Genomic DNA, 72089 nt, shown 5'->3' with positions numbered 1-72089 from the left:
GGGTAACTTTGCTATAATATCGGCGATATCAACAACAGATTTTAATACCATCTCCGATTGGCGAGTAAATTGACTAATGTGATCGCGGTATTCGTCTCGCTTGATTATGTCAGTTATTTTGACGTTGCTAGTTTGTAATCGCCCTTCTGTATTTTGAAATACAGCAACTTCACCAGGATCAACTTCTGATAGCGATAAAAGATTGTTAATATCGCTCTTGGTTGCAAACTTTGATGTATCGATGTCGACTGCATCTTTTTTTTCTTTTCTGAAGAGAGATCTACCGTAAATGTCAACCATGATATTTATCTACGGTATATTCAAATAAAATTTTGCGATAAGGATTGGATGATTTTGAAATTGCATCAAGGACATTAATTGACTCTGGACCGCATATTGGTGGATCCGCTAATGTTTGTGTTGGAAGTGTTGAATACCAAACCGGAAGTTTTAGTTTTGACACGTATTTGATAAATTCATTTGGCGGTGCTAATCCATATGAGTCGAAGTAAATAACTTCGCGAGGATTAATCGCGTAAGCAACCCAGTGAGTGCCAGGGCCGGAATTTTTATCGAGATTTATTATTCCTGTCTCGGTGGGATTTGGTTTATCTGGTAGTTGATCTCGCATAAATACGCCTCTGAAAAATTTTATTTTCTTTTTTTTTGCTTCACTTATTAAATCTAAATTTGAGGCTGGTAGGCTCGACTTAGACCGGATCCGTACGGGGGTCGTCTTAGGTAAAGGCCGGATCCTTGTTGCGGCTGCAACAATTTTGCGAGAAGAGAGGGGAAGAGAAATCCTCCCTTTTTTTTGCGATATCCTCTTCCAACAACTTTTCCTGCTATTGCGGAACCTATCCCACCAAGTGCACCTAATCCTACTGCCTTTGCGCCTGCTATTAACGCGGGTATAAGCGCAGCCAATGGAAAAATACCACCTACTTTGATCATATCTCTGATTGCTCCTATTGAGAGATTCAAGCGAATACCAGTATTTGCTGATCTGGCTCTGGTGAAATGTCCGTGTTGATTTTTAGTTAACGATAGTTTGTTAGGTCCACCGTGAAGTTGATTACTTTTCAAAGTTAAACTTAAACCTCGTCGTGCTGCTGTTGCTGATTGAAGTTTTTTCACCTGACCGGGGGTCAGAGTTACGCTGACGTGATCGTATGGCATATTAATAATCACTTAATCTAAATTTAGAATTTATTACATGTTCTCTACGGGTGCATCGATGACTCTCATTCTTCCACTAATACCTTCTAGGATCATTGTTCTATCGCTGAGAATAACCGCGATTGCTCTTGCGTTTCCTCCTGTGTTAATTCTGGCTTTGAAATGAATATCGACAACCGACTGCTTTACTAAATCGAGATGTTCCAGGGAAAAGTAATAGATAGGATAGAGTGTATTAAAATCTAGTTGTGATATTTGCAATCCGGTATCAATATTTTGATCGCGGCCCATGAAACTTAACAATCGATGATACGCGCGTGCCGTGGAATAATTTTCAAAATTGATAGCTATTTCTTCGGATGGCTCCTGTTGGCCATTTATTCTCAACGAAACATTTGTTGCCTCGAATTTATCAAATATCATGTGACTGTGTAATTGATCGTATTTATTTATGTTTTGGAGAGCAACAAAGATATGTCTTGGTGCGGAAGAACCTTGTTGTGAAGCAATTCGCCAGGTAAATATTCCGTTCATATTAATATCGTAGGAGTCAGTCATAGTTGTTAGCCAGGACATAACGGATTTTCCACCTTGATTCATAAATGACAATAATTTTTCTTCTATAATCATCGACGGTGTTATTGCTGGCATCCACAAGGTAATTTTTTCAAGGACAACTTTGCCAGCATCTGGACCAGCTTCTCGCCAGATGGCTCTATTATCATCGGCGTCTCGAACGAAAGATATCGTATGCTTCGCTCCGTAAATAACTTTTCTAAAATGTCTGCAAAATCCAAAAATATGAGATAACGGAATTGCACAGGAAAATCTTCGATCACCCCCAACTAACATTTTATTTCGTGTGTAAAATCCAAGGTTGTAATTGTCATTAGGTCCCAACACCACAGGTTCGACATCAGCAATATTGGCAGCGGCAGTATGTTCGTGCGGTCGTACTTTATTATACGGGTAACTATCAGGATGTTCAGAGTTATCCTTGGCGAACATCATACTAGGACCGGCTGACCTGGTAAAATCATCAGAGTATCTTGCTAGTCCTATGATCGTCGTTGCTATATCAACATTATTCGTGATTGACTCAATCTCTTTTCCATCGATCATGTAAGTGGCGTTCTTGAATAATGCCATGATACCATTGTTAACAAATCCTATCTTATAAGCCGCCGCAAAGTTGGTATCGTCGGTTTTTACAATTCTCCCAACAAATTCGATATACGCCTCAGATGGAAGAAAATATCTTGTTGTATCGTGGACTTGTATTTCCTTTCGATTTCTTGAATCGGGCTCAACTGTATCGTACGAGAAATACTGGAAATCTCGCACTGATGTATCCCTACCTACTGGTTCATCCATGTCAAATACTTCATTTGACACTTGTGCGAACATTTATTATTAATAATATCGTCTAAAACGAAGACCATCACCTGAAACAAAACTTGTATTTGCTAGATTTGTCCTAGCAACATTCTGCGCTAGATTTGTATTAGCAACTTCCTGCGCTAGATTTGTTATAGCAGCTTCCTGTGCTAGATCATTTATTTTTTTATTTGCCGCATCATTTATGGCCTTACTGACTTCGGGTGGCATTTCGCTGGTAATGGGTAATTTGACGGGTTGCTTTTTACGTACTAAACTTAATATTTTATCTTTGATAGCGTTGAAGCCTTTACTGGCCAAATTACCGATACCAGAAACAGCAGTCTCACCTATCTTTCCTATCGCTTTCAATCCTAGTTGTTTTACCATTGGTCCAATTTTAGGTATTACTCGCGTGACAAGACTTCCAATGATATCGCCAAATCCATTACCGTGAATATATTTGTATACTGGCAATCGAGAGTTTACTATGCGGACCTGATTAGGTCTGCGTTGATGTTTATGAATAATCATGTTATTTCAATTGTATTGATTTAATCGATGAGTTCATCGACAAACTCCTTGTAAATGTGAGAATCGATGATACCACCACGGAATAATCGCTGACAAATATCTGATGCTTCGTTGACTATCTCACGGGAGTTATTTCCGGCTCGCTTTCCTCCGATTAATACTTCAAGGCGAGATACATCGTTGACAACACTATCGGGACAAACTGAATATCCGCTTCCTGTTTTTTTTGTTTCTGGAGATTCCAATGGCGTTGAGTAAAATATTTCGTCTGACGGCGATGAAGATGTCCCTGACGACGATAACCCTGACGACGATGACTTCGGTGGCAAATCCCCTATAGGACTATCTTGTTTAGGATATTTATCCTTTATAGTAAGATATGGGCTTATAGCAGCCTTTTCAAGAGGAGCATATGGTTGTAAAATAGAAACTTCTTCAAGTGATTTTACACGCGGGGGGTATGTTAATTTAGAAATAAGTTCCTCTGTGGGATTATAAATTTTTTTAGGACTAAACTTTTCAGGACTATCTTGTTTAGGTGTTATTAAAGTTGATAATCTTGCTTTTCCCTCTGATAACTTTATTCTGTAATTACCAACATCCGATGAAAATTTCCCAAAATCTTCATCAGAATATCTTACTGGTTTTCCTAAACTACCAAAATACATTATCGCATACCAATCAAGTATGTTAACTTTATCAGCATCAAATTCTTTTCGCAAAAAGAATCTTTTATTTTTCGTAGAATCATCCGCAGCTATTTGAACTACTGAATCATAGTCGCCAAGTAAATAAAATCTTTTTGGATTCAAATAATTATCCGCTGTTACACTAGGATCAATTTTAAACACACTAATAGCCGGTGATGATACATGTTCGGGTACAATTATCGGTTCATCACTCTGATCTTTTTTCTTTTTTGGTTTTCTTTCCTTTTTCTGAGGTGGAGTTCTTTCTTTTGGTCTAGCTCCTAATTCCTCTGGTTGAAATATTGGCTCCTGTGGTTGAATATCTTCCTGTGATGTTTCTTTTCTCCCTCGTTTTTTAGTTTTTTCCTTCTTCTCCTGTTGTTTTCTTTCTTTTTCCAGTTGTTTTCTTTCTTCTTTTTCCTGTTGTTTTCTTTCTTCTTTTTCCTGTTGTTTTCTTTCTTTCTCTTGCTTATTATATCTTTGTGTATCTCTTGCCGTTTCTAAAAATCTTCTGTAACGCGGATCCGCTGTCTTACTTATTGATGTTGTTTGTGTGTAAATTTTATATACCATATCATACCAACTATCGCGAGTTGCATATCTTTTTTTCCCCACTGCAGTCAAAAATTCAGTTCGACTACTAAAATATTCCTCCGCAAATTGGCCAATTTCATCTATATTATACAATGTCGAGAGGGGCTGCGATATTATTTCCCATCCCTCATCGGTGAAATTTTCTCTTAAATTATCGATATTAAACTTCCCTTTTATCATTGAGATTTTTCTTCCTCCCGGTTTTCCACCTCCAGGTTTTCCTCCATCAGCAATTGCAAGTTGTTGCGCCGCTGCTGCTATTGCTAATCGCTCGGGTAATGTTCGTGATTGATCCTCAATACCTTTCAACATAGGAAAGATTCCACGTTTTCTAGCATCTGGATCTTTTTCGTCGCCATATACAACCTGCTCAATTGTTCCGGTCACTGGCTTCAACCATTTTGCCGAAGTTTCTGAAATTCCATGTTGCATATCTTCGTAACCACGAACATTTCTCTTAAATAATTGTTTTGTCGGAATAAACTTCTTTAATGCCGCTAATTGCTCTCGCGCTAATCTAGCAGATTGAGGTTCTCCAACTGTGCTAACTTTTCGACTCATCTTATTTTCAACTATATTGTTTTATTGTGAAATAAAATTAGTATCCGCAGTCGGAATTTGCAATAACAAACAAATTTTACAATACCCCCCAAAAAATTGCTGTTTTTTTTTATGCCTAAAAATGCACTTTGGGTTGAAATTTTGCGGATTAATTTGCGTAGGAGGCGTTATTTCTGCTTTCTGAGGTTTCTACGGAGAAATGTTTGGTAGGAGGCTTAAATTTATCTGAGCCACCTGGTCTGTAGAACTTCCCTGCTGCTTGTGAGAAATGTCACTTGTGACACGAAAACAAACAAGACAAGAGTTTATATACTTTTTTCAGAACACGTTTATTGAATGTTTTAAAGAAGAATACGAAAGACAAAAATACATAAAAGCGAAAGGCTTAAGCACAACGATAAAAGGCACATCAAAACTATCAACGTGGAATAGAAACAGGTGTCTGTACAACATGTTTTGGGTAATGTTCTGACCAGTTCTATATTGGGTAATTTCACACAAGTGTCCTCCCGAAAGGGTCTTTCAGGCATGTCCACGACAGTCCTGTCCTGGGTGACGGGTTCTTCTTCTTCTTCTTCTTCTGGCACTGTCACTAACACTGGTTGAAAAGTGACTTTTTTCCTCGAACAACTCTCGTGCATACTGGGTCACTTCTTGGGTCCATGCCTCAAATCCCCATTTTTTCCTGGCACGGACATCTGTCCAATGGGGGTGTAAGTCACAAGCTACACACACATCGTCATATACGTCTTCGGTAGCTAAAAGTTGACGAATCTTTTTTCCTGTTGAGGTCGAGAAGTATCCACATGAAAGCGCAAGGCTTTGAGCAAAAGGAGTCTTTCGTGACCATTTAAGGCCATTGGGGTGGTAAGTACTGATCGTAAAGAGTCCACAAGGAATCGGCTGACAAATGAAATCCCAGAAAACAAGTCACTAAGACACACACTATGCGTAGTCCCAAATTGATTGGATACAGTTCTTGTAATAATTGATGATAATGATCCACGGTTTGAATATGGTCATTGATGTCCTTCCACGGAATCTGTTCAATCACTTGTGACATAAGCAGTGGCATGGATTCCTGATTTTATAGTTTCTTTATTTCGGAAGCAATAAAGGTATTTTCTAACTAGACATCTTCGTTCTCCAGTAGGGAATCTAAATCTTGCATACTGTAACCTACACTTCAGAGTTTGTTTAGATGTTTCGTCTTCCGCTAAGTAGATTCCACGTAAAATATGTTGGTAATCCTTTAACTGGTCTTCTTCAATGCGTTGCTCTAGGTGAATCTCAAAGTAACCAAAATTATGAACATTTAGTTCATTCACTAACTGAAAGTGTTGAACAAGGTCTGACCACTGAAACAATTTCTGACGAATCAGTCCTCTTATACCATCCAGGTACCAGTGGTTAAAGATCTGGTGACGTAACGGATGCAATTGTTCTTTACGTTTGACTTTTATTTTGACCAGCTCTCGGTAAATGCGTTCTCTCAACTCCACCGGCAAAGCACGAATGTTCTCTTGTAAAGTATCCATGATTAGGTCAGTCCGTACAATTCACAATCTTCTCCTAGAGTAAAAGTAATCCACATAGTGAGTAATTTCTGACCACTGCCATTCAGGGTAACGTCCAAGAATCTCATTGAACTCTTTTGATGTAAACGGTCTAGAGTGATATAATAGGACGAATGCACACTTGACCCAGAGAAATCTAACACATTGATTGACTTTTTTCCACTTTCCTCTTCTGAATTTCTCGGCACAAAAGTTCTACAGTTACCCATTGAGATTTCACTCTGGCAAGTCCCTGCCAAACTTCCTTGTAAATCTTCTCTTGTAGTTCTTTAGGTAATGATTCAATATCGTTTTTGAAATGAAATTTAAATACTGGTCTCGGTGATGTCCAACATTTCACTCCTCGCCAATCTGGTTTCTTCTTCAACGACATGGTAAGTTACTTCAATGTCTCGGTCCCACTAAAGGTAAGTAATGACAATTCGGTGACCAACGAGCATGTTCTAGGTAGGCCGAATCTTGTGGTTCCCAGTGGTGAAGTGACACACCGCAACTGAAGCACTTGACTTTATCCCCTTCGCCCAAGTAGAACAATCCGGCTCTGGCTAATTCTTCGGGGGTTGGTCCTCCCAGATACTTAGACCATTTTCCTTTGAACGATTGAAGACGATTTTCAAAGTCGCAGTATTCCGACAAACGCACATGAAACGAAAATTCGTCTTTCACAGGTTCGTTTCGATGAGGGTTGGGTGACATGGACAGGACTTTGCTCAGGGCTGGATGACATTCCGTAGGGAGGTAGACGTGAAGGTGGACATCCACCTTAAAAAACGAAACCCAGTAAAGTGTCCAAGAGGACGAGCAGCATCGCCTTCGCATCCCTCAGGTTTGACACGCACAGCATCACTTTCCATGATAGGGGTAGTGCGAACAAAGTTCCCATGATGCTTTACGGAATCGCTAAGGTCACAACGTACAGCATCGTTCCCATCGCAAGGCTCACAATCGCATTCCACTTCAAAGGCCCCAAACTTGAACTGTGCTGTCTGAACTTGTTTTGTGTTTCTCTGAAAGTATTCATCTTGTTCGCTTGGTCTTGGTTATCACAATGAACTATCGATCTTGACCATAGCCCCTTTTTATACTAGTCGCAATGCAGTCTCAAGCTTGTACATCGTTCCTTTCTTATGTCTTGTTTTGGAAGGTACAGTCTCTAAAGTACCGTCATAATTGTACCGTAGTGTAATGGGTGGAAAGGCCATAGAAAGGTAAGGGCAGTGCGGAGACCATCGAGTATGTTCCAAAATAGCTGAGTCTTTATAAATACATACATCCATTCGTAACTTCAGTCCGCAACCGAAACATTGTACTTCGTATCCCAATCAAGTCTCAGGTCCCAAGTAGACAAATCCTGTTCTAGCTAAAACATGCGAAGAAGGTAATTCTTTCCTATCCGTAGGCGATGCTTGAAACGTGTCCAATCGACGAGAACAATCACAATAGTCAGGTAAGAAGACCCGAAAATGGTAGGGTTCGAACTTGGAGTTCTCACTGGATTTCTCACTCGATTCTTGCTGTGGCGAAGTCATACTTCTGGTGGGTGGCTACAACCAATGTTTTATACCGACATGTCCATACGGCAAAGTAAAGTGTTTGGGAAGCCGCACTCGCTTCTGGTACACGATTTGATAGACTTTTTCAAAGGGCCGACTGACGATGTGGTGAGTGGGTAAACGTACAATCTTGTTGGGTTGATAGGTGGTCACTTTAAAGTGTTCATCTTCTCTAGACTGCAAGGCTTCTTTCAATACGTCAAAGTTCACCACTCGACTGGTACGATAATTCAGAGTCAATCCTTTCACTTTACACTTCGTGGGCACTTCTCCTTGTTTGTCCCGGTATTCGTAGCCGTAATTTTTGGGACCGCCACTGACGAAACTTAGAATCTTGACGTCGGGGTGCTCGTCTGTCCAGGCTCCTAAACGGTCTCCTTCGATCTCAGGGTGCTGTTGACTCGGGTGATGGATGTAAATGCAACTGTCCGTGTCAAAGTACAGGACACGTTCCCCTAACAGTTCTAAAACTTCGTACAATTTTAAGCGAGCATGAGCTGTCACGTAAGCCGCAATGATGACATTTCCAAAAGGGTCGTCTTGTACAAAGTCCAGATCTTCTTCGTAATTCAATAAGATCAAATTTTCGCGAACGACGTCCACGTGTTTCATGAATTTGGTTTTGTCGTGAATCATCTGGAAGTAGCGGGAAGGTTCTGTCAAATATTCCGTCTTAGCTACACACGGGCGTTGTGCCATTTTGCCCCACAAGCAATTTAACATCACTTTGGCAAACGGTCGCCTGCCTTCTTTTTTCTCAATGTGATCTAAAGTAATGCCTTCTTGTGCCCAGTATTTCTCTTTGAATGTCTTTTCGTCTTCGGGTGTGTGACACCAGGAAGGATAGCCGCTGGCTTCTTGCTTCAGTTTCAAAAAGGCATTCACGTAGTCTGCGAAAATGCGTTTCTGCGTGGGGTCACCCTTGTGGTATTGTTGTGTCTTGGGAAAGTGCCAAACTTCGTACACTTCTAACAGTTGGTACCCCATGTCCATAGCTTTGAACAATTATACGCTGACCCACGTCCCCGTCAAGTCGCGTTCTTCCTGGGTCTGCTGGCAAGGTTGAACTTGGTTGCACGTTTCGGCACAAGTACGCCACAAAGGAAACATCAGTTTGCCTTGACAATGGTGAGGTAAGACGGGATGGTATAAGTTCGTGGGAGGTAAAACTTTGCACTTGATCAAGCCTTCGTATTGTTGAATGTTTTTCAGGTCGATGTGTTCGGTGAACAATTGTGGGTGCCCTGCAGGAAAGCGACAATAGTTGCACACGTAGGGATACAGCGAACATATGTCCAAGTATTTGATTTCTTCTCCTTTCTCTTCGTCGGCTTGGTACAGCAAACAGGTGGCATCGGTCATTCCTCTGTACAAACTATCCTTCTGGTTCAGGGGGTCCATGAACTGGTAGCTTTCCACGAGGCGTTTAAATTCAGGATCGGTTTTCAAACGGTGATCGTACTCGTGTTCCCACATTTCCACCACTTGGTATCCTTCCTGTTCTAACTTTAGGCGTCGCTGACAAGTGGCCTGGTACAAGTCTTCCATGGTTCGTTGTAAAAACTGATTTTTAGTGCCTCGGTCAGGGTAACAGACGGGACATCCGTGAAATAAGCAACCGTTAAACTCGTAGACGATCCTGGGATTTTCTAAGTCCCAGCCATCGACCGAATGCGTTCCGATGGTCTTTTCACCTCCTCCGTTGCGGGCATGCTGAATCCATTTGTCTTCCTTGTCGCACAAGTAATGTAACCAACGTAGGGCTTTGAGCGAGTATTGACGTTTGATATAGATGGTCGTTTGAGGACTGATGACAGCCACAGTGTTTTCAGGCATGAATCGTTGTCTGTACACTAAGGAACACGCTTTGGCAATGGTGCAAGCTTCTTTCAAAGGATCGACCCCTCCGTGTTCCATGAACAGTTCTCAAAATTTTCCACAGCAACGTCGTAAAATGTCCACGTCGGAACGACAATACTTTAGCATTTCTTCCTGAAAGTCGAAAGGGTCTGAGGCGTGAGCCTGGTACCAAGCGTAAAAAGCTTCTCGTTGTTCGGTACGCATGTTGTCGGGGTCGTAATAGTAAGCCTCGGGCAAATGGGGTAGAACGACATGTTGATTGGCTTCCGTATTGAAAAAGTGCGGAAAGTACCCTTTAGCCATTTCTGTCATTCCAAACGTTTTAGGCATTGGACTCAAAGGCATGGCCAAGTAACTCATCGAATCTTTAAACTGCACTTGTCCCACTTGCATGAAAATGATTTTGGCTCCGTTCAAAGTGACTTTAGGACGTTCGGTGCCATGTTGCGTATAGTACCTCAAAAGAAACTGTCCATCGTATCCGGAGAAATTGTGAGCCATCGCCGTGGCATGACGATGACAATCTCCGTAACGTTCGATGTCCTCTTGGCTCCATGTCTTGTCGATGGGGTGTAAGACCCATCGAGCGAAATCGGCTAGCGTGTTCGGTCCCCGAAAGATTTTTTCACGCCCTCCGGGAATCTTGCTGCAGTGAGGGCAATAACTCAAGATAGGTTCTTGAATGCACTTCTCGCACGCTCGATGAGCCACGCAGAAATCAGGAATGTGAATGCCAGTCTCTTGCATGCATATGAAATCGAAAAAGATGAAATTGCCTTTCTTCTTGTGTCCATCGTCTTTCTCTGCTTGGGGTTGGTATTTTTGCACGTAGCATTGGTGTTCCAAGTCCACGATGTGGTGACAAATGTGACATTTTTTTCTTTCCTCGACATACGTGTGCCTTGGTACTGTTGGTACATAGGCCTTGTCCACACGTAGGGCACAATCTAAGCAGTTGGCAAGCGCATTTCTGCTGTGAACCTTGTGTTTTGAAACGTTGTTGGTAATAGGCAGGCCTGACAAACGTGCGCGGACAAGTTGAACAGTGCACTGGTTCGTGCACTTCGCCCAGACAGGGTGGAGAGGCCAAACATCCTGAGCATTTCGATCCACAATGCTTGTGTTGCTCTCCATTGTAATAGAAATAGTCACATTTCTCACAGTAATAACCGTATCCCAGGAATGCGGTGATACTGGTAATGGTATCGAAGTGGTCATCGTGATGATAGACATGAATGTATTTTCCATCCTTAAAGTCTTTTCCTCGAAACAACAGAGGCCCACGCACTTCTTGAGGGTGCACTTTCAAGGTGCAGCGTGGAGCTAGGACATCTTGCAATGTTTGCATTTCAGGAATGCCACAGGGTGTGTCTTTGGACAGGCCGGCTTGTTGTAACAGAAGTTCTGCTTCACTTCGTTGTTTGGCTCGGTCCGATTGTTGAATAGTTTTCCAGGCTCTTTTCCATTCTGCCGTGTCGTTCTTGTTGGCATAGGTTCGTCCCACCACGATAGCCCTGGCTAAACACATCTGGTCTTGAGGATTGTGAATTCGGACGAGACTTGTTTTGGTGCTGTGACGCTCGTCCACCAATAACATCTTTTTGCGTCCTGTCCCTTGAGGAGGAGAGACGTGGATCATGTCCAGTGTGGCTTTTCCATCGGTGATGTCAAACTGGTCATTGGATTGTTGCACGTGTTGAATCTTGTCCATGACTGGGCTGCTAAACTCGATCCAAACAGGGGATTTCAAACCGTCGTGTTGTATAGAAAGTCTCAAGCGATCGTCTTCTTTGGGTTGACATTGTCGCTTGAGTGTGGTGAGTAAAGAATCCCACATCTCGGTGATGAACCCTTCTGCTTTCTCTAACGGTACTTCGGACTTGAAATCTTTAAACTTCAGCGTGTATTTGTAAGCCGTGGTTCTAAATTTTCTAGAGGGACGCTTTTCCGTCTCTTGAATGGAATAGTAGTTTTCAGGGTTGACTAAGGGTGTTGAACTTTGTTTAGAGGGTTTGGATTCTGGTTCACTCATGTCCTCTTCAAAATCACTGGCATGAATTTGTGCCAAGACTTCAGCCCTGGTACGAGGCGATAGATCACGTTTCTGCCTCTTACTTTCTTTTTCTTTCTTCTCAAATGAATTGGATCGTTTCATCTAGATATCAAAACGTCAAATGACTAAAGCTTAAACACCATGGACTAATTTATAGTCCTAGCAGACCAGCATATATAAAAGGGCATGTGTCTCGTCCTTTCACTATTCATTTCACTCTCAAACCGAGCACAACGATGGAAGAAACTACCCAGATCGAACGTTTCATCAGAGCTTTGCGAGGGGTCAATCGAAAATTCTCTTCAGACCAGCCGACGGCCTACTCTCCTTCCTTGCGAGATAAAAGTCAATATACTTGCTATATCTGTCATAAGAAAGGGCATTGGTCTTCAGAATCTCCAGACCGTCAGAAAAGAAAAAAAGGGGTTAGAAAAGACAAAAGTCAAGATACCTGTTATTATTGTCAAGAAAAAGGACATTGGTCTCCAGATTGCCCAAAAACGAAACAAGAGGAGTGAGAAGAAGAGAGGAATTCTTCAGAGGAAAAAGAAGAAGAAGAGGAGGAGGAAGAAAGCAGACAGACGAAGAAAAAGAAACAGGAGAAGAAAAGAAGAAGGGAAGAAAGTGAGGAGGAAGAGGAGGAAAAGACTGTGACGGTGAAGAAATTCAATAAAAAAGAGAGTAAACAAAGAGAAAGAAGAAGTCTTATGAACTTTTTTAAAGTGATTTGTTGTGAATTGTGAATTGGATTGTAAATATTTATAAAAGAATAAAGGTAAGGTAAAGAGGTAAGTGTCTTTGGATTTTGATTTTAAAATGAGAAGCTACAATCACGCACTCATATACACAGACACGTACTATAAGGGTAAAATGTTTTTTTTTTTAGTTATTGGCATTTGAAAGTCTATCTCTTTTCGAGAGACGTGGGTGGCCCTGGAAAGGGTCTTTGGTTTTTGGTGTAGGGGTGAGTTTAAGCAATCAACTTTAACTGTCTTAAGCCTTTGCCACGACCAAGGCCTACTTCTAGACTGCGTACTGTTGATGATGATTTGGTTGAAATCACTAAGGGTGGTACGTAGGCTTAGTCACAGGGTTGGAGTGTTTAGCTCGGGAAGGTCGTATTCTCATCGGTCGTAATAAAGAAGTCTGATACATTTGTTTCAGACTTCTTAACTCCCCTAAAATGTCTAACAGTACCGTGACCGTTTGATTTTCATACCCTTGTTTCTTTGCTGCTGCTGCTTCTTCTTGTTGTGGTTTTTTATCTTACCTCTTCTTCTTGCTGTTGTTGCTGTAGGAGAAAAGCTTGTTCCGCTTCCTTTTGCTGTTGTATAAATTTCTTCTTCCTGTCTCTGTCTCTAAAGAAGGTGACGAAGGTTCCGGAACAAATTCTTGCGAGGTAAGAAAATCCACAAAATCCCAATTTACCTCTTCTGAAAGTAAGTCCGGGTTCCCTTGGGTGGTCTCCACTCCTGGTGCACCCCAATTTATCGTTTTCTGAGTTTCCGTCATGTTGAATAACTGTCGCATGGATTGACAGCGCACAGGCGCTAGCGAATCTATATAGACCACGTGACGTCACAGACTGTTCTCTTCGGATTAGATGCGGGCTGACTGAATTATGTAACGCGTGTTTGGATTGGTCAATGAACTCAATCCGTTTCAATCCTTCCTCTACCTATAAATAAGCGCAGTTCACTGCATTGATTCACCTGTTCTCGGCTCCTCAAGATGTGGACCACAGTCGAATCATCAAGCCTTGTTCCTTCGATGATGTTCAGGACGTACATACCGATGTATGTCCGATCCAAGTGGACAGTTGTCCACAGGTCAGACACCAGTCTGTGGATACGAAGAGTGTATGTGGAGAGACAAGGATGCCTCAAGAGGACTCTGATTTATGGCCCTGCAGTAAGACGCAGCTTGAGGACATGAAGATGCCGCAGATGCCCTTTATGTTAAGAGCATATTAACATAAATCCAAAGGCCCTTTTCAGGGCCACCCACATCTCTCGAAAAGAGATAGACTTTCAATTGCCTACCCCATTTTTTAATTTTTTAAAAAAACAAAAAAAAAATAGAGACCCATCAGGTCGGGACCCTACTAAAATGGGGTCCCGACCCTGTTCCATTTTCCTTAGACAGTCCCACGATTTATTCCCATGTTAAATTTCCATTGACGCTAGATTGTCCCACGGCTTTTTGTAATGCTAATCCCATTGATGCTAGGGTATATTTTTTTTTGCATCTCACCTCTGTGTGGATAGTAGGTATGGGATTTGTATTCTTCCTCTTCCATGTGTAGATAGTATATTTGGGGTTTGTGTTATCTCCCTTCTGTGTTGATAGTATATTTGGGGTTTGTTTTTCTTCCACTTCCTTCTGTGTGTGTGTGTGTGTGTGTGTGTGTGTGTGTGTGTGACGCGTTAGCGACGTTGTGTGGATAGTATATTTGGGGTTGTACGCGTTAGCGACGTTGTGTGGATAGTATATTTGGGGTTTGCATGCGTTCGCGTACGTTTGTATGGATAGTAGATATTGCGTTTGTATGTGTTAGTGTAAGTTTGTGTGAATAGTATATTTGGGTTTGTTTTCCCTCCCTTCCGTGTGGATAGTATATCTTGTTTTTTTCCCCGCTTCCCGCTGTGTGAATAATATATTTTAGGTCTGGTTTTATTCTTCCCTCTGTGTGTGTGTGTGTGTTAGTGTAAGATCGTGTGGATAGTATATTTTTTTTTCTTCCCTGTGTGGATAGTATATTTGTTTTTTTTTCCTCTTCCCTGTGTGAATAGTATATATTGGGTTTGTTTTTTCTTCTTCCCTCTGTGGTGTGTGTGTGTGTTTGTGCGTATGTCTGCGCGCGTACGTCTGTGTGTGTGTATGTATTGGTCTCTGTTTGTCCCTATAAAACTCCCTTTATCCCTATCAAATACATTCTACCTAGCTACCTACAGTATTCAGGTCAGCCACTTGCAACACTGTTGCCATTTATCCCCTAGTGTCCAGTACAGTGACGTCACTGACGCTGGAAATTTCGAGACTATAAATATGGACTTGGGGGTTTTCCACAGGTTGTAGCCATACATATATACCAGAGTTCATAAACAGGAACGTCACTCAAGCTGAAGCTATAAAAAGATAGTGGGGTTTTCCAAAGGAATTTCCCACAAGTTGTAGCTATACATAGATAGTGATATTTCATAGGAATTTCAGCTGGTTATAACTATAAATAGATACATGGGTGTTTATCCACGATTGTCACACAAGTTGATATTGTAAGTAGTTACTAGGTTTATCCATTTTAGTCTAAACCATTGTAACTTAATTTTCGGGGATATGTTTATTCTCCTTTAAATTCTGAGACAATTTCGTCATTTGAGCGTTACTTTTAGTCACATCCATTTTGGCGTTGAGCTTTTCCTTGATTATAGCTATTTATAGCATCATTACAATTATGCAAATTTTTGAACACCCCAGCAAAATTTCAGGTATTGGTAATGCTTTATATATAAATCTCAGGCTTGTAGTAGTGTATCAGTCCCACCATGTTAAATTCCACTTGAGGCTAGACAGGCCCACGATATATTCCCATGTTAAATTCCCCTTTATTCTAGACATTCCCACGATATATTTTCCCACGATGTATTCCCATGTTACATTCACCTTGAGGCTAGGGTACAAACTCTGTGCTCCCCATGTTAAATTTCCATAGAGGCTAGGGTACAACCCTCCTATTTTAACATTAAAGTCCCCTAGAGGCTAGGGTATCCCACTTCACTACTCACGAGAACCGGTGACCCAATTTTTGAAAATCTCGCTGTTAAAGTACTGTGCACAGTCGAGCGTTACTCAACACCACGTGGGCTTATCAATGCAGCATTGTCACATAGACGGCTACTCTTGAAGTTTAGAAAATGCCTGGAAACATTTATAGACGCACGAGCACAGTGACAGGACTCGGCTGCTGCAGAATCTGACCAAGTTTGCCACCAAATCTGATTTGAACGAATTGCACAACCGCTTTGTTCATGGCGTGGACCCAATAGAGTTTGATTCTTAAGCCCAAACCGGAAAGTTGCAAACGTCCAATGTAGATATCAATGACGTTATTTTAAAGATGCGAGGTGCATTCGCAAGAAAGCCTGGCCGCGAACATCGAGAAAAATTGGAACCAGAGACTGGATTGTCGATTACATTTATGAAAGATTAGGTCGCTGTTGGAGGGCACACTACGTGGATGCAAAAGTGCCCTCGCTAATACGCGTAGTAAATTCATAGGGATTTTTCCACGGAATATTAGTGGATGATACCGAGAAAATAGCTGACGATAAAGTAAGTAGTTTACTTTGGTTTTTCTTCTTCTCGTATTGGAGATGGTTTTGATAATATTTGTATCTTAAATCTTATAGGTATGTGTTTAAGATATGTTATTAAATATAAATAATGGATTAAGAACGACCAAGGAATGATGATCTTGTGGAATTTAACATCGACGAGGTTAAGGATCAGGTGCGAGGGCGTGTCAAGATCAATGGTGATTTTGTACCGCTTATCGATGAATATCTGTGACAACGGCGTCAGCAGGCACTTTTACACGCTTAAATATAATTTATGCATGGGCCAGACAGAAATCGACTGTTTGGACCTCTCTGATATACTGATATATGCATATCTTTCATTTTTGTAAATCCTTGAACATGATTTTATCTAATTTTTATTATTCGTTTTCAAGACTGTAATGTGTACAGAATATCTTTAGTTCAGCCTGGCCTACGTGAATTGAGTATAGTGGTACCTACGATTTATCAATAGATGTTAATGTGTTGACATTCAGCACTAATAATCTTAATAATAAAACTTAAAATGGCGGCTATGGTATACCATCTCAGTGACTGATGGGATATCGAAATTTCCAGAATAATTCTGTGGCTCCCATTCCTTGTATGATCTCACGTAAATATTCTTAATTGACTCAAAATCAATAGTGTATGATGGAGTTTACTGCGAAGTACAGTCGCAATATATGGTGTATATAAAGAGAAAGTTAAGCAATCAGATTCATTCCCTATTTTGGAGTCGTTCACACTTATTGTGTTCCTGTTGTAAATATGCTGACGTATTTTATGTTATACTTATATATTTTTAGAGAGGAGAAACATTTGTTTGGACTGTCCAGTGGAGCAAGAAAGTGCTCATTATTTGAACTATGCTATTATTCTGGAACTGTTATAAAGTATTTACAAGGAATTCAGGACAACGCCATCTTGCCAACGTCACGGTTCTTGGAGAACTATTACATTTTCGTTATTGAAAGTTATAAGGAATTGTTTATTCATTTAGGAATTTCATAGACATTTATCACGACTAGGTTGGATTGACTTCATATTATTGTAAGTTCTTCTCACATTATTCATTTTCTAACTTTGATAATTAAACTGTTTGTAAGTTTTGCTTCTTTTCTGTTACATACGTTTGTGACCATAGAGTCGTAACAATACTAATTTCAACTCAACGTCAATATAGAAGCATCGCATTAGTACGTGAAAACGTCCGGTCGTTGACTACACCATCTGGCATGCAATCATCCAAGGATTATTTTATCAACGATGAAATTGAATTCATCGCCAAATCCATCGCGATAAAATTCTACATCAACTAATTTCAGCCATCAACATTATTTCGACCGGCCTAAGAAAAACCCAGACGGATATTAACCAAAAACGCCTGTGCCCGTGCAACAATTCTTGAATAAAGACGATTGTTAAATATACCCAGAAAAGGTCTAATCAGAATTTTTCTTGGTAACAATGGAAGTGCACAACTAATCGGTGCAAACATAAGTATTCCCAAGGAAAGTACACTCTATAATTGCGTGGCAGTTGTGCCAGTGAAGAAAAACGAATGGTTAGAACTGTACCAAGCAGTGATGAGTTCGGGCAAGGTCATCCCATAATGCAATTGTACTTAATGGTGACATTAATATAAAATGTATGATAGACCATCAGAGATACCAACGTGATAAAATAATCGAGGCTGAACAACAGTTACGAGATGAAATCGCTAAAATACTACTACTACAAAATAATAATAGTAATAATAATAATAATAATGAGGACTTTGTATAGCGTCTAATCTTTGGAAGCTCTAAGCGCTTTACAATATTAGACAACACCTATATCATAAAAACATATATAATGATATTATTACAGAAAAGAAACACCATGAAATTAGAAAACATGAAACACATGCTGTAAATATTTAAGGTATGGAACATTGTTAGGTCTTTAAGTTTTGTTCTTGCAGTCGAAATAAGTGAGTTTTAAGAGCACTCTTGATTGGGACTACTGTGTCTCTGTGTCTAGGTTCAGTGGGCAATTCGTTCCACGTTGCTGGGCCCTCGTATGCAAAAGAACGTTGTCCATATGACTTCGTTTTCATAGTGGGAATAATGAGTATAAGATTGTCAGAGGCGGAGCGTAAGTAACTTGCTGGTGTGTACACATGGGCTAGGTCGGATAGGCATGTTGGACTGGAGTCCGTCATTGAAAGGTAGCACAAAGAACACATTTTGTATTTGATTCTGGATTGAATGGATAGGCAGTGTTGGGTACAGAGCAGCGGGAAGGTGTTCTTTGATCGTGGTACTATAAGTATGATCCGAGCAGCTGTGTTTTGAAGTTTCTGAAGTAGACATTGAGATGAACCAGACGTAACGGAGTTACAATAGTCCAGTCTTTAAAGTACTATTGAACATACAAGTATTTTAGTGGCATCAACTGAAAGATATTTGCGAATGGAGGCGATGCGTCTCAGCTCAAAGATATTCAGCCTTCCATATGCTCAGAACATGTTGGTGCAACGTGAGAGTACTGTCCAGACTGACATCTAGGTTTCGTACTGACTGTGAATTTAATGTTGTTGTTACTGATATTTATTGTTTGAGGTAAAGGATGTGACTGAAAAAGTCATTCTGTTGTGATCAGAATGACCTCAGTTTTATCATCATTCATCTGTAGCTTGTTACATGTCATCCATGATTTCACATCAGAAATGCAACTCTTTACACCTTGGATGGTAGCATCAACTTCAGTTGGGTGGCTAGATTTGCATATTTGGGTGTCGTCAGCGTACAATTGGTGAGACACTGGATGATGATCTATGACACTTGAGAGCGGCTGAGTGTATAGAATGAAGAGAACAGGTCCAAGAATAGACCCCTGTGGAACATCACAATATAGATTAACTGGGCTGGAGTGTATTCCATTTGCAGACACAATTTGTGTCCTGTTGACGAAGTATGACTTGAACCACAGTAACACTGTATCATGAATGCCATATACATGCTGGAGACGGTAAAGTAATATATCATGGTGTATTGTGTCAAATGCTGCAGACAAATCAAGGAGGGTGAGGACTGTAATGTTTCCGCTATCCAAAGCAGAGAGAATATCGTTAACTACTTTTAAAAGAGTAGTTTCAGTACCATGGCGATATGCAGAGTGTACATTGCTAAAAGGACTATTTGAATTCAGATGAGATACAAGCTGGGATAGAACAGCATTTTCTAAGATTTTTTTTTATGAATGGGAGATTAAAAACTGGGCGGTAGTTCTTTAAATCGTTATGGTCGAGTGTTGGTTTCTTCAGCAGCTGATTTACAATGGCAGTTTCTAAAAATGATGGGAATTCCCCGGATGAGAGAAAGGTATTAATAACATCAGTTAGTGAAGGCAATACTGGATCTAAGCACTCAGGCAGTAGTGACGTTGGAATTGGATCAAGTTCACATGACTTTGGTGCACGGTCGAATTAATGATCTGTTGAGCCGGAAAGGGGATAATGGAGATATCTGGAATTCTTCCTCCTGTTCTACGACGGCCAGCTTTGAAACAACGTTTCTTTGTTTTGCTTCTGTTTACATTTCAGTAATGATGAATGTAGTCCCAGTTTAGTCTAGATCACAATGTGTTGTGGAGAGTCAGGGAGTGGTCGTTTAAAGCAATTAACGAGGGTCCGTCATAGCATAAACGGGTTGACTGGCGAGTATCACGTGATGGCGGTTTGTTGAACAACAAAGGAAGTTGTAGCAGTGGGGCAAGACAACTGAGAAAAAGTCTAATTGTTTTCGTTTCCAAAACAAGGAGATGAAGAAACTTATACGAACTGAACAGCCAATGCATGATGAACACCATAACGTAGACGAAGACAGGCGACAAGCACATATATCATGTAAAACGGCTAAAAAAAACATAACAGCTGCTTCAAGCCGGATAAGCGATAGCGGCCATCTTGTACACACAAGATCATTGTTCATGCGACTTACAAATACGCGTGTGTTATCGTATATGCTATTTGCGGAATCACCGCCGCTACAACCGCTGACCTTGGTGCTGCTGAAATTGTGACTAAAGCAACGATCTTACGTGCACCAGTTGTATTTTGCTGTAGGAGCTATATCGGTAGTAAACTGTTTAGCTAGCCGCGCTGTAAAAATAATTTCATTACGACTTCACAAAAGAATATGTGTAACTCAGAAGTTCTTGCGGCCTCTCAAAGCAAAACACGATTACTCAGCTGTACTAAATGGAGATTGAAGATAAAACGATTACCACGACTAAATTCAAGACCGTGTTGGCGGAAACAGCAAACTTCCGTGTATAGATTTGGGAACATGGACGTTGAGACAGAACCGTCACTGGGAACTGATGTTTTGCATGCGGTAAACATCGAATAAACTGTCTCGGATGCACCAAAGTCAAGGAGCAAATGGGTTCCTTTTAGCGTGAGCCCCAAGACGCGTGACATAAGTTCTGACTTCGAATTGTGTCGTTTACGGGTATTTATAGCGGCAGATGTGCGTTTGCAGCCGAAAAATAATTCATAGGTAAACAAGTAGTTATTACTAATCTGTAACCCCAGTCTGTGAGTACCATTATTACTCTACTCAAGTGATAAAAGTAATCTAATTTTGGTTGCCAGTGAAAACGCATTTTTATTTTTAATTAATTTGGTTACGTCTGTTTGTTTCAGTCCCTCATCCATCCCCCTCTCTCTCATTTGGTCTCATAACATGTAAGCAAGTGTAATGGATGCAATTATTTCATTGTTAGGTTTAACAATAAATCAACAGTAACGTAAGCCCTCAAGGCAAATGGAATGAAAATTTAACTTATATTTATCTGACATATATAGTACATTTTAAAATAATGTCAGTACTGGAAACTGTACATCGAAATATGCACAGGTTACCGAGTCACGCGAGGCCCTGGCCGGACGAGAGGTCTAAAGCCTTTACAGATACCTAACATCACACCTCTGTCCGCGTGGGTTTGAGTCCTGGGTTTGGCAAACATCGTATGTGAAAAAGATTGCCAGAAGCATCCCGGGGATCGGTGGTTCTTCCCAGATTCTTCGTCAACCAGATAAACTCGCCGCCATTTATAGCCCATAATTTACTGAAAATTCCATTAAAACCCTGACAGCATCAACCGAGTCGCGCATGTTTAAAGATTAGATCATTCTTGCACCTGTGTGTTGAGTGCCTAAAAATTTCGGCAAGAACTCATTAACACACTGTGACGTCATGAGTTAACTGGTGCTTATTTCAGGTGGCACACAAAACACAGTGACTCCACAAAGCCACTAGAGTTGGTAAATATGTATGGCGAGTTCGGTGACACGTTTGGAAATATGATTTTTTTTTCTTCTCCCTCTCGGAGAATATATATATATATATATATATATATATATATATATATATATATATATATATATATATATATATATATATATATATATATATATGTATGTATGTATATAATTATGCATGTTTGATTTAATGTAACTGTTTTTAAGTTAGTTTTAATATTTTTATTATTCCATTACTTGCTATTGTAGTAAAATTTTACTAGAATTTGACATTTTCCAGAAACTATTTTGATCCGACTGTTTTTTCGTAAACACCATATATTAGAACTTTGTATAGTAATGCTGACCTAGTTCCTGACCTTGATACAGAATATAGTAAGTATTGAAGTAAACAACTTTTTGTTTTTAATATTTTTCTTAGTACAAAGGGAAATCGAGGCTTCTATCTGGTTCCTGAAAGTGATCACGTGACTCGCATACGGGACTCTGTTTTGCCTCTTAAATTAGTGTATAATCTTTTTCCATAGAGAATTTAGTCAGTCGGGCTTTTAAACACTTGGACGTAAGGTGGTTTCTGTTTTGTTGTGACCAGTTTGAGTTGAAATTCTGTTTTATGGAATTAATGCTCATAAAGAATTCCTGGACAAAGACATTTAATTAAATTTTATTCGGAATGCAAACACCGGAATATTATTTTATTTGGTACAACAAAGAACTGTAGATACATCAGTACTATACTGGCTAAAACATACGTCATCGCCTTCCATTTTTGATTTCGTCATTTTCATTAGACCATTTTATTACTAGGACTGCTAATTTTTAATTCGTGGATTATTCTTGGATTATTTTTTGGATTTGATTCTTAAAACCGTAAGTTCTTTTTTTATTTTTACATTGTTTTTCTAGGGAAATAAATTATTTGTTAAATTTTACAAAGCTTGTTGTCTTCACTTTTTTGTTACTGTCTATGAGAGCCTAAACACGTAACAAAGAAATTAGGTTGGTCGTCCTTGGATTTATAAATTTTGGCTAAAATATTTCAGAAAATTTTGTTTTTGAAACTTGAATTCCCCTAGGTTTTTAAATTTTTTGAATCCTAAGTATTATTTTACGATTTTGAAATCTTTAGTGAAATCAGCAAGCTTTTTTCTGCAATGTCGTCAACGTTCTTTCAAGTCCTACACTGGAACAATTAGGCCTTTCGAAAAAGTATTAATTGCTTGAACTTGCCAGACTGTATGATCTTTCTGAGGCAAAAGCTTCCTTAACAAAGCAAGGAATAAAAATATTTTGCTCCAGTATTTGGTAGAAAAGAATGTTTTGGATAAACGTGCTTTGGTTTCGATCAGTAAATCTGTATCAGACTCTGACATTAAAGTAAAAGAATTAAAATTAAAATACAAGATGGAATTAGAGTTAAGGAAACTAGAGCTTCAGAAGGATAAAGAGGAAAAACAAATGTAGTTGCAGTTACAACTGGAGAAAGAGAAAGAACAAATGAAATTGGAAAAAGAAAAAGAGCAAATGCATTTACAATTGGAAAACAATTAGAAAGAGCAAATGCATTTACAATAGGAGAAAGAGGAGAGAGAAAGACAAATACAGTTACAAAAAGAACAAATGCTGTTACAGAAAGAGCAAGTCCATTTACAATTGGAGAAAGAGAAGGAAGAGAGGGAATATTAATGTAGAATAAAATAGCTGGAAATTAAAAAGCACATTCCCACATCAGCTACATATTTAACATTTTGATGTTGCAAAGAATATTAGGTTGGTGACCCCCTTTCAGAGAAAGAGAAGTAGACAAATATTTCACTCATTTTCAAAAAGATGCTGAAAATTGGAATTTGCCAGGGAAGCGTTGGACTCAGTTATTACAATGTGTACTTACTGGTAAAGCTAGTGATATTTACCATTCACTGTCATTTCACCAAAGTGCTGACTATGATCTGGTTAAGGAATGCATCTTTAAAGGTTATGAGTCAGTCCCTTAAGCTTACCGGCAAACATTCAGAAACTATAAACAAAGAAGCTGGGCAAAGCATGTCAAATTGCTAGAGAAAAAGAGCACTTATTTAATAGATATTGCTTAGCCAAGAAAGTTGAACAAGATTATGAAAGTTTCAAACAACTTATATTACTTGAAGAGTTCAGGAAACGTGTTCATAGTGACATTAAAAGACTTATCTTGACGAGCATAAGATCGAAACCTTGAAAAATGCTGATAGTGCTGCTTATGAGTATTCTTTCCTCATAAAGTTCCTTTTGTAGCCAAGTCTTCTACTCAGCAGTTTTCTGGCAGAAAAGTATTTCAATCTAATACAAGCCCTTCTAAATCTCAGTCTGGCACAACTTTCAAAAATCAACCTTCACATAAGCTTGATCAAAGATCCTTGTCTCTTCCTACGTGTCCTTATTGCAAGAAGAAAAGACATGTTATTTCCGATTGCTACAAATTGAAATATAGCATCGTAATCAAGACAGACCTATTACAAATGCTCTTATTTCTAAGAGATCCATGTCACGGTCATGTATTGAAAGCAAAACATTTGTTGGGTCTAACAAACCCCAGTCTGATTTTATTATGGATAATTATGAACCATTCATATTTAAGGGTTCTATATCACTCTTGGGTGATTTGGCCAATCCTATCCCTATTATAATTTTAAGGGACACGGGAGCTTCTTAGAGTCTTTTATTGTCAGGTACTTTGCCTTTTTCTGAGAAATCTTCTTCTAATGAAAGTGTTCTAAATAGACTACGGCTTTGTTAATGTTCCTCTCCATTGTGTAAATTTGTCATCAGACTTAGTCTCAGGACTCGTGACAGTCGGAACAGTCTCTGTTTTACCCACTGAGGGCATTCATTTATTACTGGGCAAGGTTGTGCTTGATCCACTTGTAACTGACAAGCCATGTTTGGATCAGAAAGTCAATCGAATTGAAAAAGAATAATCTGATTTATACCCAGCTTGTGCTGTTACCAGAGCTATGGCAAATAATGCTCTTGCAAATGATGTTGATAAGGAAAGTATTCCTTTAGCTGACACATGAATTGCAACAGCAAGAAAGAAATGAACATAAACAGTTATTAGTTTTATATTAGCACTTATTTCCTTTAAGAACGAACACAATTTTCCATAACGTTGAAATTATAAATTCCAAACCTGTGAAACAACATCCATACAGCATGAATCATCTCAAACAGGAATACGTGAAAAACGAAATTCAGTATTTGCTGGAGAATGATTTCATACAGCCCAGTAAAAGTGATTGGAGTTCAACATGCATACTTGTTCTGAAACCAGATAAAACTTTCCGTATGTGCACTGATTATATGAAGGCGAACAGTGTGACAAAAACAGATTGGTTTCCATTACCAAGAATCGATGACTGTTTTGATAAGATCGAAAATGCCAAGTATGTCACCAAATTGGACCTTCTGAAAGGATTTTTGCAAATTCAGCGAACGGAAGTAGCAATGGAAATTTCGGCATTCGTGACTCCAGATAGACTTCATCAATATAAAGTGATGCTATTTGGGATGAAACGGTCGCCAAGTACATTTAAAGGTCTAATGAATATGATTACATCTGGTCTAGATAACTGTGATGCTTACATCGATGATATCATCATCTACATCGAAACCTGGAAAGAACATTTAGCAACAATTCGGAAATTTTTTGACATACTCACAGATGCAAGTTTGACAATTACTTTATCTAAAAGTGAGTTCTGCCGTGCTAGTATAATTATTATAGGGCAAATCGTTGGACATGAACAAGTTAAGCCTATATATGTTAAGTTCAAGGCTATCTCTGAATTCACTGTGCCTGTTAGTAAAATGCAACTGATGCAATATTTTTATATGGCTGGACACTATTGGAAAGTTTGCTCCAATTTTTCCATAAATGCTGAATCCTTGACAAATTTATTGAGTAAAAAAACAAATTCCTTTGGACTGAAAAATGTCAGGAGGCTTTTGACAAGATAAAAGTCATACTTTAAAGCGCACCAGTTCTTACAGCTCCAAATTTCAGCCAATCATTGAAAATGTATCTTGATGTAAGTGATGTTGGGGTTTGAGCAGTATTGATTCAAGAAGACGAAAATGGTGTTGATCATCCATTGTGTCATTTTTCTAAGAAATTAAATAAGCACCAAAGAAATTATTCAACAATCGAGAAGGAATGTTTGGCTTTGATATTGGCATTACAACATTTTGAAGTTTACATTTGTTCAGCTCCTTCGATTATTGTGTTTAGTGACCAAAACCCCCTTACATTCATCGGCAAGATGAAAAATAAAAATCAAAGTCTACTAACGTGGATCTTGTTGTTACAGGAATATAACATTGACATCAGGAGCATCAAGAGAAAAGATGATTTAATAGAAGATGCACTTTCCTATGTATAGAAATGTATTATTGTTATGTACACTTTGTATAATTCATAAGAGTTCTTCCTATGTTGTTTAACCTTCTGTATAATTAATATATGGTAACAATAAAGCTTTATTATACAAATCTTTCTTTTTCTTTGTGGGAGAAGTGTTATGTATATCTGATTTAATTTAAGTAGTTACGTGGGGCGATTCAGCGTCAGTGGGAATTAGCATTAAAAACTACCCTGGGCCTGTTTAGCGTCTATGTAAATTTAACATGGAGAAAAATCGTGGGCCTGTATAGCGTCAAAGGAAATTAACATGGGAAAAATAATCTTGGGTCTGTTGAGCGTCAAGGGAAATTGAACAGGGTGGGTCTGTTGAGCGTCAAGGGAAAATGGAACATGGGGAATAAAACATGGGCCTGTTTAGCGTCAAGGGGAATTGAACATGGGCATTAAATCGTGGGACTGTCTAGGGACAACACACACACACACACACACACACACATATATATATATATAAAATAAAAATTTGGGGGTAGGCAATTGAAAGTAGATCTCTTTTCGAGAAATGTGGGTGGCCCTGAAAAGGGCCTTTGGGTTTTATGTTAATGTATCCATTAACATAAAGGGCACCGCATTGGTCTTCTTCTTGTCCTTAGGCTGCGCCTGACTGCAGGACCGTAAATCAGCACTCTTTTGAGGCATCCTTGACGTTCTACATAGACTCTTCGCATCCACAGACTGGTGTCTGTCCTGTCGACAACTGTCCACTTATATCGGACATACATTAGCATGTCCGTCCTAAACATCAATGAAGACACAAGGGTGGATGATTCGACTGTGGTCCACATCTTGAGGAGCCGAGAACAGGTGAACCAATGCAGTGAACTGCACTTATTTATAGGTAGAGGAAGGATTGAAACGGATTGAGTTCATTGATCAATCCAAACACGTGTTACAAAATTCAATCAGCCCACGTCCAATCGGAAGAGAGCAGTCTGTGACGTCACGTGGTCTATATAGATTCGCTAGCGCCCGTGTGTAGTCAATCCATGCGACAGTTTTTTTCAACATGACGGAAACTCAGAAAACGATTAACTGGGGTGCACCAGCCGTTGAGACTACACAAGGGAACCCGGACTTACTTTCAGAAGAGGTGAATTGGGATTTTGTGGATTTTCTTACCTCGCAAGAATTTGTTCCGGAACCTTCGTCACCTTCATTACCACACTTGGAGAATTTTAGACAGAGACAGAAAGAAGAATTGGAGAAATTTATACAGCGGCAAAAGGAAGCAGAACAAGCTTTTCTCCTACAGCAACAGCAACAAGAAGAAGAGGTAAGAAAAAAACAACAAGAAGAAGCAGCAAAGAAACAAGAGGGTGAAAGTCAAACCGTCACGGTACTGTTGGACATTTTAGCGGAGTTAAGAAATCTGAAACAAATGTATCAGACTTCTTTATCACGACCGAAGAGAATACGACCTTCCCGAGCTAAACACGTCAACCCTGTGACTAAGCCTACCGTACCACCCTTAGTGATTTCAACCAAATCATCATGATCAGAATTAGGCCTCGGCCGTGGCAAAGGCTTAAGGCAGTTAAAGGTGATTGCTTAAACTCACACCTACACCCAAAAAGGCCCTTTTCAGGGCCACCCACGTCTCTCGAAAAGAGATACACTTTCAATTGCCGATAACTCAAAAAAAACAACAACCCATTTTACCCCTATAGTACGTGTCTGTGTATGAGTGCGTGAGTGTAGGTTCTTATTTTAAAATCAAAACCCAAAGACACTTACATTATATAATTAATTTATTCTTTTATTGATAGTTACAATTCAATTAACAATTCACAACCAAACACTCTAAAAAGTTCATAGACTTCTTCTGTTTTTTTTTGTTTACTCTCTCTGTTTTTTCAATTTCTTCACCGTCACAGTCTTCTCCTCTTCTTCCTCCTCACTTTCTTCCCTTCTTCTTTTCTTCTCCTGTTTCTTTTTCTTCACCTGTCTGCTTTCTTCCTCCTCTTCTTTCTCTGAACAATCCCTCTCTTCTTCTGACTCCTCGTGTTTCTTTTATGGACAATCTGGAGACCAATGTTCTTTTTCTTGACAATAATAACAGGTATCTTGACTTTTGTCTTTTCTAACCCCTTTTTTCTTTTTTGACGGTCTGGACACTCTGAAGACCAATGCCCTTTCTTCTGACAGATATAGCAAGTATCTTCACTTTTATCTCGAAAGGAAGGAGAGTAGTCCGTCGGCTGGTCTGAAGAAAATTTTCTAATGACCCCTCGCAAAGCTCTGATGAAACGTTCGATTTGGCTAGTCTCTTCCATCGTTGTGCTCGGTTAGAGAGTGAAATGAATAGTGAAAGGCCAAGACACATGCCCTTTATATACGCTGGTCTGCCATGACTATAAATTAGTCCATGGTGTTTAAACTTGAGTCATTTGACTTTTTGCACTCAAGATGAAACGATCAATTTATTCGAGAAGAAAGAAGAAGAAAGTAAGAGGCAGAAACGTGATCTATCGCCTCGTACCAGAGATGAAGTCTTGGCACAAATTCATGCCAGTGATTTTGAAGAGGACATGAGCGAACCAGAATCCAAACCCTCTAAACAAAGTTCACCACCCTTAGTCAACCCTGAAAACTACTATTCCATTCGAGAGACAGAAAAGCGCTCCTCTAGAAAATTTAGAACCACGGCTTACAAATACACGGTGAAATTTAAAGATTTCAAGTCCGAAGTACCCTTAGAGCAAGCAGAAGGGTTCATCACCGGGGTGTGGGATTCTTTAATCACCACACTCAAGCGACAATGTCAACCCAAAGAAGACGATCGCTTGAGACATTACATATAACACGACGGTTTGAAATCCCCTGTTTGGATCGAGTTTAGCACCCCTGCAGAATTGACCACTTACAAAGTCATGGACAAGATTCAACACGTACAACAATCCAATGACCAGTTTGACATCACCGATGGAAAAGCCACACTGGACATGACCCACGTCTCTCCTCCTCAAGAGACCGGACAACGCAATAAGGTGTTATTGGTGAACAACCTTCGCAGCACCAAAAAGAGCCTCGTCCAAATTCACAACCCTCAAGATCAGATGTGTTTAGCCCGTGCCATCGTGGTGGGACGAACCTATGCCAACAAGAACGACACGGTAGAATGGAAAAGAACCTGGAAAACTATTCAACAATCCGACCGAGCCAAACAACGAAGTGAAGCAGAACTCCTGTTACTACAAGCTTAACTGTCCAAAGACACACCCAGCGGCATTCCTGAAATGCAAAAATTGCAAGATGTCCTAGCTCCACTCTGCACCTTGAAAGTGCACCCTCAAGAAGTGCGCGGACCTCTGTTGTTTCAAGGGAAAGACTTGTGGACTTGGAACACGAATGCTACGTGCAAAAATACCTGCCCCCACCAGAGAAAATGGATGGACACAAGAAGAAAGGCAATTTCATCTTTTTCGATTTCGAATGCATGCAAGAGACTGGCATTCACATTCCTAATTTCTGCGTGGCTCATCGAGCGTGCGAGAAGTGCATTCAAGAACCTGTCTTCAGTCATTGCCCTCACTGCAGCAAGATTCCTGGAGACGTGAAAAAATCTTTCGGGGACCGAACACGCTAGCCGATTTCGCCCAATGGGTCTTAGACCCCATCGACAAGACGTGGAGCCAAGAGGACATCGAACGTTACGGAGATTGTCATCGTCATGCCACGGTGATGGCCCACAATTTCTCCGGATACGATGGACAGTTTCTTTTGAGGTACTATACGGAACAAGGCACCGAGCGTCCTAAAGTCACTTTGAACGGAGCCAAAATCATCTTCACGCAAGTGGGACAAGTACAGTTTAAAGATTCGATGAGTTACTTGGCCATGGCTTTGAGCCGAATGCCTAAAACGTTTGGAATGACAGAAATGGCTAAAGGGTACTTTCCACACTTTTTCAATACGGAAGCCAATCAACACGCCGTTCTACCCCATTTACCTGAGGCTCACTATTACGACCCCGACAACATGCGTACGGAACAACGAGAAGCTTTCTACGCTTGGTACCAGGCTCACGCCTCGGACCCTTTCGACTTTCAGGAAGAAATGTTAAAGTATTGTCGTTCCGACGTGGACATTTTACGACGTTGCTGTGGAAAAGTTCGAGAACTGTTCATGGAACACGGAGGGGTCGATCCTTTGAAAGAAGCTTGCACCATTGCCAAAGCGTGTTCCTTAGTGTACAGGCAACGATTCATGCCTGAAAACACCGTAGCTGTCATCAGTCCTCAAACGACTAACTATGCCAAAACGTCAATAATCGGTCAAAGCCCTACGCTGGTTACATTACTTGTGCGACAAGGAAGACAAATGGATTCAGCATGCCCGCAACGGAGGAGGTGAAAAGACCATCGGAACGCATTCGGTCGATGGCTGGGACTTAGAGAACCCCAAGATTGTGTACGAGTTTAACGGTTGCTTATTTCACGGATGTCCCGTCTGTTACCCTGACCACGACACTAAAAATCAGTTTTTACAACGAACCATGGAAGACTTGTACCAGGACACTTGTCAGCGACGCCTAAAGTTAGAACAGGAAGGATACCAAGTGGTGGAAATGTGGGAACACGAGTACGATCACCGTTTGAAAACCGATCCCGAGTTTAATCACCTCGTGGAAAGTTACCAGTTCATGGACCCGCTGAACCCGAGGGATAGTTTTTACGGAGGAAGAACCAATGCCACCTGTTTGTTGTACCAAGCCGACGAAGAGAAAGGAGAAGAAATGAAATACTTGGACGTGTGTTCGCTGTATCCCTACGTGTGCAAATATTGTCGCTTTCCTGTAGGGCACCCACAATTGTTGACGGAACACATCGTCCTGAAAAACATTCGACAATACGAAGGCTTGATCAAGTGCAAAGTTTTGCATCCCAAGGACTTGTACCATCCCGTCTTACCTCACCATTGCCAAGGCAAACTGATGTTTCCTTTGTGCCGTTCTTGTACCGAAACGTGCAACCAAGACCAACCTTGTCAGCACACCTAGGAAGAACGGACCTTGACGGGAACTGGGTCAGCGTAGAATTGTTCAAAGCTCTGGACAGATATCCGTGCCTGGAAAAAATGGGATTTTGAGGCTTGGACCCATGAAGTGGCCCAGTATGCTCGAGCGTTGTGATCCTTCCTTTCAACGTCCAAAGAAAAAAGTCACTTTTCAATCTGTGTTAGTGACAGTACCAGAAGAACCCATCACCCAGGACAGGACTGTCGTGGACAGGTCTGAAAGACCCTTTCGGGAGGACACTTGTGTGACCTTACCCCCTATAGAACTGGTCAGAACATTACCCAAAACATGTTGTACAGACACTTGTTTCTATTCCACGTTAATGATTTTGATGTGCCTATTATCCTTGTACTTAAGCCTTTGGCTTTTATGTATTTTTGTCTTTCGTATTCACGTTTAAAACATTCAATAAACGTGTTCTGAAAAAATATATAAACTCTTGTCTTGTTTGTTTTCGTGTCACAAGTGACATTCCTAACACTATGGCTACCTCTGCTGTCTCTGTTCCCTCTTCCTCCACTGTCAAAGTCATCGACGAACACTTAGATCGTGCCAGTTGGGAGGCTTTGTATCTTCGCCATCCCTTTAACATGCTCATTGCTGGACCTAGCGGTTCAGGCAAAACCGAATTCGTCAAACGTTTGATCGAACACAAAGGTCATTTGATTGATCGTCCACCTCAACGCATCGTGTGGTGTTACAAAGAGTGGCAATCGGCGTACAGCCTCTTGCGAGAAAGTCAAGGCGATTCCATCGTGTTTGTGGAAGGCATTTCTAAAGAAGACGACGGCATCGTCTCTGACTCCCGTCAAACCCATTTGGTCATTTTCGACGAAATGTTAGGAGAAGACGAAGAAGAAATTAAACTGTGGTTCACGCGCAAAGGGCATCACCGTAATGCCAGTGTCGTTTACATCACTCAAAATTTGTTTCAACAAAGTAAAGCCCATCGCACCATCAGTCTCAATGCGCATTACGTGGTCTTGTTTAAAAGTCCTCGAGATAAATCGCAAGTGCAAGTCTTAGCCAAACAGTTAGGGGCGCCTTGGCTGACTCAGGCGTACGACGATGCCACTCAAACGCCACACACCTATTTACTCGTCGATTTGAAACCTACGACCCCCCGATGATTTGCGATTTCGTACCCACTTGTTTCACCACTGGGGCCAAGACGGAGGACCTGTCCTGTACACGTCTCCGTCCTTGACTTAACTTCACTCCACAAAAAAATTCTATAAAAACCTCAGACCCTTTTCGTCTGTCTCACACAACGTCAACATGACGTCCCTTCAGTCGCATCTTCCCGTCAAATTGATTCGTGCCTTGAATGGCATCAGTCGAGAAAAAAATCCACAAATACGAGCTCGTGTCTTAGAAGCTAGTCTCAAAGAAGTCTTACGATGGTTCACGGTGACGGCACGTCAATTACTACAAGGGATCATTAAGATTCCTCATCAAACCAAACGCTTTTTTGATCGAAACAAAGTCGCTTTAACCCAGCTGTCCGATCCCCGCATCGACACTCAATCCAAAAAACAAATCATTTTGAAACCTGGAGGGAGAGGTACTCTAGGAGGGGTCATCATTCGCTCTCTCTTAAGATGGGATCCTAATGCCCCCAAAGTTCTCCCCAAGAAAAAAGTCAAACGAAGCTCCAAGAAGAAGAAAAAGACCAGGTCCCCAAGGAGAACTTCTCCAGTGGCGGGACCCTCCTCTTACCAGACACCACCCAGGAAAAAGAAAAGAAGCCCCCAGAAAAAGAAACAGAGAAAAAGTCCCCAGAAAAAGAAAAGTCCACAGAAGAAAACTAGTCGCAAGAGAGGCACTTCGGCCAGGACGCAACCTTACACTCGCAAACCACGACCTGCAAAAGCGGTGACCGCGTCTCCGACAGCCTCACGTTCATCCACTTCTCCGTTGATGAAACCAAGAACTGAAGAGTACTTGGAGACGTTGATCATACCAAGAACTTCTCCGTTGATGACCCCAAGAACTTTCCCAGTGGCAGGACCCTCCAATTTAGTGGCAGTGGCTGCTGCTCACAAAGTACCTTCTCCCAAAATCAAAGTCCAAGAAAGATCGGGCATGTTACAAAGTTTACTGGATTTGTCCAAGCAAGAAATGACTCGATTTAGTCCGTTGCGTACCCCTGCACGACGTGTCATGCCTGTCCTCAAGTTGATACGACGTAAAGACAATCAGTGGCGACGCGTTCCAGTATAACAAAGGCCTGTGACCGAGTAGGGGTATCAGTGTTTTGGTGCTCCTGACGATTCAAAGATGTCAGCTTCCAAAAAGCATCCCTCTTCTAAACAACCCCAAGGAAAGAAAAGGAAAGGACTGCCACCACGTTTAGTCAAACATGGGGACATGTTATCTATCCTGTCCAAAGCTTCTCCACCCCTACGAAAAAACTCATTCAATCAGCTTCAAAAGAGGTCATCGATACCGTGTGCGAATGTTGTTTGAACGTCTTGAAAGGCACGATCCCTTTGTCCAAACACCAGAAACAATGCTTAGGCAAACATCGTCACGTTCTTCGCCAAATGGTTCAAAAGAAAATTCCCATTCGTCAAAAGAACAAGATGTTGGTCCAACGTGGAGGCATTTTACCCCTCTTGTTAGGTCCATTGCTGAAAGGAGTCTTGGGAACCGTGTTGGGAGGACTGGTGGGAGCAAGATAAAAAGGCCCTCTGAAGTAACAAAATCTCAGAATCGACCCCTGACAACGCCCCATTAAAGGTCGACATCTAGCTTTAGTGCCTTACCAACTATGGATGGAATACCATCGTAGGCAAGAACAACGCACCCCGCATTTACCTCCCAATCCCAATTTGAGCGAGATGTCCCAGTTACAACACGAATTGCAGTCCTTGATGGATCGCCAAGATTTGTCCGAAACAGAAAAATCGCAAAAGTACGGTCAACTCTTGCAACGACTGCAACTCGTTCACCAGAAAGCTTTAGACGAAACAGCTCTACCCACTCTGAAAGATTTTAAGACCTTGATGAAAAGTCCAACACCATCATCACTACCACCACCACCACTACTACCATCCCCAGGGGTCACGAAGACCTGAGGAAGAAGAGATGCAAACACCGTCTGCAGCTCCCATTTCAAGTAAGATTGCAGCATCCTTGTTGACCCCGTCCCCCACACCCCAACGAGAAGAAATGAAAGCTTGGGTTAAAAAGATGATGTCCACTCTTCCTTCCACAGAAGTGAAAAAGAAAGAAGGGAAACCAGAAGTGAAAAAAGAAAAGAAGAACAAAGCCATTCCATTGCCACCTCCACCACCACTACCTTCGACTGTTACTCCCGTAGGCCATCGGACACGTAAATCCGTTTCTAAACAACCCTTTCGTCCCATCCAAAGTAGCATCACGGAAGAGTCGGTGACCTATTAACACACCAAAAAAAAATGGAGAAGGTATTAGCCAGCATTTACTACGATCCCTCCCATCCTGCAGGTTACGCAGGAGTTCAAAAATTGTATCGTGCTGCCAAAACTCGACTGAAAAGTCTCCGTTTACCTCAAGTGCAACGATGGTTACAAGAACAAGCTACCTACACTTTACACAAACCCATTCGACACAAGTTTTCCAGAAGTCGCGCCCGAGTGGAAGGCATCGATCATCAATGGCAAGCCGATTTAGCCGATGTCTCTCATTTGGCCAGCTACAATCGTGGCTACAAATATCTGTTTTGTGTCATCGACGTCTTTTCCAAATTTGCCTGGGTCGTGCAATTGACTTAAAAAATCGAGCAGCGAGTTAGTGCGAGCCCTGCAACGGGTGTTGAAACAAGGCGGTCGTCACCCTCTTCGATGGCAAACGGACAAAGGTACCGAATTTCTGAACCAAGCTTTCCAAAAAGAATCAAAGAAACGTGACATTCATTTTTTTACCAGCGAGAATCCCGAAACCAAAGCCAGCATCGTGGAACGTTTTCAACGCACTTTGAAAGAACGCATGTGGAAATATTTTAAGCATCACCACACTCTGAAGTACATCGACATCCTACCGCACCTGGTGCAAGCGTACAATCAATCTTATCATCGAAGCATTGGACGTGCCCCGCAAGAAGTTACTCCCGATAACGAAGTGATGGTGTTTGAGCGCCTGTGTGTTACGTCCCCGACGAGGGCTGCCCCAAGAAAAGTGGAGTGTTGGACGTAGGAGATTGGGTGCGAATTGGCAAAACCAAACGCACTTTCGTCAAAGGTTACTTGCTTAACTGGACGACCGAATTGTTTCGTGTCACTGGACGAGTGCATGGACGTCATCCTGCCGTCTATAAATTGGAAGACATGAACGGAGAAGTGCTCAAAGGAACGTTTTATTTGCCCGAGTTACAACGTGTCACCACAAAAGAAGACGACGTGTACGACATCGAAAGCATTCTCGAACGCAGAACCAGTAAAGTGGGTAAACGACATGTCAAAGAAGTCAAAGTACGTTGGAAAGGATATCCACCCAGTTTTGATTCTTGGATCGACGCTTCGCAAGTCATCGACTATAAAAAGAAGTGACCATCATGCCCTTTCACACAGACGCAGCTACGTCAACCACTCCTTCACCCAGTTCTTCTCTGCAAGATTTACAAAAACAACCTTTGTGGGTGTGGTGTGGAGAACGTGTGCCTAAACGCAAATCGTCTTTTTCTGCCAAATCTTCATGGTGTATTGTGTCATCGGGGCAGCCATCGCCAATTTGAGTTTGCAACAAGGAGACAAACAATTGTGGACCATTTTATTGAGCAGTTGCATCGGTTACCTGCTTCCCAATTCCTCCCTGAAATTCTCTTCCAAAGGGAACCACGGGAACCTTGTGTCCAGTGCCAGTGCCAGTCACCACTCCAACAACAACAATAACCCCATCTTGGGCGGAGACACGCCTCTGACGTCCAGTAACCCCTCGGACAGCCACAGAACTCTGGAATTATGAGTCACCAAGACCAATTTTACTTGACCTTACCAAGTGACAGTTCCATGGAGGTGTTTCCCCACAACACGTTGTGCTGTTACACGGCCAAATTACCTCAGGCCATCCCATTAGATCACGAAGACCATTGGGAAGTGGCTTTAGTAGAAATCATTCACCCGACCCAAGTCCTCAATGTCCTTCCCAATCAAAATATTTTTACGGTGGAAGTTCATGACGAGCAAATACAACAGTACTTGGATATCCATGGCAAATATAACATAAAAAACCCTAACACAAAAAATCCAAAGTTTACCGACTATCGCTTGTCCATTCCCGCAGGCTATTATTTTAGTGGTCAACATTTGGTCAGCACTATAGCCTCCAGGTTTAATGTCGTGTTTCTGAAAGCTTTGGAGAGTGTCAAAAAAAGTGTCACCCTAGAGTACTACAAAACAGCTCGTCGCTTCCTGATGAAATTTCCTGAGGGGAGTAAAATCATGTCTTTCTTATTTTGTCCTGAATTGTTTGTCATGTTGGGCGGGGACATGGAGATGAGGAAGAAAGTAGAACAAGAAAAAGGCGAATTACTAGTCATTTCTGACAACGAGTCTTTTGCCAAGTATTTTCGTACCCCGGTAGAACTGAACCAAGGACTGAATTTGATGTTTGTGTACTCCGATGTGGTGGAGTACAACCTGGTGGGACACACCTCCGTACCGTTACTGCGTGTCATTCCTTTTAAAGTGTATTCTGCCACGGCCGCTGACGAGGAAGGTGGAAACACTTATCACGTCCACCGCGAATTTGTACATCCTCACTATCTGCCTGTCAGCGAGTCTTATTTGGACACGGTCAACATTGCTATAAAAGGAGATCTGGGACAAAATATTCCATTCACCAAAGGAAAAGTCACGGTGAAACTCCATTTTCGAAAACGGTTCTCTCACGACTCGTAAGTCATGTATCCAGTGTACCGAGGGGTTGCTCGACAGCGAGGACACGAAACCGATGGTGACACGAGGATTGCACGTCTTGAAAGATGCGGCACTGACACAGGGCAAAGAATTTCTCCAAAATGTCATCATCGACAAACAAAACCCCAAAGAAGCCTTCATGAGGTCAGGCAAAAATGTCTTGCTGCAAACGGGTAAAGACCTTTTGAGGCGACGAGAAACACCTATAAATGCCCTGCACACTACCGAGTCAGGCATTCAGCAAGGACAAGGCAGAAAGAGACGACGAAGAAAACACCCTTTCACCAGACTTCACACTTCTAAAGCTAGAAAGACAAAGAAAAGAAGAACCGTTCGAGACTTAGACGTTTTCGATTATTGAGAAAGAGAAAAAAAATGATGCACCGAGAATCTTGCGCTTGTTCCAAGTCGGAACTAGATCTGTTTGCCATGCCCCCCACCATGATGACGATGCAAGAATCCCAGTGGGTGGAATTTCACCCCGTCTCCTCTTTGACAGCCTTCGCTCCCATCGAGTTTGAAATCAAAGGACAGCCCGAAGATTACATCGATCTGAACAGCAGTTACTTGTACCTGAAAGTCAAAGTTATCGAAGATGACAACACAAACATAGAAAGTGATGAGGTAATAGCTCCCGTCAACAATTTCATGTATTCCTTGTTCAGTGGAGTGGACTTGTACTTGAATAATAAACTAGTCAGTAGTAGCATGGATACTTACCCTTATCGTGCCTACCTGGAAAATCTCTTGACGTACGGAATAGACGCCAAGAACACTCATCTCGATGCCTGTGTGGTATGGGAAGCTGACGAAGCTGACAAGTTTGAAACATTCGAAATTATTACAACTGATAAAAATAAAAAATACAATGAGGGATTTGTAGAACGAAGAAAGAAAATTGCTGAAAGTCGTAGTTTAGAACTGATGGATCGTTTACATTTGGACATGTGGTTGGAAGAAAAGTATTTGCTGAATGAGGTGAATGTTCGCCTGAGTCTGAATCGTAGCAGTGCCGCTTTCCATTTGATAGGTACTGCCGCTTGCAAAACTGTCATCGAGGAAGCCAGGCTCTACGTACGACGCGTGGAAGTGTTACCTAAAGTGGGAAACGACATCAGTAACACTTTGAGCAGAACGACCGCCAAGTATCCGATACGACGCGTGGAAGTGAAAACCTTCACCATTCCCAAGGGGCAACGATCCATGATCGAAGATCATCTGTTCCAAGGACAGCTACCCAAACGTGTAATCGTTGGTATCGTGAGCAATGAAGCCTTCAACGGAGCTTTAGCTAAAAATCCTTTCTTCTTTCAACCTTTTGGCGTGTCCAAGATCGAAGTCAGTCGCGATGGCAAGACCTTGTGTACCCGACCTTTCGAACCCGACTTTGACAAGAAAAATTACTTGAGATCGTACTTGTCCCTGTACGAAGCTACCGGACAGTTAGGAACCAACACCAGTCACGGTATTACGTACGACGATTATGCAGGAGGCTACGCTTTGTGGGCTTTCGATTTCACTCCAGACCAAGGCAGCGACGAGGGACATTTCCACCCTATAAAATCCGGCCAGATTCGTGTGGAACTTCAGTTTGCAAAGCGAGACCCTGATGAAACGGTGAACGTCATCCTATATGCAGAATTTGATAATACGATAGAAATCAACAGTTTGAGAGAAGTCATTCTAGATTATTAGAAGCCATGGAAGACTGTTATTCCTCTTTACAAAGTGAAGAAACTTTGGAGATGGAATGTGAGGAGATCGTGGAAGACGAATCCCAAGACAAAGACGAAGAAGTTGTCATGATGAAGTCAAGATGGCCAGAACAAGAAGCCCATTTAGTCTCCTGTTTTGCCAAACACTTGGTCGAAAAAATGACGGAATTGATCAATAAAGATTGCTATGGATGTCAAAACGATCATCCCAGTCAAATTCAACACTACAAATGCCTGATGTTGAGTCAAGAAGAAAAATTGGACGAGTATCTGGACGAAGCTTGGAGTCTCATCTCGGACGAAGTAGTGTTGCATCAGTGGTATAAAGACTTGCGTGAACATTCTTGTCCACCATTAACCACGCAAGAGATCCATCGTATCGAAGCTCTTCTGAATCAGAGTGGGGAGACGAAACGATGAAACGGTTATTTGTCAGACATTTTCAAGCAAAAAGTCAGGATCGAATTGATGACTTATTATTACCTGTGAAGAAGAAAAAAGACCACACAAAACATGGATACCTGGGAACTTTATTACCTTTTGAACCACAGTTCGTATACGGCTTCTTGGAATCCTGTCGTCTGTGCTAAAGATGAACTCCCTCATCGCAAACCTCAAGACCATCTAGCTTATGTCATCAACACGGACGACAGTCATCTCCCAGGAACCCACTGGGTAGCCGTCTACTTTCCTCAAGAAGGATGTGTGGAATATTTTGATTCGTATGGATTGCCCCCTTTGGAAGACGATATCATTGACTTTATGAGAAGAAATGCTCAGACCACCCGATTCAATAATGTGAAATTACAAGGCACAGATTCCTTGGTGTGTGGACAATATTGTGCATATTTTCTGCATCATCGCAGCCTGGGCTATTCCTTAGAACATTTAGTGACTCATTTTGATCCTCGTTCTTCTTCAAGAAACGATGTGAAAGTAGATCAATGGTTTTGTTACCATTATGCTTATCTTTGTCTCAAGCTAGGAAACGTAGTGTCCATCAATGGCCTAATGACTTGCAATAGTGGAAATCACAATTTCGTTCACAACGTTGTCAGCCCTGTCCAAAATAATGTGTAAATTGAAAGAAATGTTTGTGATTTGAAAAGAATGTTTGATGTTATATTGTTGGATTATTGTTAAAAATGTTAGAGTTGTTGGTTAGTGTTAAGTGATTTTGAATAAAAAAATGTTGTGTTTTGAAAAAAATGCCTTTCTCTTTTGTTTGGTATAAGAATTTTGATTCATGCTCTTTGACTTCACTCTATCCCTCTCATGACACTCATTGAACGTTGCGGCTCGAAAACCGTAGAGGGATGTTTTCCTTCACGTCCGCGCTTTGACTTTAAGAACCGGGGTAATTTCCAGTCTAACCATCCATTGTCGACTCATCCTCCTACGAAGATGTGCTCCAAACTAGCTAAGCTAAACGAAGCCTACGTGAATTTGCATAGGGTCAGACACAGTCTGATACCGAAGCCAGAAGAGATAGAGAATGTGAGAATGTTAAAAGTCACTGAAGACCTGATAGAAGAGCTCTTCAGAGAAGAAGTGAACAGGGAGAAAGAAGAATGGACAGAGAAGTACAGACTTCAGAGACAGCAGCAACAGCAACAACAGCAGCAGCAGCAGCAGCAGCAACCTGAACCTGACAGAGGCTTTGTCGATTGTCGTATCGACACCAAAGAGTTCTTCTTCTCTTTCCGAAGAAGCAGGCCTATCGTCAGAAAGTCTATCCTCAGAGGACGTCGCATTCTTAGAAACTAAAAGATTGCCATAGCAAAAAAAAAAAAACAAAAAAAAACAGCCCTTTTCAAGGCTACCCAATACTCTAGAAAGGAAATAACAATCGATTTGCCAATGTGTGTATGTAGAGTAGTGTGAATATAAACACTGACTCTTTTTATAGTGTGAGTGTATGTGTTTGTGTATATGATTGTGTGTTTGTAAGTGCTCACGTACATTTGTGTGGATAGTAGATTAAGATCATGTTTTTTGCTGTTTGAGGTGTGGGGAGAGTAGATTTGGGGTTTGATTGGATTGCTTTGCGTATGTGAATAGTATATTGAAGTGATTAATGAAAATTTTTTAGAATAGTGATGGGCAGTATAAAAAGGTGAGTGAGTGTTTCTTTTAGGTCCGCGCGTTTATTTGGTCATGATCTAGGTAAGATCAATTTTGTTTTTAAGAGATGTTTTCCTTCGCGTCCGCGCTTTTAGTATAAATTGAAACTCGCTTGGCAGTCTAGCTACCCTGTTCATTCGTTAACAAGACAATGAATACCAGAATAAGCAAATTTCTTGAACTCCAGATACATCTGGAATATGTCAGGCGCCTGTTAAATGAACTGGCCGCGGAGGCCATAGTAGAAGAGGAAAGAATAAAGAAGGAAGAGGAGGAGAGAAGACAGAGGGAAGAGGAGGAAAAGAAAATAGGAGAGAGGATTGCTTACAAGATACCAGAGACAGAGGATTGGGGTGCTGAAGCCAATCATCCTCCCTCTGCGCTTTCAAGAAAAAAAGTAAAAGGAGACTGGGGAAGAAGATGTGTGTGTGGTGCCAGGCCTGGAAGGTGCCATCATTAACCAGGTGTCACTGGAGTTCAAAAACAAACAGCCCTTTTCAGGGCTACCCAATACTCTAGAAAAGAAATAGTAATCGATTTGCCAATGTGTGTATGTAGAGTAGTGTAAATATAAACACTGACTCTTTTTCCTAGTGTGAGTGTATAAGTTTATGTATATGATTGTGTGTTAATAAGCGCTAGCATAGGTTAGTGTGGATAGTAGATTACTGGGATTTGATTTTAATGATTTGGGTGTGTGGATGGTAGATTTTAGGTTAGTTTATTGTTGGTTAGCGTATGTGAATAGTAGATGATATGAAATGAGAAAAGTAGGGGATGTTTTCGTTCACGTCCGCGCGTTTTAAGTAATGATCTAGGTAAGATCAATTTTGTTTTAGGGGGTGTTTTCCATCACGTCCGCGCTTTCACTATAAGAACCCACAGTATTCGTCGTTCGCACCATTCTAAGGAATAAAAAAAGAAGATGGAAGTGTCCCAACTGTTCAATGATTTAAGGCATGTTTATTTTTGGATGGTGGATGGTGAATATGGAGTTGAAAGGATTGAAAGAGATTGGAGGTTAAGAACCAGTGTGCACTACGTGAACGAACTAAAATTAGCCAGGGAGATGATAGAAGGATTAATTGAAGAAGTGAAGAGACTGAGAGGGCTAATAAATCCCCCTTATGTCAGAGTGGGGACATTAAAAGAGGCCCTGGAGAAGGTAGAAGAAGTAAGCAGGTTTTTGGAAGAGATAGAAAAAAGGTCAGAGTGGCCCTTTGTCAAAAGGAGTGTGAAAGGTTGAAAAAAGGGGAAGAAAAGATGAGAAAGGTGATAGATGAAAAAGTAAAGAAAATAAAGGACAGGTGGGCAAAAGATAGAAAAGAAGAAGAAAATAGAAAGAAAAAGGAAGAACTAGAGAAACTGAACGCTAACTGGATAAAAATCCAACAGAAGTTCCGAGCCATGGGTCACCCGGACTGGATACCGGAAAATGAAAAGAAGAAGAAGAAAGGAATGATGGAAAAAATAAGGGGATGGATAAAGAAGTGGAGGAGTTAGAAGAAGAAGAAGAAGAAGAAACCCAAAGGCCCTTTTCAGGGCCACCCACATTTCTCGAAAAGAGATCTACTTTCAATTGCCTACCCCCAAATTTTTATTTTATGTGTGTGTGTGTGTGTGTGTGTGTGTGTGTGTGTGTTGTCCCTAGACAGTCCCACGATTTATTGCCCATGTTCAATTCCCCTTGACGCTAAACAGGCCCACAATTTATTCACCATGTTCCATTTTCCCTTGACGCTCAACAGACCCACCCTGTTCAATTTCCCTTGACGCTCAACAGGCCCAAGATTATTTTTCCCCATGTTAATTTCCCTTGACGCTAAACAGGCCCACGATTTTTCTCCATGTTAAATTTACATAGACGCTAAACAGGCCCAGGGTAGTTTTTAATGCTAATTCCCATTGACGCTGAATCGCCCCACTTAACTACTAATTTATATTTAATTTAATTTAATCATTTGTTCGTTAGTTTTAATTTTTTTATTATTCCATTACATGCTATTATAATGGAGTTTTATTCAATGGAATCTGACATTTTCCAGAAATTATTTTGACCTGACTGTTTTATCGTAAGGCTGATCTAGTTCCTGACCTTAAATCACAATTAGTAAGAGTTGAAGTAAACAACTTCTTTTGTTATTCATTCCTAGTGCGTTTACTATAGAGTGAAATCGAGGCTGTACTGGGAGTACGTGATGTAAAGCTTCTATCTGGTTCTAGAAAGTTATCACATGACTCTTATACGGGAATCTATTTTGCGTCTTAAATTAGTGTATAACCTTTTTCTATAGAGAATTTAGTCAGTCGGGCTTTTAAACACTTCGACGTAAGGTGGGTTTTTGTCATCAGTTTAAGCTGAAATGGAATTATTAGTTCTTTTCCCTGGGAATATTTATGTGCTCGCATAGAATTCTTGAACAAAGACATTTATTGAAATTTTATTCGGAATTTAAACACCGGAATATAATTTTCTGTGGTTCAAAAAGAACTGTAGATACATCAGTACTATACTGGCTATAGCACATGTCATCGACTTCCCTTTTGGATTTCGTCCGGACTCGAACTCAAATTCATTAGAACATTTTATTACTACGACTGCTAATTTTTAATTCTTCGACTGTTCTTGGAGTATTTTTTGGATTTGATTCGATTCTTAAAACCTTAAGTTCTTTATTTCATTTTTACCTTGTTTTTCTAGGGAAATAAATTATTTGGTAAATTTTACAAAGCTTATAGTCTTCGCTTTTTTCTTGTTACTGTTTATGAAAACATAAACACCAAATAATTTATCTATCTAAATATCTAGATAGATAGATAGATATATAGATAGATAGATAGATAGATAGACAGATATATAGTTGGATAGTTGAATAGATAGATATTGGCTGTGGGGTCTCAGAAACCGATCATTTCATTGTTAATTCATTCAAGATAGAAAACAACAAACCTTTGATGGGCTACAATCTTTAGTAACGTCCGTAGAGCAGAACAAATACCATCTTTTGATTATTATCAGTTGTTAGAGGGCAATACAGATGAACTTAGCAACCTTTTAAAAATCGCTCAGATCTTTATGTGATATTTGAATCAAAATGGAGACCTTTCTGGTTTCAAGAAATTTGAAATTGCAGTAGGCAAGTTCCTGCTTATGGAAAGGACGGGAAGCCGATTTTGATCGCATTGTGTTGCATTAGAGGTGGGTCCGTTCCTCAATGCCACGAAAGCCTATTTGATCGAGTTGTGCTGTTGGTCGAAAACCTCACCCTGCTAAATGTGTCGCTTTAAGCTGAATGTAAGAGGAATCTGTATTTTGTTGTTGTTGTGATATAAGACAATCTGGCATCGACATGGTATGCATTAGAATGTTAAATTTCTGCAAGATATTTACAAAATTCGTCGGTCTAAAATATGCATGCTAATTTCGATTTGTTAACGCTTCTTAAATTCATGCTTTCTAGAGTTCAAATATATAACAACAACAATAATGTCCTTATTAAATGCTACACATTCAGAGTTGCCACATGTTTAACGTCGACTGTGTTGTGCCAGGTTTTGTAACGTTCGCGTAAACCATTCAACACAGTACATAGAGATTATGTAAACAGTTACTCGCTATTCAGAGCGTATAGACTTTAAGTCACGGGATGCTGTGTGTTATCTTCACAGTTTCTAAATTGCGGTGTATACCTGTAGGTGGACATTTTTGGGTGATACACACATTTTATGTGCATTTCTCAAACCTACATTAAGGAAAATACACGTGCGATTGAAAACAATGTCAGACAGCGAATATGAAAAGTTAATTAACCATGAGGGTACGCCGACTGGATCGTACGAGACAACCATCCGACCAATTTTTGCGGAATTTGTTGGAGTTTGTATATTCGTCTTTATAGGCTGTATGGCATCACAGAATAATTTACTAACGGCCGTAGCCTTAGCTCATGGACTGACCATCGCCTTGCTGATCATCGGTCTAGGATCTATCAGGTGTGTATAATCAAAAGTGTACACACACACACACGCACAACTTCCCTCGTAAATACACAGCAGATACACAGCACGCATGGCATATACGCGGACACCGATGGATGATATTATGATATACATGTATGCACTGGCATATCTCTCTCTCTCTCTCTCTCTCTCTCTCTCTCTCTCTTAAATACAGGTTACGCAAAGTGCACTTCTCGTGAGCTACATTTAATTACATTGAATGAACATGCAGATGTGTATGCAATACACATGTACATGATCCATCGACCCTCAGGTTGCTGCCTCACAAAAGTTTTTAACTAGCCAGGTTCCTGACATGTCAACAGATTTGAGGACCAGACTCTACGTACCAGTATCCTCCTTTGGTCCGGCACCAGTTTTACCTACTTGGAAATATTTTCCCGTAGTCGACCTAGATGGTTTTTGTCGGTAACCATCAGCCGCAGGTAAGGGTGAACAGACCACTTTTTAGAAGAGTCCGTTTGCAAAAATAAAGCTTCCTACAAATTTGAAAATACAAGGTCAATAACACCAAACCAAAATTTCTAACCGACCGAGGTCTCTACTTGGTTTATTTTATCTTTTACACTTGTGTTTTTTCCGACCTCGTTTACCTACCCGGACACTTACTCTTGGTCGTTCCCTCCCTGCTGCTGTTTGGGAGGCTTAATGAAATCAGTATTATGTAAATAATAACGCTAACTATGGAATCTCACACAGCTAAACTAGCTCGACCGCGACTATAGTATATTACTAAATATCTCCCCGTCCGTGATTCTGTCAAACATCAACTACTAGCGCGTCAAGAGTCTCAGGTGGAATTTACACAATGTACAGAACAGTTATTTAAACCAATCGTCGAACCAATCAAGAAAATCTAGAATTCAACGTAGGATTCTCAGCGCGTCGATCAATGCTAAAAGATGGTCGTAGAAGACTTTCATGTGCAATTCCACTGTCACATATCACTGGGTTTGCAGAAATGTCAGAAAGATTATTTTCGAAGCCAAGCACACACTTGTACTTGTAAGAAATGCTACCGACGATGATGCAATCTGGCGTTCTATCGGTGATGCTGGTAAAGTAATGCTGACAAAACTTTCATTGTGAATGCCAGTAATGATACCATCAATTGCTGAAGAACAACGGTTGATCTCTTTTATGAGTCAAGGTGGTAAATCAACATTATCATGGTTGACGATGACCATTGTACTGTAATTTCAACTATATTCCAAGTGCAATTACATCATCCTTACTGCACTCAAAACTTAAATAAACATTAAATTCAATAGCGTCTTTTTGCAATTGAAACACTTCATATTTTTCCCACATTATGATTTCAAATAGTCAATGACAGAACAAACACACTTGCAGATGTAAACAAGCTTTTCCCACGGTGCTTCAGTCCGATGTATTTCATGTACAATTTGCACAGATGAATCCAGTCCAAAATGGCGAACTTTCGTAGAATCGAAACAAAATACCAAAATCTATTCATTCCAGAACAAATGGAAAAGTTGTTGCAATGCGAATTCATTCACAATATGACCGCAAGTTTTAACTAGACACGCCATTTTCTTTCGAAAGTTATGTGCGCATTAATATTGTTGTTGTTGTGTAGTAATGAATCTGCGCTTGTGTATTGAATTTGGAATACGGCATACATTCATTGTTGTTTCTTGTAGTGTATTTTGTTTATTTAATTAAGCCTTAGGTAGAATAAGAAAATGACCGTATAATAAAAAGGTTACTGCATTTTTATGGGAACATTTGAACTCGTTTTGTCGGATGGATATACTGCACTCCCAAGGTCGTGCAGTATTCCATCCAAAAACTCGTTCATATTTTCCAATACAAATGCAGTAACCTATAAATCGTGCGTCGAAATATACCAATGATGCTGAACAATTACTCAGTAATTGTTTTACCGTTCCGTCAGTTGCTACCCACGCTACTCAGAAGAAAACTTCATGGAAACCGACAAGATCGGAATTTCTTGAAGTAGTCCAGCACAGTTGTGTCGAATACGGACACGGAATATTGTGGAATACTAAATTGGATTACAACGACGTTATCTTAGCTGATATGGCTGCAAGTTATTCTGGAATATTTCTTGGAATGGGGGAATGTGCTAATACGTTAAGCGATTTGGATATCCAGCACACGAGATGACCAGAGTTGCGATAAATGGGCCCTTACCAGATTTCAACTTGACTGGATTTGCAAGTGCTGAATCGTTTGAGTTTAAGAGAGGTCTTCACCCGATTGTTTATGTCTAGTTTAGAAGACATTTCTCAGAAAAAGGCTGGGCTTTAATAGTGCTATTACCATATATGCTTGATGCTAAGATGCTTGTATTGTTGACGCTCAGTGAAGCAATTATATCATATCATTCACAGAAACAAGTCTGGTTGCCACAGCCCCCTCACTATGACGATGTCAGGAACAGAGTTATTGACGATGTCAGGAATGGAATTGTTAACATCGATATCAGGGATGAAACTATTCTAGACAAAATCATTTAGTGTAAAACTGAAGACGAAAATAAACTTGTAAAGGATCTCGGCAGAAAAATAATTGGTAAATTTACACAAGGAGAATCGTGTGAACATAAACGACATTGCAAGCGACTAATCATAGACGATGTTGAGCTAGATTTTAAAATTAAGGATACAAGATGTAAAGCCACATTTATGAGCCGGAATCACGCTTACTCGTCGAACGGAATCAAATTAGGTACAACTGTGGAATACATCGATGGAGAATCACTGCAGTTTACTCATTTCAGATCTTTGATGCTATCGTATGTTTCAATACATTTATTGTCGATGATAAACAGATTAACTAATACCGCGGTTAGAGTTGCCACAGATTTATTTTATATAACAAAAAATACGCAGAATTGCTACAACCGTTATTTGGCTCTGATGAATCATGGAGCGAATGAAGATTGAAAAAAGAAAAGAAAAGAAACTCAGTTATTCTGAATCAGCCGCCGTTGAATTTAAAGATATATACCACAAGAATAATCAAATGTTAGCGTTGTCATCAGCACCATCTGTATATGATCCCCTAACTAGACATAAAACTGTTTATCTTAACGGGTGTGGTGGTTTTGGTAAAACAGCGCGTGCGATTGAATTATTTCTGAACAGTTGTTCAGAAATGTTTGTGTTAACTCCAACTCATCGGCGCGCCAGGAAAATGAGCGAACGTGGGATTAAATCTCAAAGTTACCAGTTTCTTTATATGGAAAGAAGATGCATTGACTCCTGAACGAATGGGTGAAAAATACATTCCCAAGATCATTATTTGGGATGAAATATGTACGGTGTCTTTAGATGCATAAGAAACATTTCTTGATTGGTTATTGACAAGGAATACTGCTGCTATTATGTGTGGCAATCATTGTCAACCGCCACCTTTTGTTGGATCATCTCCGCATGAATGGCCAAACACGTTCATAGATTATTATGAGGAAGCAATGATGGTTACAGAGCGCTTGATCCAGAATTAAGAGAGTTAGAAAAAATTAATCGGACTGCAACAAAATAAAATTCAGTTTGAAATAATGCGTGAAGTAATGACAGAAACTCCAATGAATGATTTTAGGAATATGTGGGGACCAGATGATTTAACAGTTGTATGTAGAAAGATCGTAATAAACTTCAACAACAATTATTTCTGTAACATAAAAAAAAAGTTTCAGATCTACCTGTACCATTGAGCTATCGCCCAAAAACTACTCTACTGCAAAATATCGATGTTAAGATTCCAGGATCGTCAGAGAAAAAATATTGTACTAAATGATATTGTTTTAGTTCCTATGAGTGATGTTAAGATCGTGTTAACGATGCACAAAACTCCACGGACTCTATGATATGCTATAACGATTCATTTCTCAAAAGGATTAACAATTTCCGATACAAATATTTGGATTGCCGATGATCGTATTGAATGGTCAAATTTCGTTTATCTAGCGGTGTACAGAGTTAGAAGAATATCTCAGCTACGGAGGGTTATCATAGACTACACAAGGACTCAGCAAATCACTGTTAGCAATTGAGATGATATAGTAAGGACAAAATTAGCTGGTAATCAGTGATCTGACAAAAAAAGCTTGACTTTGACCTTGATATTCAATTTATCATGACGCTGAAACAACAACAAAATATTTATTGTGTGAGCTGTAACAGTAATTTTATGGCAGTATTCGAATGGTAATCCAAGACAGTTTACATTGGATAGTATTAGTGGTAGTCTCTGCTACACACGCGAAATGTGATGTTGACATGTCCTGAGTGTAATCGACGTAGGGGTGCTGGTGTCCTGCTTTTACAAAAGGCAAGGTAGTGGTAATTGTGTATTCTCAGTAATTATTTGTAATTGTTCGCGTACAAATCCACGTTGAGGAGCATTTGAATCTGGTCTATAGATTGCAGGTATCTTACCACGCTGAAAATTGTATGTGTAGTCACACTCCAAATAGCATCAGTTGCTCTTTTTTACCACCTTCAAGTTCACCAGACTCATGTAAATATCTTACAGTCAAATTACCTAGTACTGGTTGTTTTGAGAAAGAATCATGTCTTTGATTGGTATGTTTTATGTGATCGCGATGATGGGTTTCGTAGAAGTCCCAGAGTAATTTCATTATTTAACGCAGCTATCACACTTGGTAGTCTTGCAACCCATTCATGAGATCTCTTGTCTTTCTGAACTTTATTTTGGGGATATTTCCGGGGTATACTGATATCCAAACAATCGCCCAGCAAGTGTTCGATTAAATCGCTCAACGATTGCCTGATCGCGATGAATTGCTGTATGCCCTCGTTTGCTTTTGACGTTATGTTGTTTCATCATCGACGTTACTGCACCAAGAAATTATTTTCAAGGATCAACCTGTAGCAACTGTGGCCACCGCAGACTACCTTTCGGTCCTGATCCTTAAAGATCTTAACTAAGGAGTGAAATCATCTAATGAAGAAGCGAAGTCATCGAATGAAGACGCAACGATGTTATTGAGTTTATAACCGATATTGATGAAGCCCCATCTGTAGATGACCTAGATGGAGTTATTAATAATCTCGTAGTATACGATGACGTGATGCTGGATAATCAAAAAATCCAGCTCGGATATTTTCTCGACGCAGGCACAAAAACACAGACGTGATTTATGTTACTCAGCGATATAAACAAATACCTAAATGAATCAGAGATAACTGCAATCTTTTAGTTGTGTTTAATGGAGTCAATACACACACATACTCTACGAAACATTCATCAGACATGGTGTTATGGGGACATGGATATGATTATATTCAGACATTTCTTCTCGCGCTCTCAAGTGATTCCTCATGGATTTAAATTTACATGATCCTTGGTCGCGATATCGTGTAGGTCTCGATAACAATGTTTGGTTGAGAGAGACAGCAGCAGGGAGGGGACGAGCAACACTGAGTGTTCGGGTAGGTAGACAAGGACGCTAAAACACAAGTGTCAAAGATAAAATAGCCCTATTAGAGACCTCGGTTGGTTAGAAATCTTGATTTGGCGTTATTGATCTTGTGTTTTCAAATTTGTAGGCAGCTTTATTTTCTCGAATAGACTCTTCTAAAAAGTGATCTGTTCGCCCTCTCTGGTGATCCATCGTTATGCCTAGTCTCTGTGTTAAGAGACTATAATTTTAGGGCCTTTTGTGCTTAAGGAGTTAAAATATAGAATATAAGGAGAGTACCAGTGTCAGGTTTGTTTTTGTCTTTTCCCAGAGTGGTCTTTTAATTTCTTCATGCAGATTTGACTGCATAAATTTACGTCTCTGCATGTGTGCGTGTGCGTATGAGAAACATATTTAGAAAGTAAATATTAAACGGACAGCATTAGATATTTCAAGAAGTACTATTATCTGAAGTACATTGTGCACCAGAAGCTTCGCGACATTTTTAAAACTAACTCATGCCATAAGAGCAGATACTTTTAAAAATATGGATTAATCATAAGAGAAAATCTTCGTAAGAAAAGGAATTATACGGTGCAACGTCTTATTAGCAGCCACTCTTGATAACGGAACATTCTGGATAAAGGATGGTGGCCGCTGAGGGAAAGCAACATTTATACATATGAAAATAAAAGATAATGTATCCATGGGTGTGCACGGTATATTGTCTCATAAGGAAAAATACCATTAAGAAAGAATTATTTGCAAATAATATCTTTGAAAATGTTGACCTTTTGTTCGTTGCGAAATACGTAATACATACTGTTATTCAAAGAGAGTAACCATAGCAACGCCAAATAAGGTGAATTCGTTTAAAACAAACGGTCCTTATCACTCTTCTTGCGTCTTTATAAATTTTCCTATAATTCTAGTAAGATACAAAATTGTCATATGTTCCATCAATAGTTCGACGATGAATAAAGGAAGCTAGAACAATATGTAAAGACAATACATGTAAGTTAATATTAAAATGATTGAAAACAGGCTTTAACTTTTACACTGAATTAATTCCTTCTGTACATTAAAGTGGATATTATACACAAATATAAAAATAAAATATAGGCCGTTTTTAAAAAATGCAAAAATTGTTTTCCAATGATTTTTAAATACTTTGCTGCTTATCTTTGTATTATTTGTATGTCCTAGGTTGTTATTTGAAAAACAATAGTTCCTATGACTACGAATAGGAGATTTGAATGATAATAAAATCATTTTGTCTCAATATTTATGACATTAGTCGCGATTGAGACAAGTCAGGAATAATGCTTGTACGTAATTATCTGAGTCAATTGTATCAATGAACGGCCGTTTGTAAAGTAGATTATATACGGTACGGAATGGAAGCATTGTATGTTGGTCGAAATTATCGTACGCTTGGCGGTATGTCATACACCCACCCACCCATGGATGGGCAGTCCATATGATGGATCTGAAATAGAACACAGTATCAGTCAAAATAAAGCTTAAAGTTTGCGAAAATATCATGTACATTGAAAAGTCATATGAATAACTCCTTATTAAGTGTATGCAGTGATAAATGTGATACGGAGTATCATGTATTTGAACTTAATAAGATAATCTGGGTGGATGGATTAAATTATCAGTTCAGCATACCTCTGTGCCTCACCAGCTACATACATCTGACATACACATGATACACCTGACATTCGGCAACGTTTACCTCTGCTCTGGTATACGAGGCTGCTCCATCTGATGCTGCTATAGAAGATATGATGATGATTTTGTTTCCGATAGTATTTTACTTGTCTTCGGCGATACTATTACTATTTTACTTATCTTAGCGATACTATTTTACTTGTCTTCGCGATACTATTTTACTTGTCTTCGCGATACTATTTTACTTGTCTTTGCGATACTATTACTATTTTACTTGTCTTCGCGATACTATTACTATTTTACTTGTCTTCGCGATACTATTACTATTTTACTTGTCTTCGCGATACTATTTTACTTGTCTTTGCGATACTATTACTATTTTACTTGTCTTCGCGATGCTATTACTATTTTACTTGTCTTTGCGATACTTTTACTATTTTACTTGTCTTCGCGATACTATTACTATTTTACTTGTCTTTGCGATACTATTACTATTTTACTTGTCTTCGCGATCCTATTACTATTTTACTTGTCTTCGCGATACTATTACTATTTTACTTGTCTTCGCGATACTATTACTATTTTACTTGTCTTCGCGATACTATTTTACTTGTCTTTGCGATACTATTACTATTTTACTTGTCTTTGCGATACTATTACTATTTTACTTGTCTTTGCGATACTTTTACTATTTTACTTGTCTTTGCGATACTATTACTATTTTACTTGTCTTTGCGATACTATTACTATTTTACTTGTCTTCGCGATACTATTACTATTTTACTTGTCTTTGCGATACTTTTACTATTTTACTTGTCTTTGCGATACTATTACTGTTTTACTTGTCTTTGCGATACTTTTACTATTTTACTTGTCTTTGCGATACTATTACTATTTTACTTGTCTTTGCGATACTTTTACTATTTTACTTGTCTTTGCGATACTATTACTATTTTACTTGTCTTCGCGATACTATTACTATTTTATTTGTCTTCGCGATACTATTACTATTTTACTTGTCTTCGGCGATAATCGTGTCATGGTTCTCCTTCGATAAATGTATTATTAGGGGATTACGATTGCATTAAAATCTAGCAAGGATGTCTCACACAGAACGACACTGCAGGAAAGCCAAGATGTAACATTCCCACCCTTACCTTTCAGCTTAAATGGGACATAAAGATGCAAACTAGAATACAAGGTAGAGTGATAAGACGCGTTCACCTTCAAGACAAGTGATCTCAGAGAAGCAAGGCCGATATATGTCAATCACTGCCGTTGTTTAAAATAACAGCAAATGCAGCTCGGATTCAGTGTTTTAAAATCAGTTACAAGATGTAAAATAAGATAAATCCTTAAAACGGTACATCGACATTTCTTACATAGTTTATAACTATATATCAGAAAGGCTTTATTGGTTGCACGACTTTGCTGGTCACTAGCTATCGCAAATATTGATCTTAAAAATAGGGGTTAACTTTCCAAAGGCATACATGCAAACCGCAAAGCATTTTATAAGACTAGTCAAAGTAAAGTCAATGGTTGCTGAATCACACGTTTTGCAAGCAACTTCTGAAATGAAAAACGGATCGAAATCACACATGCTAGAAAGCTGGAGCAGTAGTAGGTATCTTCTGATGTATGCTAGTTACAAGATATGGAGGTAAGGACAGACGGAAAAAGGTGATTAATTTTATACTCGCGCATTTCAAGAAGTGGGACTCTTGTAAGACTAAGGAAGGAAAGGGTCCAAACGACCAATATCGTCCCATGTAGATTTGTTTTTCTGTTTCAGTTGTAGTTGTAAGCAAAAGAAATTGTGTTCCTGCCCTATGCAAATTAAATGCATAGACTTTAGATAGAGCGTACACCGTGACAGGGATAGATACGAAACAATTTCAGCCCCAAAATGAAATTTTGTACCCAGTTAAATCAGATCACGGCAATATGAGATCTATTGTGTTACCTAATTTGAACTCTGGCGATAAATATTTAAGAAACGTAAGCTTGCCCCATTATTAGTTATTTCTAGTCGCCTTTAATAGGGGCCGAAGTATTTAAAAAAATACATGAATAGTATAGTCATTTCACAGAAAAGCATTCGGGCCTGTGACTTTGTTCTACATGAGGATTATACTTTGTACTTTTCAGTGGCGGTCATTTCAACCCGGCGGTGACTCTGGGTGTCACCTTAGCTGGAGCCATCAAACCCGCGCTTGCTCTGGGCTACTTTATTGCGCAGTTGCTTGGAGGTTTGCTTGGTGCGGCCTTCGCAAGGGTAATGTTAGCAAACAAAATGAATTTATTTCAAAAGAGGAACACGAATATCTGTGAAATAAGTAACCAGTTTAAATTGAATTTTATTTGAAAACTAAAGAAACTTCCGGTGTACATGTGCTCATGTCCAGACATTTATGATTTTCACTGCATATCATAACAGTTGATGTTGTTCATAGCCAAGTACTAGATGGAATCCTTAGATTATTTATTTCTGTTTGTTAATTGATTACCGTTGGGTGAAGTAATTTTTAATTTCCTAAATAGTTTCTTTAGACATATATGGTAAAAAGTTTCTTCAGCAACAACACGGATATTTATTTACATACAGTAAATATTTTCGTCGTTTGATATTTAATGCAGTAGTGTCATGTGTCTATTCTTAAGGATTCGTGGATTGTGTACTTTATTATATATTGCTTTATTTTTTTTATACCTTGCGATTTACCGTATTTTTTGTACTTTTCTCAGCAGTTACAGATTTTCGTTGCTGGGAGATAATAACGACAGTTTCAGTGAATAGATTACATGTATAGTGCCTTTTAAAATTTTACTCTAATCAAGGCAAGACCACAGATCTCACAACCTGCCCAATATCCACCAACCGCACTCACGGACGGTCTCTCTTCGTTACTTTTCCGTACCACCAGCCATTCTCGCCGTAGAAGCTATGTAACTGTCCCTTAACACAGGGAACTATTTTAACCACGCCACCCTAGGCCAGTCAACACAGGGTTTTCATGCACATTTCGCCAGTATAACGGCACTACATTTGCCACCATGGCGACATAAACGGCATGTGCAGAGTCCCTTTTTACTGATTTCATTGTGTAATTTACAGGTTTCCTACCGTAAATACTGACATTGCAGTTACACCACCAATGTACACCACTAAGTTTTAGTAGGGACTTTATTATAGCATGGACACTCATTCGGTTTGGACCTGAACCCACTACTAGTTAACCATGGCATCATGGAAACTCACTAACACTTTACTCCGTGACGTTTGCTCCTAGTAATTGGCTAATTATTTGGGGCAAAGGAATATCTCTGTTGCACCGAATTCCAATAATCAGACAAGTAATCACAAAAATCTAAGAATTCATTAAAACGAGGCATTATAACCAAATGTGCATACTTATTTTTACAAACACGTTTCAGGCAGTATTACCATCCGATATCTATATCAAAATTAAAGGCGGTAGTCACGCTCTGGGTAATGGTGTTGATTCCGGCTGGGCTATCCTTGGGGAAGTGATTCTGACAACTGTACTTGTGTTCACCGTCCTTATGAGCGCCGTCAACAGGACAACCAAGTCTAACCTGGCACCACTTGCCATCGGGTTCGCAGTCGCCGTGGATATTATGTCAGGGTGTGTATGAACTTTCTGTATTCGTTTTACATCATTTTTTACAATGATAGTCACCGTAAGAATACGATTTTGTGGGATACGGTTTATGTCATGATGAGGGAATCGGACACTTCAATAAACTGATTTTCTTCAAACATGTCTGCTTGTTTATCAAATATATTTCAAAATGTTTATCCATGATCCAGTCAAAGAATAAATTGTGAGTTGCGCGAGGAAATTTGTATTAAATATGCAGTAGCAACATTGTGATTATAGACATAACACGACATTAGTTTAGGTTCCAGCATTACCGTTCCCTTTTTTCTCTCGATATTTTGAAAGAAAAAAAAAAAACAACTGTAGGAAAAATTCGTCACTGTTATAATCGCTTCGGAGTGTCACACCCTTGTTTGTACAATGTGGTGTGACGGATTGTTATGCCGCCACTGTGGTTGGTGTGTTATGGTTGGGGTAGGGTGCTTGCAATATTCTTTTTAAACTATTATAAAAGTCCGACCCAGGCTCAAATTTGGTTGGAAGTTATATTAGTGAAAGATAGATGTAAAACTCCGAGCCCCTAGTCAGCAATGCCGACGGTTAAATGATTGAATACAAAAAGTGAAATTCAACGAATAACCATTTAATAATAATTCAGTAATCAAGTGCTTCAAGTTTCCCCAAGTACTTTCCTTCCGCTCGACCCTGTGATAACCTATTGCATCATTTGATTACTAGTGTGAGATAGCTTTCCACCTGTCCTTGTATTCTACTCATTTGTGTATTCTTCTCTCCTATTCATCCAATTCCTTCTCATCTTCCTTCCAACTATCTCCAAATTCCTTCTCCTCCTTGACTTCTCTATACTCCTCCTCCTTCTCCACTTTCTCCTCCTCGACTCTGTCTCTCCACAGACTAGACTTGTCGACTCCGACTGCTCTGCTAGTCTTACTTCCGTCTCCACTCTAAGAGCCTCGATACGCAACTGAACCGGAAGATTTGTCCCCCCAAAAAGCTTCATGTGAAAACGCAAGGACGGTACAATATTTTTCTCATCTCACACTACACCCACCCTATCATCAGATAACGGCTATTAAATTTTTTCAGTCACGCATTAATTCACATCGAAATATTCATACGTCCTTGTATGGTAAAACAACGTCGTAATAAAAGCACGGTATCAATTAATTCTCATACATACATCAATAAATTGCGTCACATCAGTACATATTTCTAATCCCATTATACTAAACAATATCACAGCAATCAGACGCATTTCTTTACATTACAACTCATACAAAGTACACAAATATTCAAATATCTATGCTCTGATATATCCATTAATCAATATTAACTAATCTTACACTCTTCAATCATTTTCTAAATTCACAATTCAAGTATGTGTAAATTCTAACATATCACATGAATAAATGCACTAGCTTACTACGAAGTAACCTAATAGCGAATTACAAATTAATTCTGACCTCAATCTAACAATCTGTATAATTCTCTACGTAATACTCAAGTTCATTTCTCAAATACGCATGTAAATTAAACACTACAAAGGTAATTCTACGTACTAAACGATCCTAGTAGTTAAGTATACATATTGTACATAATTACAATTAAAATGCAGCGATAGTCTGCAAAAATCGAACAAATAACTTACTGACCTTTACGAAGCTTTGTCTTTCATTAGAATCTCCTCTCTAAGTTTTATCGCCAAATTACGAGTGGCTTCCTCGGAGTAACCCTATATTGCTCAGCAATCTTCCAAGGCGAGACTGAATTTTCGCTTGCTAGTTAGAAGTTATGATTTGGATCGAAGTTGTTATCACACCCTCTATCTCAATTCCGATTGGGTGTTGCTGTGACCCGGTCCAATCAAACTTAGCGGACAATGTCCTTCTCGATGTCTGTCCACGTGGGGACGGATTTAGAACACGCCCCGTTTCCCTCGCGGGTTTCTCTGATCTTAGGACTAAGCTGTAACACATAGATGGGAAGTAGCGCGATCCAACGCCTGTGCCAGTTCAAGATGCCGGGACTTCTCTCTGGTCACGGTAACCTTGCGTAAGAGATTAACTCTAGCCTGCGTAGACATAAAACTATGGCTTGTAATAATTCCTTAGTTTATACACAACTTAATAACTGGGGCTAAGAAAACGTGACATGCAACTTGTACAAAATATCCTTAACTTTTCAACTCGTAGGGGTCCGACTACAGGAGCATCCATGAATCCCGCAAGAGCTCTGGGTCCAGCTATAGTGTCATCTGCTGTAGTGTCTGGTTCATTCGATGATCACTATGTGTGGTGGGTGGGACCACTGCTTGGAGGACTCGGGGCAGGTCTGTTGTACAGGTAATATTTCCACCAACTGACTTTCTTATCATATTTGAGCCATCTTCATCGAGGCTATACATACCATATTAGGCGATGACACAAGCTATTTGAGAACTGAGAACAGTAAGGAGTAACCTCATAAATTATATTAATTCTCACACGTTCATGTACATATTAATGAGCAGTAAAAACACATTTCCAATTATAGATTATAAAAAGCATAATAATAATAATAATGATGATGATAATAATAATAATAATAATAATAATAACGATGATAATAATATCATAACCTTACCCTGATATTTTGTAGTGAGCCAAGGTTCGTCACCCTTAAGCAATGACTTAATGAGTTTGGTTGGTGTACTAAAGCAATCTAGATAAAGAGAATTAAAACTCAGAAGAACCCGAAACATAAATGACCCATAGCATTATTAAGTTATTTCTGAAATCTGTTCACTGTCAATTTTAGCATATTTTACATGTTTCTGCGGTTGAATTGGATTAAATAAATGCAAACCTTGCTGGTTTTCGTTACTGTTATTCTATGAGAGATACAGTACTTTTTGTATATTTTTATTGAATCTTTTTCAATGTTGAAAATATAAAAATGTAAAACTAAATTTGGGCTTTTATAGATTTTCAGCAGACTTTTATAGATTTTCAACAGACTTTTATGCTGTTTAGAAGTCTATATAATGGCAGATTGTCTTAAATTGAATCGTAAACGTTTCAGTGTTTTGTGCAAAATATGCCATAATATTAAGCCCTGCACTATTATAAATGGAGTATTTACATATATTATTTCCATTGTTGTATGGATGTTAGACAGGGCGAGAACATGTTTCCGTTTCTTTTGCCTATTCATTTAAATTATTTGAAAAAGGTTTTTTCTTCTTCAAAACACTTGACGTACTCGGTTTGTAAAAGATTACAAAGGTCCGAGTTTTGCATAGCTAAATATATCCATACTTTGGCACTCCAATGACACAGCTATTCTTGCAAATATGACTTGCTTAAGTATTACGTTAATTTTACGAATATTGCAAGCAATGGTAGTTGATGGTAAATATTAACAAAACTAAGTTCATTGTCGTTAGTTATTTGTTTGTTTGGTTCTGTTTTGCAATTCTAGAGGAACATTTCAAAGGATTTTCAGTTTTCTTCCAACTGATCTTAGGTAGAATAAAATAATGAATTTAAGTACTTGGACACTCTATTCACTAAAGTTGTCCAATTTAGAACTTAAAAAGGCATTAGTTACGGAGAAATTAGAGCTAAGCTTAACTTAATACGCTATGTACTTAATTCTTGTCCAATGATTCAAAAATGCAACATTGTTGATGCAATTAAACGGATATTATTGTATGGTGGTGAATTTATGGGTTTATGGAATATTGGACATAAATGGAATAATTACATTTGAAATTTTATTTCAGCTAATCGTAGACAAGATGATCTTGTGCGATGACCTGTTTTACGTACGTTGGTACATGTTGTTGCTACTCTTCTTATTCTAGTGGGAAAATTGCCGTCTCGTTACACACACACACTCTCCCTCCCCCCATCCCAAGGTTTTATTTGGTCCTAAACAAATATTGCCTCTCTGACTTACAATATGACACCAAAGTGGTTATCTTAATATCTACTTATGGCTTTTTCTCCTGAACGTGTGGTCATATCGACATGGGGTTTTCGCTTTAAAAAAAAAACCTGAAAAGGTTAATCGTCACTAAGTGAAAACTTTGTGTTCCGACGAATATTGCCACCATAGCGGCCATGTCTTATAAGCTTGTCCGTAGCGACATGACTTTTTCTCTTGAAGACTTCTTAATTGTATCTAGTTGGTGTCAACTGAAAATGGTGTTGATCTGACATCCAATAGGGTCGCCAATCCTATTATCGCTATTTCTCTTGAACGTATACGACAGGAGGTTTTCACATTAGGGCTCTGTAATGTATCTGATTCTGAATGATTATAGTGTCAGTCAGAGTCCCAACATGGTCGCTATGTTACCATCTTGGAACATCTCCTGAAAGGCTTTTCACTAAAAGGCTTCCTATAACAATATCCATTTTGTTCGAAATAAAAATGGTGCCTGCCAGACCTCTATTATGATGGTCGTGGCAGTCATTCGTAAATCTTGTTACCGCCATGGTTCATGAAGGTGTATTCATATTGACATGGTTGATGAAGGTATATTCCTATCGACATGGCTCATGAAGGTATATTCATATCGACACGGGGTTTTGACTAAACCTCTATTACAATAGTGCTCTTCTGGCATTTAATATAGCCGCCACAGCGACCAGCTTGAAAATCTTGTTACCGCGATTTCTCCTGAAATGGTAAGACATTTATATCGTAGGATTTTATATGTTATATTGTTGATCCTAAATGAAAATTGTGCCAATCCAAATATCACCGCCATGTATGCATTTCGAAAATTTTATTATTGCTTTTCTTCTGAACGTAAATATCAGGATTTTACTATTATATCTGCCTGGTCGCAATTGACGATCGTACGTAATGAAAATGATACCAATGTAACTTCCTAAAATATGAAAATGCGGTATGTATTTTGAAAGGATTTATGAGCACATCATGCATTACAAACCAAGGTTATATTGCTGGAAATAAAACAATTATGAGACAGCTAGAATTATTATTACTAGACTGTGTATGCTTACCATTATAAGGGACACATATGAATATGTATATAATAAGTCATATAAGTCTTAAAATAGTAATTCAAAAGGGCGTAATTTTCACATTGACTTAATTTGGAGATGGGGTGTGTGCGCGTGTTTTTCACCAGCCTGTTAACTTCAAGCATGAGCTCCTTAATTTCTGTGTTAAGTGTTCTCTGTGGGTCAATCAGTTATCGTGTTATACCTCGATTTGGACACTCGCAGAAAATTATATTTTTTTCGTAGTAATTGAGGAAAAATCGAAACCTAGGATGGTTGTACAATGAAAACAAAAGCCAGTCTGAAGATTTGCGGTTGCTGTGAATTACAAGTACGAAGCACGCATAATTCTTTGCCACATTTATTTAGATTGTTTGAAACAACCCGTGAGCCTTCTAGTCTGTTGTTTGGCAGGCACCAGCTCATCTGGGCTGGCAAGTTCATACCGCCGTAATTGACACTGACAACGTACATCTGCAGAACATAGGAGCTTCATGTGTACTAACTTGCAATCGGCAGCTTACTTGTAATATCAAAGAAATGCTGGTTTACAAAGCACAACCGGAGCGGAGATAATGCTAAGATTTATGAGCGCATTATGTTACCAAAATAATCCAGTATTTCTAACGTTACAGAGAAAATTAAACCAATAATTCGTTTAAATGCAGATTTGTTAGGGTTGCTCAGAAGATGTTCCATGATTTTCCAAATGCATACGCGGAGCATCGTGATAAATTAATCGATTTAAGGATTGTATTATAACAGCAACAGCGCACAGTTTGCGAAAAATATGAGAAAAAGCGTGAAACGTCATTATTTGATATTGTGTCATCAAGTGATGAAGACGGTGAACGTGTCACCAGTGCTATTGAATCCAGTAAAGAGCAAATAAATTAAAAAGAAACATTTAATATTAATATCAATATAACATCTACACTGACTAACCAATGTAAGAGCTTTTATGAATTCTTTCTAGGTCCCGAGAAGTAAAAATAATAGCTGAAATACAAAAATAATCAAAACATTTATAATGATTGCATCTGATGCTGCGAACGAAATTATGTGGGTTGTTGCAGTACTCAGTGATGGACAATTTGAACATATTTGCGCCGAGGTCGACTTAAAACACGTTTTATATTTATTGCTTACTTAAAATTCAGATTGCGCGTCTGGCTATTTACAAGATCCTCGTACAGGATTTCAGATCACCATCAATGAAGTGCTTGCTCTACACGGAACCCAATTAAATACACTTTTCATATATATATATATATATATATATATATATATATATATATATATATATATATATATATAACATTTCTCATGTGGACAATGATTTTCCTCGCAAACAATCATTCCAACTGTGATTCAATTAAGGCATCTCGTGCTTGAGCGTGGGTACCAATTCCAAGCCGAATGAAAAAAGCTGACATACTTATAATGTTAGGACTTTCTCCAGACGCACCACGATTGACTGTGAAGCGATTCCGTGAAATGTCAGCGCAATATTATATCAAGATTCTTACACGAGCCAAAGAGCCAAGCGGGCCGAGAAAAAACCGGTAATTGGCGATGAACAAGAGGGTCACCGCCGTTTCGCACATACCATTACCATTAAGATGTCGCAAAATCACTATAATTACAAGTACCTGAACTTGAATTTAAAAAAGTCGTGATGATTTACAAGATTATCTGGCAATTATCCCTATCGAATACGAGCTAGGTAAAGACGCGTCAAAACTTCTTTTTAAGATGGGTGCCAAAATTGTATCGACGTTACAGCACATGGACATCTCCTCGGAGAAGCTGGAAATTGTTCTGCTGGTAACGTTAATTATGCTGCATAACCATCATAATGAAATTGTGTTTAAAATTAAAAGTCCATGGATTCATAACAATCTGCTTATAATCTTGAACCATAAAGAGTCCATTAATGATGAAAATGACAAAGACTTTTAAAATATTCTTGAATCGCGTGAAAAATTCACAAATACAGATCAGAATGGACCGTAGCGAGATGTGTAGAAGTTTTGCTGCATAGTTCCCCGTTAAACCCTTTCCGAGGGTGAAGTTGCATTCCAAGACCAGCATAAAATCCGCAGCGAGCAGTTAAAAATGTGCATAATGATGACAATCGATGCTACGAATCGCACTATTGCTTGCGTTGCATCCTACGATTGATAATCAGGACCAACCAAGAAAATACCAACAAAACCTGGGTGAAATTTAATTTGGCAAGGTCTGTTTTTCCTGCACAAGTTACTGGCGTCATGAAGTTTGAGTGACTTGATTCTGGCACCGCTTTTAACATATTTGTTTGGAATAAATGTTAGCAGCAGATTCGACTATATATATATATATATATATATATATATATATATATATATATATATATATATATATATATATATATGCATGCAGGTATTTAAAATCGATTTGTTATTGTTCCACAGTCCATACTCGCAGTATCATTACGTGTGAATATAAAATTGCTCAGAAATAGTATACCGCCATGGTAGGTGCAAAGATTAGAAATTTCCATGCAGACATTGCATGTATGTATGCAAAATCCAACAGTTACTTCACCAGCAGAACTTTTACCGTGGTGGGGTCAGTGAAAAGTCGTAATATCCGATTATGTCAGAATCTGGTAAAAACATTCTGAAATTTACAGCGGTGCAACAAGAACTGAAGGTACCTTATATAATTAATGCACATTTTAATTGCCTTAACAATCTAGAAGATGCGCCCGACCTTGAAACCAATACAATTCAAGTAGATTAACAAGTCTTATAGTATCAAAGAGCCGCACACACCTCATGCAATCTACAGTTGCAAATTTAGCCAAGGAGAACTAATAACAAGTAAAACAAACATCCTTGTGGTATTTTATAACCAGCGTGAGTATAGTGGTTACCTGATTATGCAAGGAGTCGCCACAGCATCAAATGCGCCAATAAGCGTAATGCCCAAATAACATGGACAAATACATGACGTTTAACTTGTGCCAACTGCATTTCATCGAGTCGCTGCATTTACCGAATTCCAGTCTCGACTACCTAGTCAGTAACCCTGCGGCGGAATGCAACGATCGATTCAAAATCATCAGCCGATATGGTATCGCTAAGCCCGACAAGTTGAAGTTGATAAATAGAAAAGGAACTTATCCCCATGGGTACATGAGCGACTCGGACAAATTTGACAAAAATCATTTGGCACCGATCGAGGAATTATTTCGTCGTTGTCTCGCGACGGTATTTCCGCGAAAGACTATGAACATGCAAACAAGGTCTGGTCTGGTTCAAATGCAAAAACACGCTTAACTATCATGATCTGTATCTGCTTATGCTCTGTATCATGTAACTTGGCTCCAACAACATGAATGAATGGACAACCCTGCAGCCCATGCAAGTTGGCGGGTTTAAGTGGATCAATCTCAAACATTTACAAGTACGGCAATAACAGCTACATCTGATACTTTGACGTAGAGTACCCGGGCGAACTTGACAAAGCTTATAATGATTATCAACTAGCAGTGCTGTAGGATTGGTTGTACCCCTATCATGTGCCAAAAGGGACAAATTCTGGACATAAGTATGCAGAATGCGTCAAGTTAGTTCCAACGCATCATGCTATTAGCAGCTATGTAGTTCACATACGAAACCTCCAGTTGTTTCTGCGGCTGGGGATACGCATATGCAAAGTAACAAGTGTTATAGTTTCGCTAGAGCGCATGGAAGGCCCCATACATTGAAATGAATACAAACCTGCATATCACAGCAACCAGTGAGTTTGAGAAAGAATTTGTCAACCTAATGAACAATGCCGTTTTCGGCAAACTATAGAGAATCTTCTGAAATGGATCACAGTAGACCTTGTCCATGTTAGTGAACAAGAAAATATTCGAAAGAATATTGCTGAACCAACAAAATTTTTGATGGTGGACTCATTGCCATTGAGAGTGAAAGTCGTAACTGTAGCTGACAAAGCCAGTCTATGATGACGCGTCGGTGTTGGACTTATCCAATGTGGTAGTGCCTTGTAAGACGCATATATTATAAATGTGGTCATAATAACTAAAGGAACAAAACGTCGTTGTTTTGGTTTTAACGCCATTTTTCAGCACATGATAGCATGATAGGCTATGCAAGGCGGCCTTTATATATGGTGGAGGAAGAACACAGGAAAAAGGAGAGAAGAACTACCGATTCACGGGAAGCTACTGGCAAGCTTTCTCACATACCCTCATTGGTCGAGCCCGATTCTCGAACCAACGTGAACAAAGGTGAGATGCCATCGATTCGTAAAGGCGAACGCTGTAGGCTCCTCTGCCATCCGCCCCCTCCCCCCTCCCGCCAAAAAGAAAAAGAACAAAAAGAACAAACCGTCTTGGGTTTTATACTTTTGACATGACATGTATGGGTAACCAATGGTCTAGCGTTTAAAACTGTTGACGTGCATTGGTATATTCATCATGATTTACAGTGATGCATACAATCAATAATTCTTGACCATAGAGTTGCAACGGAATAAGTATATGACAGCGCCATCATTTTTAACCTTTGCATTTGACTTACAACTAATTCGTGCTAAGTACTTCTGCACTTACACAGTCACCCAGGTCTGTCTAAAGAGAGTATCCGACTCTATGAAGAGGCCACAACTATATAGATTTGTATAGAAGTATCAGTTTTCTTATTTAATGCAGACGATATTTTAGAACTGGTTTCCACTAGATTTTACAAAATAGGTTCTTAGAGGATGGACTATATCTTTCTAGCATCACTACTAAGAGAATATCATGGCTTCTGGGAAAAGTGACTCAACATAATAGTAAGAATACGAAATATGTCATAAATGGTCGTGATTACAGGTCTAAACGGGATAGGACAAGCTGAATGACATGTGCGAGTTTGCAATGGCGATTTGGATAGTTTTTTATCAGACTGAAAAAGAACTCATTGTTCGTGTCAAGAACCTGCAAGAAATAACTTGCAGTTTTCGTGTTCAAAATCCATTAAACGCACCCGATGTCATTTTCTTTCTCTTCGTGACAGTTTATCGTAGTTTTTGATATTCGTCACAGTTATTGTAACTATCGTAAATTATATATATGTCGTCTGAGCGCTTTCAAGATACGTGTACTTGACTCGTATTAATTACAGGAATAGGACACACAGTTAATAGAAAACCAAAGACATTCACACACTCAAGCTATATCACAAATGAAAAGAAGACTATTCTTTCCACACTGTGTTTCTGTGCCAAACAAACACCAAAATCAAATGATACCACATCTGTAATTTCCACACTGTGTTTCTGTGCCAAACAAACACCAAAAACAAATGATACCACATCTGTAATCCCTGAAACACGTTGCGAGGTCAGGTTTACACCTCCTACAACCTAGGTCATCAGAAATGATGTATTCCGGGAATTTTAAGACGTCATGATGGATTTTCGCTTCGATTGAAGGTACGTTTTGCTTTAAATTCTGTATTATTCAAACCTGTCAGGTAAATTATGGTGTGTACAACAGACAGCAGATTATCGGTTAATCAGCTATTGCATATATTATAATTTCTTAATACCTCAACCGATCATCGGTTGAAGTATTTGAAGCTATCTGCAGTGCTTGGCACAAATATTTAACAGCGATAATATTCTGAAAACATACCGACTGCACTAGGTATTTTTTAAAATGAAAACACTTAAAAATACGCATACATTAAATATATTTACCTCGAATCGACAGTTCAGTCAAATTGCCAGCAATGCATCACTTTCCCTGACGTAGGTTGTTGGCCTTGGTTTACTTTACTGCCTACAACACCCCTACCCTTTTTCCACGATCGAGATTATGTCTCGTTCGTTGAGTAACGTTTGTACTTAGACGTAATGTTATCCTTGCTTCAGTTATGTTCTGTGTGGGTCCGCTTCATTGGTTTTAATAGGTGCTACTGCACGTTAGATTTAATTTCAACAATAATTTTTTTTTTCTTCACTGCCGCTTGCAAAAGCTAACGTCTTCATCAAGATATAAAATAAAGGGGTGGGTGGGTGCGTGAGGGGTTGAAGAAATTTGGAACATGCCTTCACATCTGATATATGGATCAGCTCAGTCACAACTAGATCGAAGAGTGGGAGACTGGGAGTGTTTGTTTGTGCGTAACAGATATTTTCACTTTTCTTTATTCAGATTCCTGTTTGCCAGTTCTGATCAAAGATGGATAGGAAGATCCTCCATATAACGATCACAAAGCATGACGGGATATTTTAACAATATATAATTATAGTTTCTTTACCGTTCACCACGCCGTACTTATATGTGCAGTATAAGCTCAAGATGGACACATATTGACAGTTATGAAGTATGAAGTACAGCATCATGTGATATGTTATTAACTATCAACCATGTAATAATTTATCAAAGGGGATGACTTTGGACATGTAGGTAACGTGAGCCTATCTAAGAGTTAAATGTAATCAAAATGTGACCTTGACATAATTCAATCAGTTCAAACAAGCTACATGCAGCTCTCGGCATCTAATTTTCAGTTACACCACCGACCTCCACATTGATGAACGAGTGTAAAACAATTTTCTAGCTCTTTTTTCTAAATATTTTAAAAAGGACATGGAAACCGTTTTTTTATTATTATACTTTTACCATTCACATCATCACTTTAGGCGCATTATTTTTACAATCACTGTTTTCTGTGCATTAACGTCAGTGCCATGTCTCTCGAATTTGTTGGTAGATTTGTAGGACTGTACCGATGTATCACCAATACGTCTTTGTCATCAACATGTAGACTACATCATCTGAAAATGTTGAAGACAGATTTAGAAACTAGTTAATTTTTATACGCATGTAAACTTAAGAGACGTTACTATAAGTAAATCAAAATATAACATGTAATGTACTGGGAATTAACATTTCTGTTGGCTGTTATGTGAAAATTAATAGTTTACATATGCATTGTATTTATTTTAGTTTTGCAAGAAAATAAATATCGTCTTCGTCTATCTCACTCCTCACCCCCTCGTCTTTCCTTCCTTCCTTCATTTATTCCTTCCTTCCTTCCCTCTTTGGGCATATTTGATTGTAATCTTAAGTGAATATGCACACCGGCATTTCTGTATTTAACCATCATCTTTACGTTAACCAGATGACTGCTCAATAGCAGATACAGACATCCTCGAAACCAGACGATATTTGCCGGCATTTCTGTATTTAACCATCATCCTTACGTTAACCAAATGACTACTCAATAGCACATACAGACACCCTCGAAACCAGACGATATTTGCCGGCACTGAATGGGTTACAATCAATATATGAAGCAAAAATTACGATTTAATCCATACTTGATCAGACATATTTTGTTTGCTTGTAATGTCAAACGTACTCAATGTCAGAATCATGTGTTGACTTGAATAAAGTTTTGGTGTTATATGTATTTACTTTTTTAAACTTCTGTTTGTGTGTAACAACCATGATTATCGTGGTTTGTAAAGGTGAGAAGGTTGCTTAATTTGATGAAACATGGGCCATTGAAATGTGCTTCTTTTGATCCCCACAAATTTTTATTCGATGAAGCCAAAAAGTTTTTTTTTATTACAATAAAGATTGAACTAGGGAGGAAAAATCACATATGACACAAATGATGAGGTACATTGCAACGTGATCGCGATCATTAGCTATATGATGATGTACATTGCTACGCGATCATTAGCTATCTTGCGGTGCTATTTTGGTCATCCTATGGGGTATGGTTGATTGTAGTACCTATAGTTATGAAATCAATTACTCATAATGAATATCTTCCAAAAGTGACATACACGTGTCAGTTCATGATATAGAGAATATACAATGATACCAGCATATTCAAATGCCTGAAACGTTTGTGGATTGACATTTTTTTGTATACGCAAGAAACGAAAGTAAGATAAAAGAAAAAGACTGTTGTTGCCGCACAAATAATAGAAGCCTTGGTTTGTTGTAGTGAGATCATCGAAACTGTTTACCAAAATATATCTACAACCTACAGAGTTGATCTAAACCGGTATATTTGCATAACCTCTAATTTCTGTAATTTACGAAACACGCTGTTGCGAAAATGTACCATAAGCTTTTAAAACTATCGTAAGGAACAACGGATGTACATATTTACATTGTGTGCTTGTGTGTGTGTGTGTGTGTGTGTGTGTGTGTGAGAGAGAGAGAGAGAGAGAGAGAGAGAGAGAGAGAGAGAGAGAGATGTAATACTTTTATATGTACTTTATGTATTAAAGCAGATCTTGTGACCAACCGAACGTTGTAAAATATCAGACTTATTAATAGATGATTGTACTGATTGTCAATCTTGTACTACAGCTCGAAATGAAATCTTATATACTGAAATGGTCTTACCTAAAATAAGTACTTACTTACTGAAAAAATAATAACAACCTAACGATAACGATAATACAAAGTTTGGGAACCTCAAACTGAAAAAATAATAACAACCTAACGATAATACAAACAAGGTTTGGGAACCTCAAAGCTGAAAAAAATAATAACAACCTAACGATAATACAAACAAAGTTTGGGAACCTCAAAGCTGAAAAAATAATAACAACCTAACGATAATACAAACAAAGTTTGGGAACCTCAAAGCTAAAAAATTTGCATAACATCTGGTTTTATATATCAGATATTGGTAAATAAATATGAAAATAAATTTTTGTACAAAATGGTATAGAGTTCATGCCGAATAAGCTCAAAACATGGAATTTAACCTTTGACTTGTATGTAGACAATGATATAGGTTTAAACTGCTCAGCGGAGTTGGGATTATAAATCTGCCTAAGATGAATAAAATCATCTTCTGCCAAAATGTATCGAAAAATATTATCCTATTAAATTTAATTTCCATATAGATAATAATAGAATATAATACTTATGTTTCTCGTAAGGCAAAACCCATGGACTATTCACCAAGTTTTAGCACGAATTTATTCAGTTCCTGGTTCGATTGGAAAAAGACGAATAACTTGGTACATCGTTTTGCACGGACATTGCCTGCACCCTTTGTTCACACTGATGACGTCACTTTTGAGTAAGGCTATTCCAGTGCTCTCTGTATTTACCTCCTCCGCAACAGGTGATATCCTACTGTCATGCTATTTACCTCATTAACAGCTAATCCTACTGTCATGCTATTTACCTCCTCAACAGCTATATCCCACTGTGATGCTATTTACCTCCTCAACAGCTATATCCTACTGTCGTGACTTTTACCTCATCAGCAGGCTATAGCCTACTGCCATGCTGTTGACCTCCTCGACCTCGACATATATATATCCTACTGTCATGCTATTTATCTCCTTAACAGCATTATACAATTATCATGCTAATTACCTCCTCAACAGCTATATACTACTGTCATGCTATTTACCTCCTCAACAGCTCTATCCCACTGCCATGCGATTGACCTCCTCGACACACACACACACACATATATATATATATATATATATATATATATATATATATATATATATATATATATATATATATATATATATATATATAACCTACTTTCATGTTATTTACCTCCTCAATGGGCTATATCCTACTGTCATGCTATATACCTCCTCAGCAGGCTATATCCTATTGTCATGCTATTAGAAATGTTACTAGTTCCACAGTCAATGGAGATGATAAAATGAAACATGACTGTGTGTTCTCTCCGCTCCAAGCAAAATAGATTCGGTAATTTTCTTTATATGCCTCGTCGACTACTACGACGCCATAGACATCGAAGTAATGTATCCTTTTGACAGTTTTAGGACATGCAAATGCTTGGCGCTTGCTGTCCTGAGCATATAAATGTCCTGGGCACATAAATGTAAAGTAGAACACATGAAATATATTAATGTGAGTTCATTATACCCTCTGGTCTGTAAATAATCTGTTTGCATCAGGTCACCAATAAATTTTGACATAACATTTTGACGTTGAACTCCCACTTACGAACTTGTACAATCCCGTACTGCCTCATCGTTTGAAAGGAAAACCGATGTTTCCATTGAGTTGCACGTGTGTTGCATGTTGTAATCAACACCAACCCTGCCGTCAGAACGAGGAAGAGAGTGCTTTGACATGATCGTAGGTGAGTGTTGAATTGTTTCAAGCACTCATTCGTAGATACCGATTTTTAAAAGTGAACGAAACCTTACACTTTCCTGACGGATTGAATCCAGTAACATTTTTGAGATACGACGAACAAGTTCTTAACTGAAACAAGGCTATCCAGCATGGTGTCATACAGCGGCCGAAAAAGACAAATAAAAACGATCATACCTATCTATTGAGGGAATCAAAATGGAACACATCGTGTTCTAAGAGGGGAAACTGAGCTTTTACTAATGTCAGTTGTTTTTGTTTATGGGGACAAACTAGCACAACACTTGAATATACCAAAGACACAATTCGTGAGGAATCCAAGCTGATACTTTCAGTGGATAGACAATAAAGGAAATCCAATCAAAGCACACTGAAATCATACCAAAAAAATTATCTTTGTGAATTTGGAAGAAACGGTTGAACTTGTTGAAACGTGATGATTGCTGCTTATATTCCGGTAAACGCAATTTTTGAAACTGTGTTTCGATCCTTTTAGGGTATCGCGTGCTTTACTTTGACATTGCTAGTTGTATGGACATCGATCGAGGTGAAGACCATCGCCAATGCATCAAACACCACAATCTACAGAGTCAAAATCATTCAAGATTAATATTTGCATTGTACCAACCGAAGATATTTTCATATTCAGCCTGCAAATATATCCGTCCATTGTATATATGATGTTGAATCAGAGGGTAGATTCAAACAATGTGCTGTAAAACAGGTTCAGGTTATATGTACATAAGAAACTTTTATTGACAGTTCACAAGTAAATAAATAATAAATTGTTAAAATACTTTTGAAAAACTCCGGAAAATATTTTGTGCTTGTTTATAATTTTTCATAGCAAATATGACGATAATGCTTTGATTGCCCCAATTTCCACAATTAAAAAAAATAAGTTTTTAAAAGTCTATCATTCTTTAAAACAATATATTATTAAAAAAATGTGCGACATCTTATTTGCAATTAAGAATAATAATAATAATAATAATAATAATAATAATAATAATAATAACAATAATAATAATAATAATAATAACAATAATAATAATAGTACTGTATCTACCCGGAGAGCATCCATGATGGTAAAATGAAAGCACTTGGGGTAGCGATGGATGATCATAATCGACATCCTGTTGAATTAGCAAAATCATTTCTACATATAAACCGTCACATGGACCTATTCACTTCTTTATATATATACCATTAAGTGGAATTTCAATATATATATATATATATATATATATATATATATATATATATATACCATTAAGTGGAATTTCAATAACATTACAAGGCA

At 39.1% G+C, this 72089-nt stretch overlaps 1 protein-coding gene across 2 annotated transcripts; it reads left to right on the top strand.

The window, feature by feature from the left end:
• Positions 1-44452: 44452 nt before the first annotated feature.
• LOC149806177 (aquaporin-8-like) lies at positions 44453-68075 on the top strand. Of its 2 annotated transcripts, XM_089951090.1 has the most exons (5): positions 44453-44827; positions 54099-54225; positions 55386-55597; positions 57787-57936; positions 66812-68075. In XM_089951090.1, the coding sequence occupies exons 1-5, from the start codon at positions 44613-44615 to the stop codon at positions 66861-66863; spliced, it is 756 nt and encodes a 251-aa protein (XP_089807216.1). In that variant the 5' UTR covers positions 44453-44612; the 3' UTR covers positions 66864-68075. The 2 variants fall into 2 exon arrangements, with proteins under 2 accessions (XP_089807216.1, XP_089807217.1); XM_089951091.1 differs by lacking the exon at positions 66812-68075 and having other exon boundaries at positions 57787-57940.
• Positions 68076-72089: the final 4014 nt, after the last annotated feature.

This window comes from Sinohyriopsis cumingii, chromosome 2 (genome assembly GCF_028554795.1).
Source record: "Sinohyriopsis cumingii isolate HCF-2022 chromosome 2, ASM2855479v2, whole genome shotgun sequence".
Taxonomy (NCBI): Eukaryota; Metazoa; Mollusca; class Bivalvia; order Unionida; family Unionidae; genus Sinohyriopsis; species Sinohyriopsis cumingii.
The sequence above is the reverse complement of the archived record's forward strand: the minus strand, read 5'-3'. Positions and strand labels throughout refer to the sequence as shown.

What these genes read in the sequence shown, in the direction of transcription:
- LOC149806177 (XM_089951090.1), top strand. Translation starts at nt 44,613, where the DNA reads ATGTCAGACAGCGAATATGAAAAGTTAATTAACCATGAGGGTACGCCG. An exon ending in ATCGGTCTAGGATCTATCAG is followed by an intron (nt 44,828 to 54,098) that starts GTGTGTATAATC and finishes TGTACTTTTCAG; the next exon opens with TGGCGGTCATTTCAACCCGG. An exon ending in GGGGCAGGTCTGTTGTACAG is followed by an intron (nt 57,937 to 66,811) that starts GTAATATTTCCA and finishes TTCTTTATTCAG; the next exon opens with ATTCCTGTTTGCCAGTTCTG.